This window comes from Salvia hispanica, chromosome 2 (genome assembly GCF_029641045.1).
Source record: "Salvia hispanica isolate PSC_SH4W2 chromosome 2, Shi_PSC_v1, whole genome shotgun sequence".
Lineage (NCBI taxonomy): Eukaryota > Viridiplantae > Streptophyta > Magnoliopsida > Lamiales > Lamiaceae > Salvia > Salvia hispanica.
Genome location: NC_142693.1, coordinates 37,234,504 through 37,300,858, shown reverse-complemented (window position 1 = coordinate 37,300,858; position 66,355 = coordinate 37,234,504). Strand labels below are relative to the sequence as shown.

The 66,355-nt window shown below is 35.4% G+C and overlaps 7 protein-coding genes across 17 annotated transcripts; 4 read left to right on the top strand and 3 right to left on the bottom strand.

The window, feature by feature from the left end:
* The first annotated feature begins 7,118 nt into the window (after nucleotides 1-7,118).
* On the top strand, nucleotides 7,119-9,459 carry LOC125221280 (AT-hook motif nuclear-localized protein 7-like). Its single transcript, XM_048123406.2, has 5 exons — nucleotides 7,119-7,685; nucleotides 7,976-8,043; nucleotides 8,122-8,253; nucleotides 8,744-8,905; nucleotides 8,992-9,459. Exons 1-5 carry the CDS (start codon nucleotides 7,307-7,309, stop codon nucleotides 9,307-9,309), a joined length of 1,059 nt encoding a protein of 352 aa, XP_047979363.1. The 5' UTR covers nucleotides 7,119-7,306; the 3' UTR covers nucleotides 9,310-9,459.
* A 44-nt stretch (nucleotides 9,460-9,503) lies between these two features.
* On the bottom strand, nucleotides 9,504-10,841 carry LOC125221290 (uncharacterized). The gene is made up of 5 exons (XM_048123413.2): nucleotides 10,521-10,841; nucleotides 10,373-10,454; nucleotides 10,208-10,280; nucleotides 9,970-10,140; nucleotides 9,504-9,894 (listed from the first exon to the last, which is right to left on the bottom strand). Exons 1-5 carry the CDS (start codon nucleotides 10,771-10,773, stop codon nucleotides 9,640-9,642), a joined length of 834 nt encoding a protein of 277 aa, XP_047979370.1. The 5' UTR covers nucleotides 10,774-10,841; the 3' UTR covers nucleotides 9,504-9,639.
* Nucleotides 10,842-13,394: 2,553 nt separating this feature from the next.
* LOC125221266 (glucomannan 4-beta-mannosyltransferase 9-like) lies at nucleotides 13,395-15,957 on the top strand. The gene is made up of 9 exons (XM_048123393.2): nucleotides 13,395-13,708; nucleotides 13,797-13,895; nucleotides 13,977-14,229; nucleotides 14,335-14,445; nucleotides 14,527-14,663; nucleotides 14,741-14,854; nucleotides 14,949-15,148; nucleotides 15,245-15,439; nucleotides 15,521-15,957. The coding sequence occupies exons 1-9, from the start codon at nucleotides 13,421-13,423 to the stop codon at nucleotides 15,681-15,683; spliced, it is 1,560 nt and encodes a 519-aa protein (XP_047979350.2). The 5' UTR covers nucleotides 13,395-13,420; the 3' UTR covers nucleotides 15,684-15,957.
* Nucleotides 15,958-19,011: 3,054 nt separating this feature from the next.
* LOC125221274 (transmembrane protein, putative (DUF247)) lies at nucleotides 19,012-20,716 on the top strand. Its single transcript, XM_048123399.2, has one exon. It carries the CDS (start codon nucleotides 19,193-19,195, stop codon nucleotides 20,522-20,524), a length of 1,332 nt encoding a protein of 443 aa, XP_047979356.1. The 5' UTR covers nucleotides 19,012-19,192; the 3' UTR covers nucleotides 20,525-20,716.
* An 18,009-nt stretch (nucleotides 20,717-38,725) lies between these two features.
* Nucleotides 38,726-40,721, top strand: LOC125201875 (trihelix transcription factor PTL-like). Its single transcript, XM_048100163.2, has 2 exons — nucleotides 38,726-39,150; nucleotides 39,672-40,721. The coding sequence occupies exons 1-2, from the start codon at nucleotides 38,810-38,812 to the stop codon at nucleotides 40,483-40,485; spliced, it is 1,155 nt and encodes a 384-aa protein (XP_047956120.1). The 5' UTR covers nucleotides 38,726-38,809; the 3' UTR covers nucleotides 40,486-40,721.
* A 4,049-nt stretch (nucleotides 40,722-44,770) lies between these two features.
* LOC125194282 (fructose-bisphosphate aldolase 1, cytoplasmic-like) lies at nucleotides 44,771-46,578 on the bottom strand. Its single transcript, XM_089063811.1, has 3 exons — nucleotides 46,447-46,578; nucleotides 45,968-46,195; nucleotides 44,771-45,786 (listed from the first exon to the last, which is right to left on the bottom strand). Exons 1-3 carry the CDS (start codon nucleotides 46,472-46,474, stop codon nucleotides 44,966-44,968), a joined length of 1,077 nt encoding a protein of 358 aa, XP_088919937.1. The 5' UTR covers nucleotides 46,475-46,578; the 3' UTR covers nucleotides 44,771-44,965.
* Nucleotides 46,579-50,077: 3,499 nt separating this feature from the next.
* LOC125202710 (polyadenylation and cleavage factor homolog 4) lies at nucleotides 50,078-57,976 on the bottom strand. Of its 11 annotated transcripts, XR_016135511.1 has the most exons (9): nucleotides 57,238-57,976; nucleotides 55,638-55,739; nucleotides 55,132-55,377; nucleotides 54,083-54,523; nucleotides 51,664-53,391; nucleotides 50,876-51,022; nucleotides 50,569-50,589; nucleotides 50,437-50,487; nucleotides 50,078-50,364 (listed from the first exon to the last, which is right to left on the bottom strand). XR_016135511.1 is itself a non-coding variant. In XM_048101157.2 (6 exons), the coding sequence occupies exons 1-6, from the start codon at nucleotides 57,619-57,621 to the stop codon at nucleotides 51,011-51,013; spliced, it is 2,913 nt and encodes a 970-aa protein (XP_047957114.1). In that variant the 5' UTR covers nucleotides 57,622-57,976; the 3' UTR covers nucleotides 50,078-51,010. The 11 variants fall into 11 exon arrangements, 2 of the variants coding, with proteins under 2 accessions (XP_047957114.1, XP_088920808.1); XR_016135508.1 differs by having other exon boundaries at nucleotides 50,569-51,022; XR_007173173.2 differs by having other exon boundaries at nucleotides 50,078-50,487.
* Nucleotides 57,977-66,355: the final 8,379 nt, after the last annotated feature.

Here is a 66,355-nt window from a genome sequence, read left to right as displayed (position 1 = left end):
ATTTTGAAATGATAGATATGTAAAATAAAGAAACAAAAATCTGCGCCCCTAGAGATGTCGAACTAAGTATCTTTCGGATGGAGGCTGGGCTTGAAACCAGCTAAGCTAGAAATACACTTGAAATGTACTGTATACATATATTATATATACATAAAGTTTAAATGGCTGAGGGCCCAAGGGACCCCTAGACCCAGCGTGGCTCCGCCCGTGTCCATGTGGAGTATAGTACCAAGATCTAAGTACTATAACTCAATCTCAATCACTAGTTAGACAACCAAAGAGGGATCGAGTTCTACATCAAAATGGCAAATAAAAATAAAAATAAAAGAAAAGAAGGAACAAAAACACTATCAAATGGAAGGAAGCAGAATCCTATGGATTCTATGCCAATTTGTGGTCAATCAACTGCTTTACATGCTTTAAATTATCCGGTATTTTACTTACCTGCTTCAAACTATCCATTTTTTTTATTTACTCGCTTTAAACTATCTTTTCTCATTCTCTATCCCGGTATTGCGATCAATTTTCACTTCCGGATTTACAATCTTCATTACTTCCTAATGTGAATCAAATTGTAGTCTTTATTGTATTATTTTAACACACTTTTTTAGGTGAAAAAAAAACTCATTTTGATATATTATACTCCCTCCGTTCTATAATAGTAGAGACATTTCTTTTCAGCACGGAGATTAAGAAAAAGTTGTGTTAGGTGAGTTAAGTAAATGAAGAATAAAGTAGGAAATGAAAAAGGTAGAGAGATGTAGAGAGAATAAAGTAAGAGAGAGTAAAGTAGGTGGGAAGAAATGTGTTGACTTTTACCAAAAAAGGAAATGACTCTACTACTATGGAACGTACCAAAATGGCAAAATGACTTTACTACTATGGAACGGAGGGAGTAGAATAAAAGACCAAGCTCTAGGAGAGAGCAGAGAAAGAATAAAAGGTCTGAATCTAAGCAGTAATCAGCTCAACAAGATTAATATCAAATGCTTCTGAAAGGCCACCATTGCATACATCTTCGAAAGAGCTTCGCATGGATACCTCGCACGCCTCAATCGAAGTCCTATAGTAGAAGATAACGTTGTTTTACGAAGACTGCACATTGTAGTGAAAAAACGCGCCACCGGACGATTTGGGGGCATGTCATGAGTCAGAAAAACACCCAACTGGGTGTTTTCTGAGCAAAAAAACGCCTGGCCGAGCAAATGTGTCTGAGCCTGTTTTTAAGTCCTGACTATTTGAAGAGGCTGACTTAGAAGCTAATGATGGTTAGCGAAAGCGTGTTCTAAAAAATAATGAAGAAAATCCTCGGTCCAGGAAATCCGCTAGACACTGGGTCTAGGAACTCAGAGAACCTTGAGCTACCTGTCGTGGGGCACACAATCACTCCCTTAACTCCCTCTTCAAAACCCTCAACCCGCTTTAATTAAGAAAACTAGTACGTGGAAGTAGGGATCGAATCCACAGAGATGAATGCACAAGTAAACATGTTCAAAGACTCGGGAACTATTTTTTGTTGGCTGTTGCCACGCAATTTTGGCGTTGAGCTTTAATTCCTAGACTTGGTAATTGAAATATTCTACTCTAACAACTAGATCTAGGCAGAAACATAAAAACATGCATATTAATCGAAATAGAGCGAGACAATTACTAGATCGAACGAACAATTTCCTGAATTAACCTAGACCTGGGAAAGCAACTAAATGTGGGGACCATTTTCTGAAAAGGTAGAGTACGATTGAAAAGCTGCAAAATAACTAACCAAAGGACTAACTAACAGCGACATCATCTTCTCCAACATTTATCATGAAACAACCAGTTAAAACAGAGCAAGAACGAAGATCAAAGCAAAGTAGACGGAATTAAACCAATAGAAATGAAGAACAACTCGAACTAAAGCAGATCTACGTCTACTAGACGAGGTAAAACAAGAATGCAGAATTTAAACAACGAAATCAAGCGAAAACAAGCAGATCCATTCACGGGACGCTTAATCCACTCCGGATCCAAGCCATCCACAACAACCAAACATCATTTCCATCTCCAATCCTCACAAGTTTACGTAGATTCAACTGATCAACAACAGATTTCTTGAAAACAACTCCAAACTCAGATCAACCAACAATAATCAGCAAATCAAACCCAAAACAACACGATAAGATAAACGAAACAAAAGCAGTGATATTCATAGCAAAATACGAAGTATCCAACGATAGTAACAGACAAGGCTGAGCCTCGAACAACGAGGGCTCGGAGAGTACCAAAAGTAGACAGAAAAATAAAGACAATTGTTTCTTCGCCTCCGTAGAGACGGTGTTGCATCCAAACTTCCGATGAAATGAGAACTCCCCTACGATTTCCCCTAAGTGTGTGAGTGTGTAGAAAAAGTAGAAAACTAAGCTAGGAGCTGGAAAAGTGATGATTCATGTTGATTGCTTGCTCCTTTTTATCATTCTTCTTCCCTTTTGCCATCATTCACTTTGTTTCTTTATTTCAATATTAGATTTAATTTTATAAAATTAAATTTTAAACTTCAATTTTTAAATATCAATCAATTTTTTTAATTAAAACTATTAATTTATGGAAACTATAAATATTGATTAAAACTATTAATTTTTGTTATTTAATATAATATTCAGCTGAATTGAAGAAGTACAGATTAATCATGATGGAAAAATAAGAGCTATTCTATTTAGCCTTCGTTCGATTGTTATAATTGCTTGTGATTAAATATTATGAAGTTGACTAAAAAGTTGATACTACTAAAAATTTGATATAGGAGAATTTTTGTTGAAATTTTCTAGTTAATTTTGATTGTTTTCAAATTAATAAACGAAAATTATATTAGTCTTACATTAGATGCATATTTGTTTCGAAATAAACCGTGTTATATATCTACTTATGATTAAAACTATTAAATATTGATTAAAACTAAGGCGTTGTCGTACCTTATTGATTAAATATTAGACACTATTAAATATTGATTAAAAGTATTAATTTGTTATTTAATAGTAATTTTAATAATTAAAAAATTTATTGATATTTAAAAATCAAAATTTAAAATTTAATTTTATAAAATTAATTCTAATATTGAAATAAAGAAACAAAGTGAAAGATCAAAAATGGAAGAAGAATAATAATTTTGAAATAATATCAAATTTAGTATATCACTGAAATAATATCAGATTTAAAATGTAAAAAGACCAAATTGCACAAACCCTCCAAAAGGGTATTTTCGTCACGAAACAGTGAAAAAAGACCATTTTCGAGATAAACGTTTAGTCCAGAGTTGTCTGGGGATATTTTGAAAGTCCAGGGTTCTTTGGCGAGATAAACGCATAGTCCATGGACTATTTTTGTAGTTCACTCTTAAAAAAATGTACTTCTCCATTCTCACCTAAATGAAGTATTTTCTATTCGAACGGTCGCTGATAGGACAAAGTGTTACAAAAATAGTAAATCATAAGTTTTGTTAATTAGAATAAGATAAGTTTTGTTAATTAGAATAAGATATAAAAATAAATAAAAATGTGCGATGGAGTGAGTTATGATAGCAATGTATATACTAAGAAATAATTAAAGAAAATATACCCTAATGAATAATTATATAAATCATAAATTTTGACTTCCAAATCACAGTGAGTAATGATTGGAAATCAAATTCATGAGCATCCACTATAGTGTCGACATTTCAATAGCCTAGTCCTAGGACATCCCAAAAACACTCCAACTCATGCCATGTTACTAGGACATCCCATTACATTTGTCACATCACTAGGGCATCCCACTGCACAATAATAGCCTAACACTAGGACTAGCTGAAGCCCTAGCCAATAAAACAAATTGAAAAATATGATTAATTCATTTTAATTGTTGGTGTTTATCAAATATAAAAAAAAATGAAGTGCAATGAATTGTAATATTGAGTACAAATAAAATAAATAAATAAATAAAAAATCGGGACGTTCGTGCTCTTGTCCGTGCAATAGTGAACAAGAAGTATGACGTCCGGTTTCGGGCGTGGACAAGAGCTCGTCCTACGTCTGGACGTCCTACCTCTTGTCCGCTATTGTGGACGGACAATCCCCATGGACTAATCGTTAGTCCTCCCTCTTGTCCGCTATTGCATATGCTCAAATTCTTTGATGAACCAATTATCATTAACTTCTTATTAAACATCTAAAAATAGAAAACTAATGAAGTTGGAAATTAAAATAGAAAACACAAACGAAAGTGTTCAAATGCCTCCATCTTGATTCAAACTCGCGAATCCAAATTACTCTAATTCAAATCACACGAGCTATGTTGCTCGACATCTGGGACTCGCAACAAATCCACCCACATCAGCCACACAAATAAAATGATATATCATTCGTAGAATAGAAGTAAATTAAACATAACTAAATATTCATAATTTGCTCGAGAAATAGGGAGTAATAAGAAATTTGCACTGCTATTATATTAAACAAAATTCAAAAAATTAAAGTTTTTCATGTATAAATGGGCCAAAAAAAACTGAAAATCTAGCCCAAATTTATGAAAATATGACAATAGCCCACTTACATTAGTATGAAATGGCCCAGACAAAACAAATGACAAGTCCAATAACTAATAATATTGAAATTGGCCCAACACATTATTCTCCCAAATTTGATTAACATTTAATATATCTGTCCAAAAAAATACAATTACACATCAGCCTAAATAAATTAATATTGGCTCAAACACTCTACTCACAAATCCACCAAAAACGTTTAGTTCTATTACTATGCAATTAATTTAATTGTAATTTGCAGCTATAAAATTAATTAGAGTTTACATGAATTAAAATTATTAATGTAGTTAGGTATTTTTAAGTTTATTTTATATAGCATATTAATTATAAATAGATTTTTCTTCATTCATCTCCACCTCCCAAAACCGGCACCGTCTCACACAAACTTTGGAAAGATCCACCTTACTCAGCCGATCTTTAGCTTCGACGAATGGATCGTCTATCTGTGCAAACCCTACTTTATTTATTTATCTTTTTTTTTTGGTAAAGAAAACCCTAATTTATTCTTTCTTCATTTAACCACAAAACACCACTACCTAAAAACTCATGTCCAAAAGAAATGTGTCACAATCTAGATATTTTATTAGAATTCTATATCCAGATAATTTTACTAAAAGTATTGAGATATTGTAATATTTAAAGTTAAACAATTTTCCCTTCGTCCTAAAAAATAGACAAACTTATAAATATCACGAGTTTTAATATCAATTGGTAAAATAAGAGTGAGATGAAAAAAATAAAAAAGAGAAATGAAAAAAGTAGTTGAAATAGTAAAGTGGATTATGAGGTCCACATTATTAGTGGTGTTTAATTAGTTAAAAACTTTTCATATATAAACTTGGTCTAATTTTGGAAGTAGTGCCAAAATGGTTAGTTCTAACCTATACATTTTAGGGATGGAGAAAAGTATTATTTAAATTTAGATAATAGTATCAAGATATTTGTACAATAAAATATGTAAATATTTCTAATACAAAAATCAAGTTTATTTTGAGTAAACTACATTTTGACCATTATTTTTAAATAATCTGCTATTTCATTTACACGCTTCAAACTATTCATATTTAATTTACTCACTTCAAATTATCCTTTAGGTACAAGTAAATGTTGGCCGATTCTCCGTCCTACAATAAAAGTCTTGTTTTATCATTTTTATCCTTCCACATTAAAAGTCATACTTTACTTTTTCATAAATAGTAAATATGTCTCACATTTCACCAACTTATTTCACTCACATTTTATTATAAACTATATAAGTGAGACTGTCTTTCACTAACTTATTCAATTAATTTTTTTATACATTATTTAAAACTCTTGTCATAACTAAATAGGACTCATGCGGGACATGGAGTACTATTTAATTTTTCTAGTGAATGTACGTGTAAGTTAATCAATAAAATGGGCCTTAATCGATTTCTATTTTCTAATGCTTTATTCAATGTAAAAGGATAACGTAACATTTTACAACGGTTCATCTCCTTATACTATGATAATTGATAGGTATAAATCCATAAATTTATTTAATACGGGTACACACATATGTCACGTGTTGGGAACGGGTCTAGTGTGGAACATGTTGAGTTGCATTTTATATGAACTTTTTTCTAAAGTTAAAATTTTTGAATTTTAAATTTTTTTGTTTTAGTTCAAACTATCCGTTCTTTTGTTTAATCGCTTCAAATTATCCGTTATTTTTGTTTATTCTGCTTCAAACTATCCGTTTGTTATTTACTCGTTTCAAACTATCCGTTATTTTTATTTACTCTCTTCAAACTATCCGTTTTTTGTTTACTCACTTCAAACTATCCGTTGCCCAACGGACTCAAATCTTACTATTAATTTTATTTGGACGATCAAATACACTTATCAAACTATATTACAATTAGTAGTAGAAGATTTGGAAATTATAAATTTATTAAACGTTGAAAAATTTGCAAATAAATTGTCAGTAAAAACATTATGAATCGAACCTCATACAATACTCAAATGCTACAAAATGACGTGATTTGGGATTTCAAACTAGAACATTAACCGGTGATTTAAAGTCCAAATTTATCCGATGTTAAATTCCGGGATGCTTGAGATAATATTTTCAAGCAAACATTTATTTAGGTACTACTACTTCAATATTTCGCGAACAAAATTAAATAAAACAAAAGATCCGAAAATTATATACACCCTTAAAACATTAATGAATTTGCATATATAATCCCTTACCCAAAAATAATAAATCCCTTATAATTAAACAAAAATGATTAAAGTAATATGCCAACATATCACCAGGGATTTTGATTTCGAAATTAATTCGACAAATAATCCCAAGAATATGTTCCCAAAAAATGGATCTCCGTATTAATTTAATTCCTTATCCTTATTCTAATGCGAAATAATACCAACCGTAAATTAGCAAAACAAAATTAAACGAATATAAATAATTCCGAATTATCACTAAATATACTTTACTGTATCGTAATCTCCACAATAGCAAACAAATCTCACCAATTATTTAAGAATTCATAATTATGTAAAAAAAAAGAAAAGAATAATACCCTCTCCGGTTTGCACACCAAACTTGCAGACAAAATTGATTTATAATTTTGTGTATTTAAGAGCTGTAGAAATTGAAATGAAGAAGAAATAAATTCTTGGTTGAAACATTGTGGCGCCATTTGTTTCCACCTACTAATCTTTCAAAAAAATCAAATATTTTCCTCCTCCTCTCGCTACAAAGCTAGTTGAAAACGAAGATTTATGGAGGTAGACAGAGAGAGCACGGACTCCGGCTTTGATTCGCCACCGCTGAGTGGTGGCGGCGGCGGTGGAATGGTTTCTGAGGTGGTGGTAGGTGTGGAGAAGAGCGCGGCGGTGGTGAATATGGGCGGAGGTGGCGCCGCCGTTTTGGGTGGTGGAAATAGCGATTTAGCGACGGGGAAGAAGAAGAGAGGGAGGCCTAGAAAGTTTGACGCCGATGGCAACTTGAATCCGGCGTATATCAAATCCCCGACGGCGATGAAGGCCGCTTCCGGCTTTACTATATCAACGCCAAGGTCGTTTGACAACTCCTCCGCCTCCAAAAGAGGCCGCGGTAAACACTCAGCTACCGGAAACTGGCAAATTTATGCGTCTTTAGGTGAGTTTTGTTTCATTTTTTCTACTTTTACATATTGACGATTTTCTCAAAGATTTCATTTTTGATTCTATGTTGACTTTATTTTTCCTTTTTTATTTCACATTTCTGCTTACCTCACTCTTTTGTGGTTTGATAAGGGGAAAACTAATTGCTACTGCGATTTCAGATTAACATTCTCTAAATCTTAACTCAGAAGTCAATGCTTGAGGATTTCATAGTCTTCCCCCAAAATTAGGGATAATGCAATTTCAGAACTAGGGTTCTGAAATGTATTGTGTTGCATTTTTCAGGTGAACTGTTTGCAAACACGGCAGGAGTGGATTTTACGCCGCATGTTGTGACTGCACATACAGGAGAGGTAAATGACAATCGATGTTGATTCTCAGACAGAATCTTTGTTGTAAAAGTTTAACTAAGAATTAAGTATATTTTGCAGGATGTTGCTGGGAAGATACTCACCTTTGCTCAGAAGGGTGACAGAGGGGTCTGTGTTCTTTCTGCTAATGGATCTGTCTCCAATGTTACGCTTCGCCAGCCTGGTATGTCGGGCGGGCTACTCACATATGAGGTATAACGCTCGCTCCTTGTCCACCTCAAGACTACTTGTTGTTTGGTGTTTGTGCTCTACTATAGTTAGAAATTATGTTTGTTTATTGGTTGAAGAAAAGGGGAAACATTCTTCGTGTTCCATACTAAGAATCGAGAAAGTTTTTCGAGCATGAATTGATTCGTATGTCATTGATTAAAGATAAGGTTTGCTTGTTCTTGTCATATAACTGATGGGATCTTCATGTTCTTATCTAAACAAAATTTATGTCTTCTTGATGTTAGAGAAACTCTATTATAGAGTTATGTTTGTGCTTTTTGTGAATCATGCTTGATATACACACAGAAGTTGCTGATGCATGTTTTTGTGGTGGATTTGGTATCTGATTAAGGTTCCATTAGCCCTCGAATGGGCATGTTTTATACGATGCATTTAATAGCCAACCGATTCTTTCATTTTTGTCGAAAACATGGCGTGTAAAGTATAACCTTGAAACTTTGAACTGATGCAGGGGCGTTTTGAGATTTTAACTCTAAGGGGATCATACACAGTTTCTGATAATGGTGGAATGAAAAGCCGATCTGGTGGATTAACCGTTTCACTAGCTAGCCCTAATGGTCGCGTAATAGGTGGTGGCGTTGCAGGTCTGCTCATGGCAGCTAGTCCAATCCAGGTCCTCACTTTTCCCCCTTGATCTCAATACATCCATATAAGTTTCTTCTTAGTTCATTAAATGACATCAAAATACATACACATCAGATTGTTGTTGGGAGCTTCGTGCCAAACGGTTTCAAGATGCAGAAACAAAAGCAGCAGCGCGAGCCAAGAGTTGCTCCTTCAGTCCAGTTCCCTCTGGCCACCACAGTGACTGCAGCGACACCAATATCACAGGCTCCACCACTGACAAACATCTTTCCCAACCCGGCACCACATTACCCGGGAGAGGCCAACAACAGCTTAAGCAACAAAGAGCACCCAAATTCCGCGTCTACTGACAACACCGCTGATTGGAATGGCTCTGATCACAAAGGCTCGTACCCTGACATTAACATTTCCGTATCTGTCGAGGAGCACTGATCGAATGCAGTCACTGTTTCAGTTGGTGTTTCGGATGCAGTTAGCTCTAGCCTCTTATGTTCTTAGTCATCGCTAGAAATCACCAGATATTTTTCTCTCTTTACTTTTTTGTCCATGACTCTGTTTCTCTATAAAATTATGTTTACTTAATTATCTCAGTTTATTAGTCTCACAATCAACAAAAGCTTTAAAAAGGAGCCCAGAAACATAACTTCATAGATATATAAAGCAAATACTCATCAACATGAAAAGGATTCTTCATACTGCCATACATTTTTAGTTCAAAAGCAATTTTATTATAAACATAGGCATCCATCACATCCAAGCATTTCACTTAGCAGAAGATTCCGCAACAGAATCTTCAACAACCTTGCCGTGGCGGCGAACAACCTTGCTGTAGAAGTCCCAGTTGGGGTGGGACGGCGTTATCGCCCGCTGTCCCAACGGATGATCCTTGACGTACGCAGTAACATCAGCTGCATCTGCAACAGCGTCAAGATATTTCCGCAGCTCGCCATTCGGACCCAAATATGCATCAGCCCTGTCGTGCTTCTTGTACGGCTGCGGGAATATGGCCGTGTTGGGCTGCAAATACATTTCGATTAAAGCTATTTTTTCGATATAATTTGAAATCTCGATTGAAAAAAAGTTGTTAGTTACCGGATTGAGAAGGGATACATGAGGTTCATCATCAATCAACAGAGTGTTTGAAGCAGAGTATTTCCCTTTGCAGATTCTACTTCCCCACACATCTTTCAATTCTTTCAGAAACAGTGGCTTCTCCCCTTTGTTGAGGCAGTAAAATCCAGACTCTTTGCACTCTTCTTGTGCCTAAAAAGAAAATCAATAAATTGTTATAATCATTTTTTGTGATGCAAAGTTGGTCTGCATTACTTACCCAAACGAATAGCAACTTGTTTCGGTTAGCACTCCCACCAGTAATATTGGTCAAGACACCTTCTATGTTATGCCTGAGCAATCATGCATTCAAATTCATAAAAAATTTTCATAAAATAACTAAATATGAATGGAAAAGAAAGAAATAAATGGAGATCAGAATTACTCTCTTGCAGAAGACCACAGCGCAACCTCAAAGCGTTCAAAGCAGAACTTGAGAAAATCAGTGCAAAATGGCCTCTTAAAAACTGTGACATGAAAACAAAAAATCAAGAAAAAAAACCAAGAAATTAAAGAAAAGCGAGGATGAATACCGAGAAATTTGCCATAAACAACATCGGGGCGAAGGCCTCGAACAGAGGCCTTATCCTTGAGGTGAACTCTGCTAACAAGGAGGCCGCCTAGGCAGAGGATGAGGAGCTTCTTTTGCGGGCCGAGGCTGAGTTTGTCCAGGGACAGGCCGAGCCCGAGATCGGTTTCGGGCTCAGAGTCATCTTCGTAGTCACTGCTCTCATCGTCGGAGGCCACCAGAATTTTCTTCCTTGGATCGGATGATTTAGCAGACATTTTGTTTTTTCTCTTTTGGAATTTGGCAAGTTTAGAGGAAGTTATATAGAGTGTGGGAGAATTCAGAGGGTCTACGGTTTGTTCTTTTTTCTTTTTCAGTTTTGCTTTATTTTATGTTAATACGATGACTGATGGAATTTTGCTAATTGATTGGACGAAAAAACCGATTGATTTTTTATTCGATTTCGGTATCATATTCATATATTTGTATAAATATAGAAGATGGGAAAGAAAGAGGAATCATGTCGTACAAAATTTGTTGAGCGTTTCTGACTATGATAACCGTTCTTGTTTCCGGAGAAGATCATTGGAAAATTACGTAACAAAATTATAAGTATGTTGAAATCAAATATATTGAGTTGGTTAGAATTGTTATTAATCTTGATATGTGACACCAATTGGTTATGAGTTTTGAAACATGTTAGGGTTTGTAGGGGTTTTTTTGGGTGATCTTGCGATTTTTGGTGTTTTTTTTCAGAATTGAGAAAGTCATGGGATTTGTTCAGTCACCCTCAGAAGAATTAATTAAAGGGAAGATTCGTTTAATTCTCCTATTAAAATTGTAAATCATTCCAAAAAATTTATTCGATTCAGTTAAAGCACTTCTTTACTTTTGTTTGGTTTATTTACTTTGGACTAGTACTACTACTACTACTTAGTTACTAGTACTGTTTTATTTTCTTTTACTGTTTGTGATTAATTATACCCAAAGCTGCAAAGACTAAAGATCCGTTCATATCCTTATAACTATAGTAAGATCAAACTCGCTCTTTCAACTTAAATTTAGAATTAAACATATTATGATATACCTAAGAGAATATTGATTTATCTTTTTAATTATGCCTTTCGTATGTTGGATTGCTAAATTAATTAGTCCATCTATTTCTCAATCAACTGTTTTGCAAGATCGCGACAAGCAATTAATTTGTTAAGGAGACTTTGCTTTATCAGTCTAAAGTTGTTTCCAAATAATTAAAGTGTATTGCTCCTATGGTTTTGTCTTTTCAAATTATCCTACACTCCGTGATTGTCCATAGTCCATACAATCACCAAGGACATATAAAAGCATAATTTATTTCGTTTACTTTCAAAGTCTTTAATAACTATATAATTATATTGCATCTTATGAGTACTGTGCAAAGAAGTTGGGTGTTTATTTGGCGATGACAAAGAAGAACTAGTAACTATAAACAATTATAAGTTACAACAACTGAAATCTCGAATTCGAATAGTTACTATAATTTCATTCTCTTATTTCAAATATTATAATTTTTTTTAAAATTTTTTACATGGATGGTAGATTATTGGGCTTAACTTAAGATGTCAAAACCCAAATAATAATTATATAAATTTTAAAATAGAGTAGCTGACTATATAAAAACTAGATTTTGTATTAGTTTAGGAGGGAATTAGTTAAATGGAGTATATTATGATGAATTAATAATTATAATAGTAGTCTTGCGCAAGTCCAACAAGAAAATACAATTGATTTAATGAAATTTTGGGGCCTACGGTTTGTTTTTTCTTTTTCTGTTTTGCTTTGTTAATGTGATGGCTGTTGGAAATTGGAATTGCGAGATCTTTTCCGTACGATGTAGTGGACGCAAAGGCGAAGGCAGCTTCCACGATTTTTCTTCGCAAGGACTAAAAAAATTCGATATTATCGGATCAATTTTGATTTAATTCTATATAAAATGAATGAAGTATTTAAAGGTAATTAGTTGGAATATTAGTAGTTTGTGATGCCACTTTTATTCGTGAGGTGTCTTGAAATAACATTAGGGGAATGATGGTGCAGTTTAATTGGTCCCTAAATTATATTGTAGCTTGAAGTTATCATACATACATTATTGGCACATGTGGACTCAATTTCTTAATACGGAAGCTTCACTCATATAACTGCCACATGTGTACTCATTTTTACATACCCCTACATATACTACTATACTCATAAACATTAATTCACAATATTTTTATAACTCGTAGTAAAACATAATTTACAAAATTCCAAATAGTAGGCTCGCTCATTATTGTACTGGTACATGACATACTTGAAGTTGCAAGGAAGGGTGAAAAATGGTGATCTTTTAATTATTGTTCTAGGTAGAATGTGAACGTCAAGTCTTTTATGAAATTTTATATATATTTGAATTCAAAATTCAAACATAAAGATGTAGCATAGGATAAAATTAATACTCCAACGAAGCATAAGCACACAAACCAATTAAGTTGGAGAACGATGATTAATCCAAATAGCAATAGTAGAGTATAAAATTTCTAAACATATATGCAAACATGTTTTCTTCTCTTTTCCTATCCCATAAGTTATGAGTCGATATGCATTGAATAATGCATTCCAATTCCAACATAGCCTAACATTTTCACAGATCAGAAAAAAAAAAATAAAAATCGAGTTGGATAATTAGCAAACTGATCTTATTTCTTGACTTGTGGTGGAAAAGTCGAAGCTAGTGTTTTCTGACAACACCCACAATTTTATGCGTCATTCAAAAGATAAAATAAACACATAGTAGTAGTATATCCTTCCACATTTCGCAACATAACCCCTACTTATAGTTATATATACCCTTCTCCACATTTCTATTTTCATGTCCACTTCTTCCTTCTCACTCACTACTAAATCAATATGGACTCGAGTGGGCAATATGATCATGCCACACCACAAATTCTTGGCCAAATCAAGACTCCCTTCATCGTGGCTACACTTAGATTTAGTGTGTTTTTGTGCTTGGCGATGTCCATCATGCTGCTGGTGGACAAAGTGTACATGGCCATCGTCGTTATTTTCGTGAAGGTGTTTGGCCGGAAGGCCAACAAGCAATACAAATGGGAGGCACTACATGATGATGCTGAGCTCGGAAACACCAACTACCCTATGGTTCTTGTCCAAATTCCCATGTACAATGAAAGAGAGGTCTCTTCGCATCCTCATTCAACATTTAACATTCATGATTATTAATCTATTATTATGGTGTGCATGATTTTGATGTTATTTTGAACAGGTGTATCAGCTCTCAATCGGAGCTGCATGCGGCCTATCGTGGCCGTCCAATCGGATTATAGTTCAAGTTCTTGATGACTCAACTGATCCCATCATTAAAGTAATTTTTTTTTATTTATAAATCTTGATTATTACCTTGTATTTGGCCTCATTATATTAGTGTACATGTTTTGTTATATAGAAAATGGTGCAAATGGAATGCGAGAGGTGGGCAAGTAAAGGGATAAATATAAAGTATGAAATTAGAGAAAACAGAAAGGGGTATAAAGCAGGTGCACTAAGAGAGGGAATGAAGCACGCGTACGTGAAGAAATGCGACTTTGTAGCAATATTCGATGCAGATTTTCAGCCAGACTCCGATTTTCTTTGGAGAAGCGTCCCTTTTCTCATTCATAATCCTCAGCTTGCCCTCGTTCAGGCTCGCTGGAATTTTGGTACTTATAATCCCTCTACATTTTCTATTTAACAAATGTAATCTTCACAAACTTAATATCTTTTGTTGCATTTTAATTTCTTGGTTATTTATTTATCTATTTCAGTGAATGCTGATGAATGCTTGATGACGAGAATGCAAGAAATGTCGCTGGACTATCACTTCACCGTGGAGCAAGAAGCTGGCTCATCGACATATGCATTTTTTGGCTTTAATGGTGATCATGCATATCTTTATAAAAAATCCCTTTTAAATTTATTAGTACTATCTTAGTAACTGTAATGAATATGTGTGGTAGGAACTGCTGGTGTGTGGAGGATTGCAGCCCTGGATGAGGCCGGAGGGTGGCAGGAACGGACAACGGTGGAGGATATGGATTTGGCCGTGAGGGCTACCCTCAAAGGATGGAAATTTTTGTACCTTGGCTCAATAAAGGTATTTGCATATATATTCTCCTAATATGAAATTGAGATTTTTGATATAAGTGAAGAATGTAAGTGTTTTAATTTTAGGTGAAAAATGAGCTGCCTAGCACATATAAAGCGTACCGAAATCAACAACATAGGTGGTCCTGTGGCCCTGCCAATCTCTTTAGGAAAATGGTTGTGGAGATTTTGAGAAATAAGGTTTGCTCTCTTAAGTATACATGTTAAACAAGTGTGACAATGATAGTATATATATTGATTAATCTCTTGTGTTGGTTGGTTGGTGCATGTGCAGAAAGTGTGTTTGTGGAAGAAGGTGTATGTGATATATAGCTTCTTCTTCGTGAGGAAGATCGTGGCGCATACTGTGACGTTCGTGCTTTATTGTGTTGTACTACCGGCTACAGCACTAGTTCCTCAAGTCGAGATTCCAAGATGGGGAGCAATTTATATACCTTCCATAATCACCTTGCTTAATGCAGTTGGAACACCAAGGTAGGTAGCTAGCTATATTTAACATGAGACGCCCTCATTTTACAATGTTGCATTCTCTATTTCATCATATCATATATTTACAACTTACTTATGTAGGTCGTTTCATTTGGTGATATTTTGGATCCTATTTGAGAATGTAATGTCACTGAATCGCACAAAAGCAAGCTTGATGGGGTTATTGGAGGTAGGGAGAGTGAATGAATGGGTTGTTACTGACAAATTAGGGGATGCCCACAAGTTCAAATCTGCTGCCAAAACATTCAAGACCATGAATTTTTTGATTGCCCAAAGGTACACAATAGTAATATTTAGAATTTTAATTTCAATTATGCACATAATTCTCAAAATGTAATTGTGAATTGTTGGTAACAGGTTCCACCTATTGGAGCTAGTGACGGGAGCTTATCTCTTATTATGTGGATATTACGGCGTCGTATTTGGGAAAAACCAATATTTCGTGGTGTACCTCTTTGCTCAAGCAATGGCCTTCTTTGTCGTGGGATTTGGTTATGTTGGCACATTTGTATCCTCTTAGCTTGCCTTTCTATTTATTTATTCTTATCCTTTCCACATGCTTTTTATTTCTTTGTTATACATTCACGTACAAACAAATACACTCAGTTACAATAATGTATTGCAAATCTCTTTCACCCTTTATTATCTATTTTAGCCACTCTAAAGTGAATCTTCATCGCATGGCATGACCGCATAACAAAACAAAAATCTCAATTAGAGGTATTGTAAAATGTAGTGTGTGTTGACTGTTGATCTATATGTATCTGCGAGATTGAAAAAATTCCAAACGTCGTCCAATTAAAATAAATACTAATAGTATATTTGTTTGTGTATATAAGTGACGTGGCCTTCTATTTATTTATTGCGAGAAAAATAATGGAATTTATATCGTACAATATTAAATACTGATTCGGAAAATGTGAACATTTAAACAAAAATAAACTGAGTGTTAAGTTTACTAATAGCTACGCTGGGTAATAAGGAAGTCAAATTTGGCGATAATCTCAATTCTCACAACTGATTTCACATCATAGGTTTTATCAACAAAAGTTAAGGCAGTTTTCAAGCTCCCTCCTTTAATTAACTCCAATTTATTTTGGACCACCTTTGCGGTAAATATAAATTTTTGTAGGGGACTCTATACCAATTTGGGCTTAAGTTGTTTTTAGGGCCCATTATGCAGATGCCCTAAACGGCCGAAATAATTTTCTCCTTATAATATGGGCGTAAGCTGTTTTTAGATATTGACTCTCAAGCATCAAATGTTTTTAAAGGAATCATAATTTAAATTAATATGAGTATCATAACTTAACAAGATTAACCTTAGACATTCAAACGATCAATACCCTCTATTGTTAATATAATTATTTTGTTGGTTGGTAGAAGTATAGACGTATAGTGAATAAGAGAAGGGAGTTTTTCTTTACAATATAAGACTTCTTTTACATGTAATCTGTACTCTATGATCAGTGAAATACAGGAAGCTTATATTGAAAAGAAAGACTCTATAAGAATATGTACTATTTATTTTTTATTTCAAAGCTTATATTGAAATTAAGTTTATTACGTATATCTAGCGCGTATGTAGTTCACGACTCTGCCATTTTACCATTAATTAAGTCCAGTGTTTGAAACCCATAAGGGCCCTAAATCTTACAGATTTTTTTTCTAGTTTTACAATGTTAAGTTTTTCCATATTTATTGTCTGTTTTAGATTCACAAAGTTCCTTTAATTTAGTTTTATTATTAGTTTTGTTCCATAAAATTCTAATAGATGGATAAATGTATCCTATAGATATTATATTAGTAAAATCAATATTAAAGTTATGTCACCCATATTATTCATCTTTCTTGTAGACCCCACCTAGGTTATATTAGTTTTGGCGACGACGAACGAAAAATATTTCATAACCATGAAGAGTAAGTTGGGCCCTCCAACAACAAAATTTAGGCTTCGCAATCGAAACCAACAGTACCAGCGCGGCAGCGCTTGGTTGAATCATTAAATTGGGTGTAACTATTTTTCACTACACCATTCCAATTTCTAAAAATGCGTATTTTTAGTTATGCAATGCGATAATTCAAAAATAGAACGAAAAAAATTGACCCATTCATAAGACAGATTTCCAGGCCCATCTAGAGAATTTTGGCGAAGATGATTATAATGGAAGGCAATAATATAATTATTTTTTGAATAATGTCTTAATGAGTAACATCATTGTATTCATATTCAATGATAAAAGAGGAGAAATTATTGAGTGTGTAAGCCCCCATTATAACCTTCATCACCAACTAATCTATAGCACTCTCTCTTTAGTTCCTGAAAAGTATGAACAATTTCTTTTTTAGTTGTCTCTGAAAAGTATGAACATTCTAATTTTCAAAAGTCTTTTCTTTCTAAAGAGGTGGAACTCATTATCCACTAACAATACTTTAATTACGTTTTCTCTCTATCTCTCTTACTTTACCAACTATGCATCTGTACATAACTAAATGTTCATACTTTTCAAAGACGGATGGAGTAATAATAACTGAAAAATACACCAACGGATCGTAACGCAGTTAGCAGTACGGAGAATACTTTCGATCTTAACCGCAAACCCGATCGAACAAGATTAGTTGAATTCCTTAAAAAGACGGATTTAGTATGCATGTGGCCAAAAAAAAATAAAAGAAAAAAAGTAACTGAAAAATAGGGGTCGGAATTCGGTCAGTTCGGTTCCGACCGAACCGATTAGTCGGTTAACCGACTCCCATTTTTTCCGAAATTCTGAACCGAAACCGAACCCTTTGTCGGTTCGGTTCCTCAAGGAAACCGATCGGTTCGGTCTTCGGTTCCAACGAAGGAACTGAACTCAAGTGCAATATAATACATTAAGTAATAAGTCGTGAAATCAAAATGACAAAAACCATGATTCCATTCCATCATCAAAAACCAAAATTCCAACAAAGTTTACAAAACTAAGTCCAAAACCAATATAAAACCAACATCATTCATCAAACTAATTTTTACTTTTCTAAAACAATAATAATAAAACTAAAATATTTAGAAAATAACGGTTATTCGGTTCTAACCTTTCGATTCTCGGTTAGAACCAAAACCGAGATTAGCTTAAACTTAATAACCGAAACCGAACCTTAACTTTATCTTTTCGATTCTCGGTTAACCGAAAACCAAAAAAATAAGATATGGTTCTCGGTTAACTAAGAATCGAGAACCGTTTCCCCAGGCCTACTTAAAAAATTACTTTATCTCACTTATAATAGACGGGTTGTCAGCCACCTTAGAGACATGGACATATGGCAACACCTAAGTGGTTGTCTATTTAAATATACTTTTCATTCAAATTTTTTTATTGCAATTTTTCCGTATGTCTTCCATCCAAGTTCCAATATCATAAACACACAAACTAAAATTTCCTTTCAATTATATGAATGTCTAGTAATTTCATACTATAAAATTTAAAATATAAAATGATTTATATAATGTATTTTGTATATTACATTTTTAAATATATTTAAATCAATTACCATAAATTTTATATATATTAATTTAAATAGGTTGGTTTAGGATTACTGAAAGTAAAAATTACAGAGAATTAGTATTAGTAAAGAAGTTGAATTATACGGATGAATATTGTGTAAGCACGAAAGTGCCTCTATCTTGATCATACCGCAGGTGGCGTAATAATCTCATGCCATCTCACGAACTTGTTATTAATTATACGTCAACTGTCATTAATCTATATGACAATGACCCAAATCCTATGCCCTCAAAAATTTATATACTCGATCCATCCTCTTCTTCTGTCCAATCTAAAATTAATACAGAAGAAAATAATGACAAATCTAGAATTAATGCAGAAGGAAAAATGACAAGAAAATAATAATAAAATAATCTGAATTTATTTTCCCACGCCTTTTCCTCTACCACTCCATCATCATCTCCCAACTAATCCACTTCCCATTTCCATGAAATTAATACTCAGCTGAAACATTTCAAAATTCATATTGACTAATCTCGCCGCCATGGCCGACGAATCGAACGCCGGCGACTCGCACACCGTCGGAATCTGGCAAGTCAACAAGGACCGATTAGCTTCGATGCAGCAACGAATCGCCAACATGCCGCGCATCCTGAGCGGCTCCGCCGGGAAAAGCTCCTGCTCCATCTTCAAGGTGCCGCAGAGCTTCATCGACATCAACGGCCGCTGCTACTTCCCCTACATCGTCTCCGTCGGCCCCTACCACCACGGCGATTCCCGCCTCCTCATGATCGAGGAGCACAAGTGGCGCTTCCTCGGCGCTCTGCTCAAGCGCCGCCGCTTAAATCTCGAGGATTTGCTCCGAGCCGTGCAGCCGCTCGAAGCGAGAGCCAGAGAGTGCTACTCCACCGATATCCACTTCTCCGTCGACGAATTCATCGAGATTTTGGCCGTCGACGGCTGCTTCGTGATTGAATTGTTCCGGAAATTCGGCGGAATCGTCGCGTTTCAAGCCGATGATCCGTTGCTGTCGTTGTCGTGGATTTACTCCTTTCTTCTTAGGGATTTGATTCGCCTCGAGAATCAGATCCCCTTTTTCGTGCTACAGTGTTTATTCGATCTAACCGAACCGCCCGGGGAGGAACCCGGTCCATCTCTCCAAACTCTAGCACTCCGGTTTTTCAGTAATATCCTACAGAGATCTGACGAAACCGTCGAGAAATTCGGTAACCTCAACGGAAAACACATCCTGGATCTCCTCCGATCGAGCTTCATCCCAACCGATTACGAGGAGCCGCGGGAGAGGAAGTTCACGAGCACGCACGTGATCCACTGCATCTCGAAGCTCCGGCGCTCGGGGATCCGGCTGAAGGCGGTGGAGGACGATAGTTTCTTGGTGGTCCGATTCCGGGGCGGCGCGATCGAGATGCCGAAGATCGCGGTGGATGACTTCATGTACTCGTTCCTATTAAACTGCGTGGCGTACGAGCAGTGCTACCGATGCTGCTCGAAGCACATGACGACTTACGCGACTCTGTTGGACTGCCTGATCAACACGGCCAAGGATGTGGAGTATCTCATCGATAAGAACATCGTGGAGAATTACTTCGGCACCGATGCTGAATTGGCGCGATTCATCAACAACCTTGGCAAGGACGTCTCGTTCGACATCGACCTCTGCTACCTCGCGGATCTGTTCAACGAGGTCAACCATTACTACGACAATCACTGGCACGTGCAGTGGGCGAGCTTCAAGTATACCTATTTCAACACGCCGTGGTCCTTCATCTCCGCCCTGGCCGCTCTCGTCTTGCTCATTCTCACCATCGCTCAGACCTATTTCACCGTCGTATCCTATGTTCGCCCGCCCAACTAGTTCACTACCCTTCATGTTTGTTATAGTACTGCCACATTTTGTTTCTATTTTTGGAGATTTTTCATCTCCTTTGTGATTCTTTTATTGGACAAACAACATACTCCATTTATTAAATGATTATGGAAATCTGTATAGATTATTAAAATGTGTATAATCAAATATTTGAATTCATGCTCATGCATGTATATGCAATGATCCGATCCAACATTCATAGGAATCATGTCCTTTTCTACACTGCATAAAAAGTAAAGATTACATAATTCAAGAGGGTAAAACATTTTTAACCTCGTATACATAAAACATCATTATGTGCCACGTAGAAAGTGGAAAAGAATACACAAACTAATTAGAAAGATCAACTATTAATCGCACATGAATTTTGACTTGGGTTGATGATGATAAATATTAGTACTTGTGTAATAATTGCTGTCTGCTGCAGTCACACCTGCCTAACTTGATTTATTTTTAATACAAAAACGAGTTTCAGAATACAATTTATACTCTCATTTCAATTCAACGAACTAGATATGTAATTCTAGATTTCTAGTGCGGGTAGATCAAATTGAAATTTTCTCATTAAATAATAATCTGTTGTTAAGTCTGTTTGTGTATTCTACCAATGGGGGATCGTATGATTGTGATATTCACTTGTGACTAACTAATACTACTATACTAATATCTATTATTACTATTTTGATTGCTTGGTTTTTAAAATCTTGGGTTATGTCAATGTAATTGGTCCGTCTCCACAAAATCAAGATTACATTATAGCTTATGATTATTCATTTTATCTTCGTCCCAATAACTAATTTAATTCTATACAAACTCAATTTTGATTTATCTCATTGTATCTGACTGTCATTTTTTTTTATCTAATAAACTGAACGCCAACAACATAGGTTGAGTCTAGTATGAATCAGTCGCAAATTGGGGTGTCAAAACATTCTATTAGAAAGGCAAATGTCTTCTAAATTAGTAAAACTTGGATCAAGGAAAAGTAGTTTGACAAATCAAAACTCTAGTAGTAATATATAAGCAGTTTGACTTTTCAAAAGTCTGGTAGAGTAAATTAGGATCAATTAGACTAACCTTAATTTGAATTAGTAAATGAGTCACCAACTTTGATTAGTCAACCAATATCCACATATATATCTGAAGGTCCTAATCCAAATCCATATTCAAACATCAAAACATACACACAAACACAAAGAAGATTCACCATCAAAAAAAAAAAGAAAACATAATTTTTTGTTGAAAACAGCAGACATGGAGAGAGTTAGCTGCATGAGCCCACAGCCGTTCGATCAGCGACCATCAATCGCAGAAGAAAACAGTTACTGCTACCAATTTCTCGATAGACGGCAACTGTTGTTATGGCTGCACCATGTCAAATACTAAGGGGAGAGTTAGTTAGCAGCTGAAGAGTATCAACAGCCGTTGATCTCGGCTAGTTCATTCACAACCACAAGATTGAAGTCTAGTTTTAGATCCTTTAATCCTAGCCGTTGATGTAATAGCTTTTAGTTTGAATGAAGGTTTAAATACCTTTTGTCGATTAGGGCTTTTCAGCTCATTCTGTAAATTCCAGATTTCCCCAAAAATTGATTCAATAGAAATTCTCTGATTCTCGCGAATATCTTCAAGGTTCTTGTTCTTGCTTTTGATTCCAATTACTAACAAGTGGCGCCGTCTGTGGGAAGCACACCAGAAAGAAGTGATTGGGAATCGAGTCTACACACGGTAATGGCTGCAAGATTGGAAGCTGAGAAGTTTACTGGTAAAAACGATTTCGGCTTATGGCGTATGAAGATGCGAGCGATGCTGATTCAACAAGGGCTAGCGATGGCGTTGTCGACGGAGAAAGAAACGCCGGAGGAGAAACAGCAGCTCGATGAAAAGGCATTGGCCAAGCGAGAGGAGATTATGCAAAAGGCGCACAGCGTGGTGGTCTTATGCCTCGGCGACAAAGTATTGAGGGAAGTGGCGAAGGAAACCACAGCTGCCGGGATTTTGAAGAAATTGGAAGGATTGTATTTGACAAAGTCGCTGGCTAATCGGCTGCTTATGAAGCAGCGGTTGTACTCCTACAAATTCCAAGAAGAGAAGGGCATAATTGAGCAATTGGAAGACTTCGACAAAGTTGTCGACGATCTTGAAAACATAGATGTGTCTATCAGCGACGAAGACAAAGCGATTCTTCTGCTAAATGCTTTGCCTAAGTCACACGATCAGTTACGTGATGCTATCATGTTTGGTAGAGAGGGAACGATCACTCTCTTGGAAGTGCAGACAGCTCTGAGGGCGAAAGAATTGCAGAGAGCCGCAGGAAGAGGCCTAGAGCAAGTTCCCGAGAGTTTGAATATAAAGAAGTTCAAGGGAAAAAAGAACTTCAAGAAGGATCGTGATGATTCTAAGTCTGCGACGAAAGATCACAAAGAAACAAGGTCGTGCCACTGGTGCAAGAAGCCAGGCCATTTGAAGCGAGACTGCTTCGCTTGGAAGAAGAAGCAAGCGGAGGAAGCAGCACAGAGCAAGAATAGCTCAGATTTCATCCAAGAAAATGAGTCTTCTGAGGCTTTGAATGTTATGGAGCAGATGGGGTCGACATCTTGGATATTAGATTCCGGTTGCAGTTTCCATATCTGCCCCAATGCTCACTGGTTTGAAACTCTAAATGAGGCATCTGGATCAGTGGTTCTTGGCAACAATCAGGTCTGTGACATCAGGGGGATTGGGAGTGTGCGGTTAAAGTTTGGAAATAACTCGGTCAAGACTCTTAGTGATGTGAGATACATTCCGGAAGTGAAGAGGAACCTTATATCTCTGGGAATGCTTGAAGTGAGAGGCTGCTCATTTGAATCCTCTGGTGGCAGGATGGTTATCAAGAAAGGCACAAAAGTAATGTTTGAAGGGGCAAGAAGAGGCAGCCTGTATTATGTTGATGCCACAGTGTTGAGCCAATCAGATGGGGAAACCAACAGCATTGAGAACAATACAGTTAGACTATGGCACATGCGGCTGGGTCACCCCGCAGAAGGAAGCATTAAGGAATTGATAAAGAAGGCAGTGATATCTGGGATCACTGATGGAAAATCAGAGCCATGTGAAGAATGTATCTTATCAAAGGCAAAGAAGCTGCCATTTTCAAGAGGTAAACACACTTCACTACATCCTCTTGATTATGCTCATAGTGACTTATGGGGGCCTTCACCAGTCAATTCAGTTGGGGGTGGGAAATACTACATGACGATTATAGATGATTATTCTAGAAAGACTTGGTTGTATGTGCTAAAGGAGAAATCTGAGGCTTTTTTTGAAATTCAAAGAATGGTGTAAAATGGTTGAATCTGAAAAGGGGCATACTTTGAAGTGTTTTAGAACAGACAATGGCCTTGAGTTCTTGTCTAAGGAATTTGAAAGTTATTGCCTGGAAAGGGGAATCAAGAGGCATAGGACTGTGCCTCTAAACCCTCAACAAAATGGGGTGGCTGAGAGAGCTAATAGGACAATTTTAGAGAGGGTTAGAGCCATGCTATTCAGTTCTGGAATGGGGAAGAGATTTTGGGCAGAGGCTGCTTCCACAGCAGTTAAATTGATGAATATGTGCCCATCCTCCAGTATTGGTGGAGACACTCCAAACTTGAGATGGTATGGTAACTTTGGTGATTACTCTCAGCTTCGAACTTTTGGATGTAAGGCCTATGCGCACCTAAGACAAAGCAAGTTGGATGCCAGGGCATTAAAGTGTGTAATGCTTGGCTATCAACCTGGAGTGAAGGGGTATAGATTGTGGTGCATAGAGGCTGGCAGGGAAAAAGTCATAGTCAGTAGAGATGTGATTTTTACTGAAGGTGTGATGCCTTTTAAAAAAGCAGATCAAGGCAGTATTGAAACTCAAGAAGGTGAACAGAGAACTTCTAGTCTTGAGGTGGAGCCTGATTCTGTGGAGCAAGGTGGAGCTGAGAGTGAGTCAGATGGTGATGAAAAGATTGATCAGGTCCAGTTTGATTCTGATAATCAGACCAATGAGCAAGGTGACCTGAGAAACTATCAGCTAGCCCGAGATAGGGTGAGAAGAAAGGAAATCAGACCACCATCAAGGTATGCAGATTCTGAGATGTTGTACTTTGCTCTATGTATTGCTGAGAATATAATGTTTTCAGAGCCAGGATCTTATAAGGAAGCAATGGAGTCCAAGGAAAGAGATCAGTGGTTGAGGGCCATGATTGATGAGATAGAGTCTCTGATTAAAAATGGAACATGGATCTTGGTTGATAGGGTTGAGGGAAGAACCATTGTCAGTTGTAAATGGATATTCAAAAAGAAATTGGAGTCTGCAGATAATGAGTTGGTGAGGTTTAAGGCAAGGCTAGTGGCTAGAGGTTTCACTCAGGAGGAAGGAGTGGACTTCACTGAGGTGTTTTCCCCTGTTGTAAAGCACACCTCCATCAGAATCTTGTTGGCAGTGGTGGCAAAATTGGATTGGGAGTTGGACCAGCTGGATGTGAAGACAGCTTTCCTCCATGGAGATCTTGAAGAAACAATCTATATGCATCAGCCCGAGGGATTTGTTAAACCAGGCCAAGAGAAGAAAGTTTGTCTACTGAAAAGGAGTATATATGGCTTGAAACAAGCTAGTAGGCAATGGCACAAGAAATTCAATGAGCATCTACTTAAGAGTGGTTTCAAAAGCTCTAAGTATGATGAGTGTGTGTATATCAAGAGAAGAGGGGGAATTCCAGTGGCTTATTTGTTATTATATGTCGATGATATGCTTGTTGCAGGGGCTTGCAGAGAGGAAGTCCAGAAAGTCAAAGATGACCTCAGTTCTACTTTTGACATGAAAGATCTTGGGAGTGCTAGGAGGATCTTGGGGATGAACATAGTGAGAGATAGAAGCAAGAGGGAAATTTGGCTGAATCAGTCGGACTATATCTCAAGGTTCATCCAGAAATACAACTTGGGAAACACAAAGGCGGTAGCAACACCATTGGCACAACATTTTAAGCTCTCAATGCAGCAGAGGCCAAGTAATGAGGCTGAAAGGAAGGAGATGCAGTCTATTCCATATGCTAACATCGTGGGAAGCATTATGTATGCCATGATCAGTACAAGGCCTGATGTGGCTCAAGCTATTAGTGTGACCAGCCGATTTATGGCTGATCATGGGAAAGAGCATTGGCTAGCTCTCAAATGGATACTGAGATACTTAGCTGGAGCTGCTGATTTTGGAATTTTGTTCAGGGGAAGTGATGAATACAAAGGTGATCCTCTGATAGGTTATTGTGACAGTGACTATGCTGGAAATGTAGACAACCGAAAGTCACAGTCAGGATATGTTTTCACTCTGTTTGGAGCTGCCATTAGCTGGAAGTCAAATCTCCAAAGTGTGGTGGCTTTATCCACCACAGAGGCTGAATACTTGGCAATGACAGCAGCAGTAAAAGAAAGTTTTTGGCTAAGAGGAATAGCAGCAGATTTTGGTGTAAAGCAGGCTACTATAGCGATAGGATGTGATAACAGTGGAGCTATCAGCTTAGCCAAGCACCAAGTTTTTCATGAAAGGAGCAAGCACATTGATGTGCGGCTTCATTTCATTAGAGACGAGATAGAGAAGGGAAAGATCAAGGTGTTCAAAGTTGACACATCAGATAACCCAGCAGACATGTTAACTAAGGCTCTGCCACGAGAGAAATTTGAGCTGTGCTGTGCTTTGGTTGGTATGTGCAGAAGAGATTGAGACAACATGGTTGGCCAAGGTGGAGAATTGTTGTTATGGCTGCACCATGTCAAATACTAAGGGGAGAGTTAGTTAGCAGCTGAAGAGTATCAACAGCCGTTGATCTCGGCTAGTTCATTCACAACCACAAGATTGAAGTCTAGTTTTAGATCCTTTAATCCTAGCCGTTGATGTAATAGCTTTTAGTTTGAATGAAGGTTTAAATACCTTTTGTCGATTAGGGCTTTTCAGCTCATTCTGTAAATTCCAGATTTCCCCAAAAATTGATTCAATAGAAATTCTCTGATTCTCGCGAATATCTTCAAGGTTCTTGTTCTTGCTTTTGATTCCAATTACTAACAGCAACAAAACTGGTGCGAATCAGAAGAAGAGAAATGGTTGGGCATTGATGCTTGGGAAGATTTCTTGAAGGAAATGGACGTGGAAGGGCATGAAATGATCAAGGAATTTGTTTCCAAGGTCGAAGAAAATGTCCCATTTGAACAAATGTTCAGAGAAGCGTGGCACCATTTCCGCGGGAAACCTGCTTCACATAAGTTGGAAAATCTTGCTAGAAAATTGGGTAAAGTGAGAGAAGGGGATTTTGTGATGAGAGAGAGAGGTTTGGATTTGGAGGGGGAGGAGTTGAAGAATGAGAGATTCAAAGTGAAGACTATGAACGTAACCGGTTCAGGAGTTGTCGAGGAAGGCAAGCCAAAGTAGAAATTTACAAACAAATAAAGAGGGAAAAGATATATTTTGTGGATAAGAAATAGGTATACCTTAATTGATTGATTCTTTTATTTTGTTTCTTATATTATTTTCTTCCTTATAATACTCTTGTAATTGATGTGGCAAGATATATTGATTTTATATTGCATATTGTTAATAAACAATTCCATTAAATTTTAAAAGTGCAATTGGTTCATATAAATTTTTAGTTAAAATTGGTATTTCTCCACAAAGTTAAAATATGGTCGCAAGAAGTATATCAACTTATTCATTCTAGTGAACTTTCAACAAATTCAATTTAATTTATTACAAGACCTAAAGTCATACAGATCCTAGAAATTTCGTTATTTGGGATTAATTATGCCGACCTTTTGAAATTAGGGGTTAATTTCACTGACCTTTCAGAATATGAGATCGAGGCGTGCGTATTTTTCAGAATGAGAGATTTTTGACTTTTTACCATTTTTGGTAGTGGACCCCATATTCCACTAACTCATTCCTACTCACATTTTACTATAAAACTAATACTTTAAAAGTAGGACCCACGTCCCATCAACTTTTTCAACTCACTTTCCATTACATTTCTTAAAACCCGTGTCAGGTCAAAGTGTAGCAAATTTTGGGGGACGGAGGTAGTAGGAAAAAAGATAAAAAGTCAAAAATCTCTCATTCTGAAAAATACACACGCCTCGATCTCATATTCTGAAAGGTCAGCAAAATTATCCTCTAATTTCGAAAAATCAGCATAATTAATCCCAAATAACGAAATTTCTCGTCCCTTTAGTTGTCGTTCTAGCCACTGTCCAATCATCATACTCATCAATTTTTGTTTTAGCCCCAATCCCTATAACTCATAAGTCATAACTATCTTCATATCTTTCCCTTTAATTTAAATTTTCATTTTTTAGTACCAATATACTATTTCATTTTTTAACAATCAATTAATTTATAAAATTGATATACATAAGAACATAAATTGCGGAATTACTTCATTAAAATTCAAGTACAAGTCCTACAAATTAAAAAATAAAAACGTATTTTAGTATTGGAATCTATTGGTGTATGTCCAAATTTCTTCGATGAGGTAGATTTGAAGATAACCATGGAGTTCTTACCTCATAGAAACATGTCAACTAACAACCTCTCAGAATTTCGAGGCGAATCTTGAGTTGGAGGTCACTTACCACAGTCGAGCTAGAACAGTCTTGCTCGTCATACTAATCAGTTGCGTGATACACAATCTATTACTAGCACTTAATAATTACCTGCGGGTATATATATAGTAGTATAATTATAATATAACCAAAGATTAGTACGAATATTGAATTCACTTAGATTAATGTGTAGGCTCTAAGTACTACGATCAAACGCCTAACATTATCTAGACCATTGCGTTTAAGAGTTGGTTTAATTAACTAATGCAAATAAAGTATTACTACTAAATAACAAGAAGTAAACTAAGCTTGTAGAAAGAGAATTTTAAGGTATTCAGTTTCTGAAAATTGCGTTTATATTCCTATGATCCTATCTGTTTGTGAATTTTCGAATCGAGCAAAATAAATCTTACCTGGTTCAATGTTGGCGACAAAAATAGTTTGGGAGGAAGAAAGGAAAGAATTGCAGGATATTTGGATAAAAAGATAAAAGTGAGATAACGACGCTATTAAATAAGTTTAATAAGTACTAATTATTTTTAATTGGATATGTATATGGGCTTCATCAGTACTAAATGTACTATTGGGCTAATAATTTCATTAAATGTCCAAACAAATATGTCCATATGCATATTTTTTGAAATGTTCGAATATGTCAAATTAATTAAAAATTTTAATTAAGGAGTACTATAATTAGTTAATTTCATAAATATGCCCATGTAAAATTTGGATATTTTATTTTTTTAAAATTTAATATTATTCATTATTTATTTCTAGTTAATTAAAATTTATTTAATACTAGTACTAAGTTTTAGATAATTGTAAGGGTATATTATGTAATTATACATATTTAAATATTTTAATTTATGTTTAGTTGAATATTATCATAGTACGTATAATGTATTTTAAATTTAAAATTAGTGTATTTTTTTATTGAATATTTAAATCATTAATTCATAGATTATTGATAGAGTGTTTTGAGGTTAATGTGTATTTAAATAAACATGTAGGTACGATTGAAAATATATCCAAAATTAGTGAATATGGAATATTATTTTGAATTTAAGTTAGATATAAATGGTTACAGAATTCCATTTAGCTATATTATAGTAGTAGCATGGTATTATGTCTGACAATATTAGCAGTGGAAAATTTGTCGGACGGATAACCTATTGGTGAATTCACCAGCTGACATACCAACGAATCTCCGACAAAATTTGACACGAAACTTCCAATTCTCCAGTAGATGCTCAAAAGCACTCACTTGCAGACTTAATTAACTACAGATCTTCGAAAAAACTTGACGCGAAACATTCATCCCTCTGGGACACAGCCCAAAAGTTTCAATTATGTTACTGATGCCTTACTCATGTTATTGTACATGCAGCAATAAAAGCTTTTGTTGCCGATGCCATTAGTCAATGTTGTTGAACGTGCACTCATGGGCGGACACACATACAAATGACTAGGGGCTTAAGCCCTTAACAAACATGATTTTTTTATTTTTTCTATTTTTGTAAATTTTTTTTAATTTGTACCAATTTTATGTAAATTTTTATACAATAAGTTTTTATCCATGAGCTAAATTATACATGAATTGATGAATATAGTTTAAATAAATTTTTTTAATTAAATAGCCTTTACGAGCGATGATTTCTGCGTCCGCCCACCAGTGTACTCTTGGCATCATGTATTCACGTTGCTGCACGTATAGATACAGTGGAATTGAAGGGAAAAGAATGAGGAAGAGGTGCACATAATTAATTGCCAGCTGATGAATCAGTAATTTTTCTCTCCAACATCGTTAGATGACATTTTACCCAAACTATTAATTTAATAATATTGCGTTGGACCACCCTATGATACTAAACACACACTCCTATTCACGTAAATTGGAAGTACTAATTAAAATATTAGGAAAACAATTAGAGATTAATAATCCACCTCTCGAAATTCGAAACGTGCCTGTGCATCATAATAGAGAATTACGACTTTGGCCACCAAAAGTAATGGTGTCCACTTTGTCCCAATTAATTATGACTTATTAAAAAGATAAATTTAGATTATTTTCTTAAGTATCATGATTAAGTTGCGTTCGGATGACAATTCACTTCCATGAGAACATAGATAAGACATCATTAATTTGTACGGAGTATAAAATTAACCAACTAAATATAAGAATTAAATATAATTTGGTCCACGAATTTGGGTCGCCATATTGTTAAAAAAGGGTATTCCACAGTCCACATCATTAAATTTGAAGATTTGCAGTCTCCATGAAGTTTATTCATTTTCAATTTTTAACTGCACATAGTTTATGAAAAGTATTGTAGTTTCGTTTTTTACAAATACAACATACACGATATTTTTCATCAATGTGTACAATAATCAATTAAAATATCTTAAAATTACTCTTGGATTTTTAAAATACTGCAATTACAACATTGAAGAATGGATGGGGTAAATTTTAATTCTTATGTATTCATTAATAAATAGATGGTGTGAATGACCATATAATTAATTCATTATTATAGCTAATTGTGGTTCATGCAACATTGATTCCCAAGTTGATTCTGCAGGAGACTTAGCCTATAAATAGTCATTCTTATTCCATGCATTTCACACATTTTTGCATAACTTAAAGCGTAGGTAAAACTCTCTGAATCCACTGTGTTTTGAATTTATATTCTCACCTCTTACAGTATGTCGAAGCTCATATTGTTTGTGGTGATGCATGCTACCTATATATGAAACGAAGTTGTTTTATCTTTAGAGATGACACGTCAGAACCGAGAGCACTACAGGAGCGTAATTTGTCTTGCAGAAAGAGATCTTCCTCAACTTGATCGGTAGGTTTTTGTGGTTTTTGTTTGAGTTTTTTATACTTCCGTGCATTCCTTCTTTTCTCTTTTTCTAAGTGTATTATGTCTGACAAGTATTTTGAAACCGATTGTATTACATTCGACCAACATGTATTTTGAAACCGGATATTAAAAAAAACTCTATTCTTACTCTCTTTTCCTTCTCCACCAATTATATCAACAAAAATAATTAAGGTATAAAAAAATCATATGGTTGCATGGATATCTAGTTGCAATATTGGCAATTATTTACTCTTTAGATAATCTTCTAGTGAATACTCTTTAGATAATCTTCTGGTTGCATGGATATCTAGTTGCAATATTGACAATTATTTACTCTTTAGATAATCTTCTGGTGAATACTCTTTAGATAATCTTCTGGTTGCATGGATATCTAGTTGCAATATTGGCAATTATTTACTCTTTAGATAATCTTCTGGTGAATACTCTTTAGATAATCTTCTAGTTGCATGGATATCTAGTTGCAATATTGGCAATTATTTACTCTTTAGATAATCTTGGCATATTTCGTGATTTATTTTACCCACAAAATTTTATAGATTACCCACCTAAAATTAATCGTTTCCAAACCTATTTTACTAGCTACCATCCGTTGCCATTTATTAAAAACGAATAAAATTAAAATGTGGGTGTAGAATTACAATACATCATAGTTGATCACAATAGAAATACTTATATTTAAACTTGCTATTAAATGAGTACATAAGGCTAAATTCATTGATTTCTCAGTGGCTCTATAGATAGCTAGTCAGTTATTGGTGTGGTCCATCTTTTTTGTAGTCTATAATATAACTTCTCCCATTCGCGAGTTCGTGTATATAAAGCGGATTTGAGGTGATTATACCTATTAGAATTCGTTTTATTTTTAGAGACAGCACGCCAATCTAAGAGTATTAGATTTAATGTTAATTTATTTTGCAGAAAAAAGCCGCGTATGGTGAGTTTAATTTGTTTTAGTATATTTCGTTAATTTCTACTATCATTCATTTTGTTTTAGGCATTTATTTTAGACTAAAGGTCCTATTTGGTTTTTAAAATATGGAGATTTTTTAATTTTGATCCAAAATTTTATCTTTTGAATTATTTAGTCATTCACAAATAAAAACGGGTCACCTTTAGTCCGAACTGGATGGAAATGGTTAAATTTAACGGTCAACGAATATTAATTTAATTTTGACCGGATTAAGTTAATAATTAAGTTAAGAATTAAGTTAATATTAAATTTATATTAAGTTAAGTATTACACCGGACGGTCCCTTCTCCCCTCTACCGTCGGAGCCGGTCCCCTCTCCTCTGCCACCATCTCCGCCGCCGCCATACGGTATCAACCACCAGCTCATCTCTCTCCTCTTCCCTTCCACCGCGAAGCACGTCCGCAGCGCGTCGTAGATCGACACCGGCAAATGACCCATCCCTGCGCCGCCTCGATTTTCCTAAAAATGACCTCGGCCCTTCGGCTTGAGAGGCTGCGGTTGGTCTTCTTCTTCTTCTTCTTGGATTTGACTCTGACTTGGCCGATGTAGGTTACTTTGGGTGAGAGGGCTTGGGGTTGTCGAGGCGTTTCTTGGGGAGGAAAGGGGAGGCCTTGTTAGGGCGGAGGCAGTGGCCGGGGCTGAGGATTGATTCGGAGAGTTTCATGGAGGAGGAAGAGGAGAGGCAGATGAAGAGCTCGCTGGTGTTTTTGCGGAAATGGTCTCTCTCTCTCTCCATTTCCTACTACTAATTCTTGTTTGTTACTTTGTTAATTTTGCTGGAAGAGGAGGGAGATTGAGCTGGTGGTTGACACTGTATGGCGGCAGCGGAGATGGTGGCGGAGGTGAGGGGACCAGCTCCGGCGGCGGAGAGGAGAGGACCGGCTCCGGCGGCGAAGGAGAGGGGACCGTCCGGTGTAATACTTAACTTAATATAAATTTAATATTAACTTAATTCTTAACTTAATTATTAACTTAATCCGGTCAATATTAAATTAATATTCGTTGACCGTTAAATTTAACCATTTCCATCTAGTTTGGACTAAACATGGCCCGTTTTTATTTGTGAAGGACCAAATAATTCAAAAGATAAAGTTTTGGACCAAAATAAAAAAATCTCCTTATCTCCATATGTTAAGGACCCAAAAGGACCTTTAGTCTTTATTTTAATTTTAACTAACAGTTTACTACTTATAGACGACTTGTATTTTTCTCATATTTAACAGTATTTAATTAAAAATGTAAATGGAACCAACGGCTTACTTGTTTTTAGGCGACTTGTAGCAATTTTAATTTTGGCATGCTTATTTTTAAGCTGTCAGGGCTTTCTAATTTTATCATATGGACTAGTTTTTTTTTTTTTTTTTTTTTTTATTTATTTTGGGATTGAGTGTTCTTAGCTCTGTCTCTACATTTTCTTTTGGGCGCCCATTGTTAGGTTTGGTATACTGAAAAGCATGTTTCGAGTAAGTTTCGCGCGAATAGAATCTTGCTTGTATACGTAAAACTCTATAATCCACTTTTAACCCGATTCAGTATTATTCGAGCAGTCTCGCACGAATAGAATCACTATTATTATTACATTGTGTTTGCTTGTGCATTTATAAGATGTTTTACAAATATTTAAATGCATAAGAAGTAAACAAAGTCTAAGTCTTTTGCTTAGTAGACCGGTTGTGGGCGTCGTCCACTTTAAGGTAACACGGTCAGATCTATGCAATGCTTTGCAAAAGAAAAAGAAGAATCTCACAACCTAGATAGGCTTTGGCTACCTATCGTGAAAGGTTGCAATGTCAGTCCGCATATTTTTTAAGCCTTACTGAAATAAGATGACATTAGTGTGGTATAGCACTGAACGGATCTAACAGCAAGACGTGTCTTTATGCTATCTATTGAAAGACTAAGCCTTGATAAAATACTATTTCTTAATCTACATATGTTAGCATTGAGCATACGGTATTGATTATGCACTACTTTGACTTATCAAATGGTGCGGGTTTTTCGCAACCCAATAATCTTGATATATTGGGTGGTGGTGATTAATATCTAGCGGTGCTAGGATTGCTATTATGTTGAATCGTGCGCGAGGTGAGTCTCGTTTGATAATGTCCTCAAGAGGAGCTCGAACAAGATTTTATTATTCAGAAAACTGGCCAGTTGGAGTTTTATTACTCTATGAATAATAAATAAATGTTTCTTGCTAAGTCCACTCTTGGAATTAATAAGATGTTAATTAATTAAGTCCATAGCAGACATTAATTAATTAATGGACATTTATATCTTAAGCGCGGGAAATAAATAATAAACAAAGTGGAAACCCGGATTACTTGTAATTTCGGATTTGGATGGGGAGAGTTCAATATTACTTCTGTAGTGGCTGCTCGTAATATTCCAATATAAGCTTGTATTAAATTGTGGGTTCAATTTAATTAGTAAAAAGCTAATTGGGGAGCCCATATCCAAAACCTTCCATAGATCCCTGTCTGGACCCAAAAGGAAATTAATATAAATAGGAGAATAAAGGAGACAGAAATCATTCATTATTATTATTCATAATTTTCGTCCCCCTCTACCTAGAGGAGTTCGAATTTCTCTCCTAATTGGAGAAGGATTTCTTCTGTCTTCTTTATTCGAGTCCTAGTATTTTGATAAGATCAGCCCACCCTGATATCGAGATACAGTTCGGGAACCAGAGAGAAGATCTGTGGTCTAGTATTGAAGATCATCATGGAGAAGGCGCGAGCAATCGACGATTCTTTGGAGAATCAAATTGGTAACTCTAAACCGTAGAATTCATGTTTTAGGATTTACTCTCTTTGAGCATGAATTATTTGCGTTCTAGCATGCAATTATCTGTTTAACATGTGAATTGATTAATCGCATAATCGATCAAATAGATCCTACATCTGATTTATTTGTTTTGTACAAGTCTTCCGCTGTGCAAGGGGCACCAAACCCCAACAATCAGGCTGAAAAAATTACAAAAGAATTTGAATATGCATGTTGAATAAATTGCACACAAATAACAAATACAGTAAAATAATTTAAAATATAGTATTACCATTCAAATGAGTTGATTTGTAATATTGAATAAAAAGAAGAATGGTAAAGAACAAAATCAAACTGTCAAAATCAAATTTTATACTAACAAAAAGTATGATCCATAACTGACGAGATACAACATCATATCCACCGTTGAGCGACTTTTAAAATTTATGTTCATAATTAAAAAAAAATTAAGAATTGACATTAAATACTTAAAAACTATAGTGAATGTGATAGTTTATATAGGTCTTAAGCACAATGTCGCACATGTTTACATTTTCTTACACATACTACCTGAGCAATATATATACCTTGAGAAGGACACAATAATATGGTTTCATTTATTGCATACAAAATATAAAAATTAGAAAATAGGAAAAATGAGTAGGGGTGTAAGTTCGGGTACCCGCGGATACCCAAACCCGAAAATTCGGGTACCCGAATCCGAAATCTCAAAAATATCATACTCAATACCCGACCCGTATGTGAGTTCGGGTACCCTAATACCCGATGCGGGTACCCGAACCCAACTAATCGGGTACCCATAAACCCGGAATTATTATATTTAAAATTTCTTCTTTTATATAAATTAAATTCTGACGAGAATAGAAATTATTAAAAATCACACAATACTTATATAAAATAGACCTTTGACAAATAGACACTACTTAATTTTAAAATAAATTTTTTTTTGTTATATATTGAAACATAAAAGGGATTATAAAAGGGATTAAAATAACTTTTTAAGACATTAAATGAACATGTAAATAGACTGGAGAAAACATAACTAATTAACTATATATTTTCAAAAGATAACAAGTAAGAACATAAATAATGCCACATGAACCGAACACGAATGTAAAGAAGAGAGCAAACGGCAAAAAGAGAGCAGCAGCAGCGGCGTGAAGGAAACTTGAAAAAGTGAGACATACGAAAAATTTATAAATCTACATGTGATTAAATAAAGTTACCCTAGATCTACCTTATAGGCCATAGGCCCTATACTAAATAAAAATATTTATCACAAATACATAATTAATCGGGTTAATCGGGTATTAGTCGGGTACCCTAATACGGGTTTCGGCTACCCTAAACCCAAAAAATCCTAACATTAACTACCCAAACCCGTACCCGAACCCATTATTTCGGGTTTCGGGTACCCATAACGCGTCGGGTATTGGGACTGGGTCGGGAATACCTGAAACCTGCGGATTAAATTTTCAGGCCTAAAAATGAGTTAATTACCCGAACCATTATAATTAAATACTATTGACCTTTTTAACAAACATGTCCCAAACTATATAATAGTATTATTAAACTTTTAATGAACACATCTCAAAGTCCAAAATTATACTGGATAATTATATGAAATATCAGAACTATAACAAAACTAATAAGAATGTCTAAAATTTAATTTTTCAGTATTAAATTAAAATTATGTACACATCTGCAGATCAGTTGTTTTAGTTAAAGTATCAATAGTCCTAGTATTAAGATGCAATTTTCCAATAATAATATTGGTAATTAATTATATTTTGAAGTACAGTAACTAATTAAGTTGTTAAATTTGTAATAATACCATTATAATGTTAAATAATGTATATATATTTCCGCAATAAAATAAAAAGACAATATATAGTACAGTTCCATGAAGTGTCAACTTGAAAATATATTTAAGGGAATTTCATATATACTACTATTATCTTTTAATCATTAGCACCATTTATTACTTAGCATATATTGTATCTAATTGTTTTTTAAAAACGGTATGTGACGAAGACAAAAAGGACATGTAAAAGTTTGTCTTGTCCGCACTATTTAACTTGTTTATTAATTTTTTCTATATTAATGTGAATTCAAAGCTCAGTTCTGTTGCCTCACGAGAACACAGCTTGATACTGCTGGATTTTACTAGCTATAAGACTGTCTAATTAGAAAAATTACTTAATCAGAATATTATATATAACGAGTATTATATGGAGTATTGATATAAATAGAAATAAAATAAAACATCATTTCACCATGAAGATCCAGATTAATCATTTAGCAGAAGCTCTTAATCAATTTAGTAATTGTATTTAGAACCAGCTAGGGACAGAGCTTACCATGATATGACAATTTGCCAACTTAAAAGCCAAAATTTTTAAGGCCTTTGAGACTTTAATTATATCTTTTTGAATTACATGTTCTTGAATAGTAGTATGATATTAATAGTAGTAGTACTATATAAATATGTGGTCTTAATTACTTATAATTGACGTTCAAGTCCAGCTAAGAAAACAAAGAATTAATTTTGATTATCAATCAAAAGGTAATCTTACTGCCCCCCGCTATATATGAGCAGAACGTGGGATACTATTCAAGTAACTCTTAATCTAATACTTCTCTTAATAGTGTTTAATTTCAATGCAAAATTTTATCTAACTAGGGTTAGCTATTACTAATAGCACACTGTTACAGAGTTAAACCTGAAGTTGTAAATTTCAAAAATATTTAACTTCAACTTTTTAGAAGTCTCATCAGTCTAATCATTTTAGTTACAGTACATGTTGGCTAGATCTCGTTGGGGAAAAATGGTAATTACTATAAAAATTTTAAAATCGATGTTCATGTGAAAAATTGGAAAATTAAATGTAATTAAAAATTTATTCACACAATGTATCTAAAATAAGATTGATTTTCCAAAATATTCTTCTATATATATAGTGGTAAAATATTACAATGCCAAAACATACACTTTTATCTGTTTTCTCCTCTTAATAGATTATCTGATGTATAAAAGCTGGCTAATGTAATCACTAGATGTTCAATAATTAGATTTAATCCATATTTATAGTATTATTTTCTTAAAACTACTCTTTGTAGGGTAATATAATATAATTGTGTTTTACTAGATGGACAAAGATTTTAGACTTAAAAAAAAGCAGCAAATTCTTATATTCACGTAAACAAATTGGTGATTTCTTTTGTAATGAATGTAATGATGAACAAGGTTTATAGTCCAATTAAATTTGAGCTATATATAGTTCTTCATCTTCTTCTTTAATTCTTGTTCCCTTTTTTGAGTAATTTTTAGCTAAACTTGTTTTTAACATCATATATAGTTTGGCAAGCTCGACACAGAAGAAAATTGTGCACGAAAAAAGAAATAAATTAATATGAGTTGAAGCTGGATGTTTTCAGTTCTCACCCTCGAGCGCCTCGTTTGAATATAATCAAAATTTACCAATAGAGAAAAGCAATAGTAAACTGAGGTTAATTAAAAGTGGAAGTCAGAACAAAAAGAATAAGCAGGTGAGGCAAATTTAAAAGTGATAATGCCTCTCAGATTACAGACAAAAATCACCTTATTTTGGAAGAGACAACATATATATCTATATTAACACAATCACTCTGGTGTGTGTGTGTATGTAATTGAATTGAGTTTATCTTTCAAGTACAGAGCCTTGGTCACTACCCCCTGGCTGTGTGTCAGTATGTGTTAGAGAAACAGTGGCCTAGTGTAGAGAAGTGTAGAAGGTGAAGTAAGAGATGGTGTGTGCACAATTTTCACCTTGTTACCTTTCCCTTTATTCAACTTATTAAATTACCAAACCCCTATTTGTTGGAGTATCTTATACGTCTCCCATACTGTATACAAACCCTAAATAGTGAAGTGGTACTATTTTGTGATGGGACCATTGTTTGTCCCTCATCTTAGAATTGAAAACAATTTTAACAACACCATCCGGGTCTGCCGCTAACCACCTCCCATCCCTCTCTCTCTCTGGATTTGTCTGAAAATGGATGATCAATACGGGATGGGAGATCTGCGCCGCTACATCGACGCCCGGCCTCACTTTCCGGCAATTTCTCAGCAGCCGGATTTCCCCTCCTGCCATCGCTCCTCTTATCCCTACGATATGCTCGTCTTTCGGCAGTCGGATTCCACTGGCATCGCACCTTCAGCTGACGGCGCAGCTCTTATCAGCTTCGATGGCGGTATGGCCAGCGGCGGCGGAGACGGCGGCGCAGGGCGGTGGCCGAGGCAAGAAACGCTGACGCTTCTTGAGATCAGATCAAGGCTTGATCCCAAGTTCAAGGAAGCCAATCAGAAAACCCCCTTGTGGGATGAGGTCTCTAGGTATTTTATGAAAAACAATTTAATTTGATTTCTCAATTTTACTTGGATTCAACTCGAATTACTACTATTTTCTTCAGAATCAAAACCCTCAAAACATGTTTCTTGCTCAGATTTTTCATTTGAAGGGTTTGTTAGTTAGTACTCGAATTTCTTCTTTCTTTAAACTTTTCCGACCAACTGTTTGATTCAATTCCAGGTAAAGTTCATCTTGAATCACTTCAGATTTTCATAAGGTAATTAAACTATATAATTAACTCGCAACCACAGGATTGTTTGGTCTTGGGCATAACTATTCATCACGCCTTGTGCTTCAACAAATTAACACCAATTCTTGCAAACAATCTTCATTTTTTTTTTTTCCCACAAAATTAAAGAAAGATCTTGATGCTATAAAGCATGTGGAAAGCAGTCCAATTCCAAATGGAATTGGAAGCATCATTATCATATGATATGATACAATCAAAGAAAAGGAAACGCAGCTAGGGTTCCCTTGAAGAAAGATGATTGTTGTTTGGTTGCAGGATTATGTGGCAAGAACATGGATATCAGAGGAGTAGCAAGAAATGCAGAGAAAAATTCGAGAATCTATACAAGTATTACAAGAAGACCAAAGAAGGCAAAGCCGGCAGACAAGACGGCAAACACTACAGATTCTTCCGACAGCTCGAAGCCCTCTACGGCACCAACAACTCCTCATCATCAGCTTCTCATTTTCACAGCAATTTTCCAAGCACCAACGATCAAGAACCCTATCCCGACAGCAGCCTCCCAGACTCGTGCGACTGCGACGCCACATCATCGCAGTGCACGGATTCGAACGCGGAGGATGCGAGGATGAAGAAGAGGAGAGGGAAGATGAGGCTGAAGGCGGAGATCGAGGCGTCGATTGAGGCGCAAATGAGGAGCATGATGGAGAAGCAGGAGGCGTGGATGGAGAAGATGACGAGAGCCATCGAGGGGAAGGAGCAGGAGCGGCTCGTGAGGGAGGAGCAGTGGCGCCGGCAAGACGCTGCCAGGATAGACGGAGAGCACAAGATGTGGGCTAAGGAGAAGGCATGGATCGAGGCGCGCGACGCGACCCTCATGGAGGCCTTCAATAAATTGGCAGCAAGGGAGATTCAGGCACCGGGGAGCGGGATGGAAGAAAATGGAATATCGGAGGAGTTGGCGTGGGATCATGTGATTAATGATTATCTCATCAAATGCAGCAGCAGCAGGAAGAAGAAGGAGAGTAATTCTTATGATCAGATTAATGGGAATGCTGCTGATGCTGCTGCAAATGATGGCCTTTTTAGGTACTTCATTGGAGATTATGATCCTTCTCAAAGAAATTAAATGAATTTGTGATGGTTGTGTGTGTGTGTGTGAATGTGAATGTTTGTAAGGCTCGATTCTATTCTTGCTGCTGGAAGAAGATGCAAGTGAGTTGGATGAGGCTGCTTTCGTTGTACGATTAGCTTTGTTGCAGGTACGTTTATGACTTGTAATTAAGTTGTAATTACCCTATGGTAATACTCAAATAACGTATTTGTCATGAATTATGTGAGTAATTGGAGTTCAGATTTTACAAATGTCTGCGTTATTATTATTCATCCAATTTCAAGTATATCAAGAATGATTCATTATGTGAGTTATCGGAGTTACAATTTTATTACACATAATATAAGTAGACGAAGCTAATTGATAAGAGATTGATTGGTAGTTCATCCAAATTATGTAAAGCTCTCAATATCATTTTTGTACATCTAACTAATACTCCCTCCGTATTCAAAAAATAGAAATATTTAAAACAGTACGAGTTTTAATGCACAATTGGTAAAGTAAATCAGAAGAATTGGTAAAGTAAGAGAGAGGAGAGGAAAAATGAATGAACTAAGCAAGAGGAAGAGAAAAAGTAGAGTTAATGGATTGTGGGGTCCATGTCCAAAATAGAAAGATTCTAAAGTTTCTATATTTAAGGAACGGTCCAAAATAGAAATAGTTGCTAGTTTTAAAAAACTGAGGATGTACTAAAATATAATTCGTTTTTACTATTTATGATAAATGTGTTGCACATTCCGTTCACATTCCACTTAAAAAAGAAACATTTGTAATAGCATTTCAAGACTACTAATGTTTTATTAAAAGATATTACTACTATTAAAATAAATACAAATGACTTTGTGTCTGTTTATATCTTTATATGGATGATGGCTCGAACCTTTGATCGTTTGATTTACTACTCCCTCCGTCTCAGATAATTCGTCTCACTTTGACCGAGTACTGGTTTTAAGAAATATACTCAATAAAAAGTGAGTTGAAAAAGTTAGCGGAATGTGAGTCCTACTTTTATATATTAGTTTTATAATAAAATGTGAGTAAGAATGAGATAGTGGAATATGGAGTCAACTACCAAAAAAATAGTAAAAAGTGAAATAAGACAAATTATGTCGAACGGATTGAAATGGAAAAATGAAACAAATTATGTGGAATGAAGGGTTTATTAGTTAAGTGGAAGCTTATTGTCAATGAACAAGCCTAATATATGTTCTCAAAATCGCTCTCGTCTTATGTAAAACACCAAAATTGGACTAACACGTCTCACTAGTCTAGCGGTGAAGAGGTGGACATGAATACTTACTAGTTGCCTCTCCCCACAAGTTCGATTCCTTATAACTTTGAAGTTACAAGTTCGATTCCTTAGAAATTTGAAGTTAGGCAAAAGTAGTACTAGGATGAGTAACTTCCCTAGCAAATCCTAATGTTGCACCCTTTTTAAAAAGATTTGTCCTATCAAATCCAAAAAAATCACCAAATTTGGAGATGTGAAAATCGAAATTGACTTAAATTCACATAAGACAAAACTGAGTTTGTGAGTTAAATAAGTTAGATGAGAAGGAGCACACGAAAGGCAAAATGGTGAAGTTGTCAGTTAGTCATTCGGTGAATAATCTTTTCTTGGTGCTTAATTTGGAGTAGCAATTTATGCAGCTGCACACAAGAAGTAATGGAATGGTTACAGATGAATCACAGTTTGAAACATTAAACACTGATGTTGCGTAATCAGTTGCTTTGATTTGACTATTTACTGACATCTCTGTCGACCCCTTTCCAATAACACACAATTCACATAATCCCAATTTGGAAGGTTTCACAGTGAACTACAAAACTCTAGATAATGGATTTATCTCATCCATAGTCTCTGAACTTTAAAAATATTATTAGTAGTCCTTGGACTAAGGGTTTATCTCGAAATTGATCTTTTTAGTTTTTTTTGGTACGAAAATACCCTTTGATATTATTTTGGGGGATTTGGGCAATTTGGTCTTTTACACTTTTAACATTTTAAATCTGATATTATTTTAGTTATGTACTAACTTTGATATTATTTCAAAATTATCATTCTTCTTCCATTTTGTTATCCTTCACTGAATTTGTTTTTTTTTATTTCAATATTAGATTTAATTTTATAAAATTAAATTTAATATTTAGATTTTTAAATATCAATAAATTTTTTTAATGAAAACTATTAATTCATGGACTCTATAAATATTGATTAAAAATTTTTGTTATTTAATATAATATTCAATTGAATTGAAGAAGTACAGAAAAATAATATTAAATATGATGGAAAAATATTCTATTTAGCCTCCGTTCGGTTGTTATAATTACTTGTGATTAAATATTATAAAGTTGACTAAAAATTTGATCCTACTTAATATTTTATATAGGAGTATTTTTGTTGAAATTTTCTAGTAAATTTTGATTGTTTTCAAATTAATAAACGAAAATTATATTAGTCTTACATTAGATGCATATTTATTTCAGAATAAATTGTGTTATATAATCTATTTATGATTAAAGCTATTAAATATTGATTAAAACTAAGGCGTTGTCATACCTTATTGATTACATAGTACTATACACTATCAAATATTGATTATAATTATTAATTTTTGCTATTTAATAATTTTTATAATTAAAAAAATTTATTGATATTTAAAAATTAAAATTTAAAATTTTGTAAAATTAAATCTAATATTGAAATAAAGAAACAAAGTGAAGGATGACAAAAGGGAAAAAGGATGATAAATTTGAAATAATATCAAAGTTAGTACATAACTAAAATAATATCAGATTTAAAATGTTAAAAGTGTAAAAAGACTAAATTGCCCAAACCTCCCAAAATAATATCAAAGGGTATTTTCGTACCAAAAAAAGCCAAAAGGACCAATTTCGAGATAAACCCTTAGTCCAATGACTACTGGCGATATTTTTAAAGTCTAGGAACTATAGACAAGATAAACCCATAATCCAGAGACCATTTTTGCAGTCCGCTTAAAATAGATTCTCTAATTGCTAGTGTTACTAGTAGTAATAACTATCGTCAGCGGTGTGTGAGTGTCATTGCTGTAACAACATTTTTAAAAATAAAAAAAAAATACTAGCAGAAACCATTTGAATTTTGTTAAGTCGTATATAAGTTTGCACGACACGAGATTAATTAATCTGTCAAATAGAAAGAAAATATGTAGAGGAAGTACGTATGAGATTAGAAGGTCATTTATATTTTCGTTGATTATAGAAATTCATTAAGGAAGAAAATAGCAGTAAAATATTCGAACTACTCATTTTTAATTTCTTTTGTTGAAATTCAGCTTAGTTTCGGTTGTCGCAATTGATTTACATCGTCTAGTCTAAGACGCAATTGTTAAATAGTAGTACTCCCACCATAGTAATAGTCATTTTGTTATTTTCGTTCCATAGTAATAGAGTCATTTCTCTTTTTAGTATAAGTCAACACATTTTTCCACACCTACTTTACTCTCTTACTTTTTTCTCTCTTCATCTCTCTACCTTTTTCATTTTATACTTTATTGAGTAAATGTCAAAACTGGTCCTGAACATCTGTCAATTTTATGATTTTGGTCATATACTTTATCTTTTGAATTTTTGCATCATGAACATTTCAACTCGGATCACAATTGGTCATACACTAACAATTCCGTCAATTTTTAAACAGTTTTAACCTGATTTTAACCGATTTTGATGGATTTAAAAGTCCCATTCGGTTTAAAACCGTTTAAAAATTAACGGAATTGTTAGTGTAGGAATAATTGTGATCCAAGTTGAAATGTTCAGGATGCAAAAATTCAAAAGATAAAGTATAGGACCAAAATCATAAATTGCGTATATGTTCAGGATCAGTTTTGGCATTTATTCTACTTTATTCTCCCTTTATTTAACTCACCTAACCTAATTTTTTTAATCTCCGTGTCGAAAAGAAATACCTCTAATCTATGAAAAGTGATGGAGTATTACTCAGTTCCTTGTTAATTGTGTCACTTTTCTCCACAAAGATTATAAGCAAGAAATATTTGGTGTGTTAAAGTGGAGAGAATAAAATAAGATGATAATAAAATAAGATAGATAAAGAATATAATAAAGTAAAAGAGAATATTATATTTTATCAAAAATAAAAAATAATTTAATTAACTTAGAACTTGTAAAAATAAAAAAATGGAATTTACCCAAGAATGGAGGGAGTAGATAATTTCGATATAGTATAATAGTACTCCAGTTTGTTAATTTTTTAAAAGCGGAACACTATTATGAGAAAAGCAAATAGTTTGGACACTAATTTAACTATACTAATTTTCAAATCATTATATAAATGGCTATACATATACATGTCAACAGGCAAAATGGAAAAAACTAACGACATTTGCCAAATTTATTAGAACTAAACAATGAAAATCCAAAACAAAATTAAAAAAACACACACACAACAAAAATTAAGCAAGGAAAAAAGGAGGTAGAGAAATAATGTTCATCTCTAGTACTTATAATCCTTAACATGGAGACTCTCCGACGCCCCCTCGCTGCCGGCGGCGCCGCCCTTGTAAGTCCCAAGCGTGGCCTCAGAGTTGGCCTTGCAGCGGCCATGGAAATTCTCCTGAGCCTTCTTCACATTCTCAGTCTTGCCAGCCCACGCCTTGAGCGTGCTCTGCTGCAGCGCCCGCCCGTACGAGAACGTCAGGCTCCACGGCTTCTTCGTCTTCAGCTTGTTCATCGCGTTCAGATTCACCGTCGCCTCCTCCTCGCTCTGCCCGCCGGACAGGAACACCACCGCCGGAACAGCCGGCGGCATCGTCCTCTGCAGCGCCCGGACGGTGTACTCGGCGATCACCTCGGGCGCCACCTTCTTTGCATCGGAGCCCGGGGTGACCATGTTGGGCTTGAGGAGGGTCCCCTCCAGGAGCACGTGGTGGTCGTTGAGTGCCTTGTAGCACGCGGCCAGCACGCGCTCCGTCACGTCCGCGCACCGGTCGATGTCGTGGGGCCCGTCCACCAGGATCTCAGGCTCCACGATGGGGACCAGCCCGTTCTCCTGGCAGATGATGGCGTAGCGGGCCAGTCCGTTTGCGTTCTCATTGATCGCCAGCTGGGATGGCAGGTTGGGCCCGATCTTCAGGACGGCCCGCCACTTGGCGAAGCGGGCGCCAGCGGTGTAGTACTGCTGGCACCGCTTTGCCATGTCATCAAGGCCTTGGGTGGTGGTCTCGCCGTCTGTGCCGGCGAGCTCCACTGTGCCCTTGTCGACCTTGATGCCAGGGAGGACACCCCCTTCCTTCATCACGTCCACAAAGGGCTTGCCTATTCAATTATTAAAAAGAAAACAATGGGAAATTTTCAATTTTGGTGTAAGTTTTGGAAAAAGGTTCTCAAACCTTTTTTTATGGGTAACTTTGGATAAAAGGTTATGTGAAAATCTTCTATCATCACAAGTTTTAATGGAAAATTGGTCAAGTAAGAAAGAGCCAGAGAGAAAAGGTACCGGCGGCAGTTTTCTGATACAAAGTCTCCTCAAAGAGGATGACTCCACTCAGAAAGGGGAGAACGCCGGGGGCAGTGAAGAGGAGCTCACGAAGAGCCCTCCGGTTTTCCTCGTTGTTCTCGACTTTAATGCTTTCAAAGCGCTTCCCAATTGTGCCGGTGGATTCATCCGCAGCGAGGATTCCCTTCCCCGGCGTACCAATATATGCAGCATTCTTGATCAGTTCATCTGAACGTCAAACATATATTAATATGACGAAAATTAAGGAACACAGCCAGTTAAAAGTTAAAACCACAATCATTTTTCATATTATTAATGGATGAATAAAATCGATTAAACCACCGTAAATCAATCGGTCTAGCCATACAATTCGATGAAGACATTATAGATCGAACAGACACGAGTTAAAAAAAAAGTAATGCAAACAAAACAAAATCGCAATAAAAGAATTATTAAAGAGAAAAAAAAGATGTATATACCGGCGTATTTTCCCCTGTAGCAAGACATGATTACGGAGAGTGTATGAGAAATTCAATATATTGAGAATTTAGTGAGAGAGGAGAGATGAAGTTTGATGTTCATATATCTATATATACACATGTTGAGAAACAGTGGATCACCAATATTTTTAGTTCAACCGCAATTCACGTTTCCTCCTCCAACAAACTCGCTCCTTCTTGCAAAGTTTTGTTGGGTCTCTATTTTCCAAATTTATTAAAATTTTAAAATGGATTAAATAATAATAATAATAATTATTATTATTATTATTATTATTATAATAGTAGTTGTAGTAGTAGTTGATGATTAAAAAAGGCATATTATAGAAATTAATTAGTGACATTTGAGAGTGCAATTTATTTGCAGCCAAATTCATATAAATTCCCTTAAATATTCAAATTCATAGTAGTTATATCCATATTTTATTTGTAGAGGGAACATATTTTTTAGTACATCAACTATTCTAAATGAGCAAATTTGGTCTGCAATATTTCATAATAATTTTTGAGGTCCAATAACTATAAGTCAATATCAATTCAACTACTTTTTGGCTATTTTTAATATTTTCATGACCAAAGTACCCTTAAGGCCATGAGAGCAATTCAACCTATTTACCCTCTTATTTTTATTAAAGTATATAATTTGGGATAATTGATGTACCAAAAAAAATATTACCTCTAATTTTAATTTCAAAATAAAAATATCTTAATGATATTAATATTCTATTACTATTAAGAGTAAAGGCCAAAACTGGTCCTGAACATATGCTCATTTTACGATTTTGATCATAAACTTTATCTTTTGACTTTTTTTGTCTTGTACATTTCAAATCGGATCACAATTGGTCATCCGTTAACAATTCCGTTAATTTATTAACGGTCAACGGATTGAACCCAATTTTGACCGATTAAAACTCTTAATTATGATTTTTAACTCACTAATTATATCATTAATTATTATTCTAATTTATTACCCCTGATAAAACAAAATATATATATTAACACTAAATATACTAAAAACAAATGAAATTAAAATAACAAATTTCCTCAAAAATATACATTCCCAATTTCCTCAAATCTATAGAATTCCTAATTGAAGCAATCACAGCAGCGGCAGTATACTTCCGATTTCCTTCTTCTCTTTTCCGTCGCCGATCAGCCTCGCCGGCTGCCTCCCGGCCCTCTCTCTCCATTTCACATCTTAAATCCAAATCTGAAAACCGGGGAAACCTTAACCGAAGGAGAAACAGCAGCACCTCCGCCGCCTCCCTCGCCCTCCTCCCCTCGGCGAAATCGCCGCTCCAATTGGGCTGCCGACCCTCCGTCGGCATCTTCCCCCTCTGCGATTTCTTTCCCGGTGAGCTCTCTCACTCCGGGGAGATCACCTCTTGCCCGCGTGAAGACCTCGGTGTGCCGCCGCTGGTCTGTTCCAGCATCAACACCTCCTTTCGCCTGCTCGGCGGACAGCCCGCGTAAGAAAAAAGAAATATACAAATTTATGAATTGCATTTTGTTGTTTTAATTTCTTTATTAAGATCTTTAATTGGTCAAAATTGGGTTCAATCCGTTGACCGTTATAAAATTAATGGAATTGTTAACGGAGGATCAATTGTGATCCGATTTGAAATGTACAGGACCAAAAAATTCAAAAGATAAAGTTTAGGACCAAAATCGTAAAATGGACATATGTTCAGGACCAGTTTTGGCCTTTACTCTACTATTAATTATTTACATTTAGTTTTACTTATTTGTAATATTATAAATTATTGTATTATATTTAATATTAATAGTGAAATAACTTAGGTATAAATATATGTAAACAATATACTTGTACAATATTTATATATAAAAGTAGTTCAATTTATTAGATGGAATATTAATTTTTCAATCTTAAAGCTATTCATAGAAGAATATGTTATTTTTAAGTGCACAAAATTAAAAATTAAAAATAAATTAAAATTCATTAACATACACAAAATCGTGAATAATTCAAAGAGCTTAGTTTTATTTTATCTACTCTTATGTAGTAATTGTAGTCTAAAAAAGTACTACAAATTATCAATAATCAATTTAATAAAAAAGACAATGGCATTCCTTAGTTGAATATATGATTAATTTAAATCTATGATTGTTTAATTAAATAAAAAATTAATAGTAGCTATCAATTATTTATTATCATTAGGTCATTTACTACAATATCATGAAAATTGTTCATAGTTCTCATATCTATTCCTTGACTATTCGTGAATCATATTTTTTCTACTTTATTAAATTTTTATTTCAATTTAGTATATATATTATATATTATGATTAACTTAAATTAAATTTTCAGTTTAATAAAATTACGAGATTCATAAAAATAAAAAATATTTATTTTTAATTTTATTTAAATAATTGATAATGTAACCATATAAAAGTATTAACTAGCAGTAGAAAGTAATATCATAATATTCAAATAAGGTATGGTATATATTAATAATAATAGTATAAGAAATTATTAAACTTAACCAAAATAAATTTGAAGAAATAAGGAAGTGGATGAATAAAGAAAGAAAAATAAATTACATACTTTAATGAAAATGAGAGGGTAAATAGATTGAATCGCCCTTCATGGCCTTAAGGATACTTTGGTCATGAAAATATTGGAAATAGCAAAAAAGTAATTGAATTAATGTTAAATTATAGTTGAGGGACCTCAAAAGATATTATGAAATGTACTTAAAAAAGATTGTTCCCTCTTATTTTTAATTTTACAAATATCCAATCATATTTGGATCAGAATAATAGTACAGAAACATTTTTTAGTACTTGTACTATGTGGTATATAAATGAGTTAAATTATAACATTTACAAGTGGTTGAAACATAAAGAAATTAAAAGGGAAAAAGTAGCGGCCAATCACTGGAAAGAAACCGATAAAACAAAAATAATGTGGAGTTGGTTGGATCGACTTTTCGCTCGTCACCTCAAACATAGGATCTCATCATAATTATATACTGTACTACTTAATTTTGGCTTATTTTATTTTTGTTGTAAGAGAAAAGAAAATCAGTGGAACATAAATCTGTCTTCTATCTGGTTTACCGTTTGAACTAATTAGACAGAGAGAGTCAGAGAGGACTCTTTTCAAATTTGGGTCAAACTTGTTTGGTCTCATCTTTTTATCAACTGATAGTTTAATCTGATTTTTATGGTGCAAAATTATATTTTTGGCTTGAACTTTGTCTCATTTGACATTTCTTGATACTTCCCTCCAATTGAAACATTTGTTGACTTTATATCTCAGTCACAAGATTCATTTAGTTAATAAAATAAAAATAATCTAATTTTAATGGAATGTGGCAATCCCATTCTGAAGTAGTAGTACTACAATACATGGGCGCATGCCAAAATAAAATACTAAACTATAAAAAAAAAGAATGGACATTTATATTATGATGGCATATACGCGTATAACGGATCATTTTTTTGAAACTGAATACTGATTCAAATACTAAATTTTAACAATAAAGGTTGTGGGCACTTGAGCAATTCAATATAAGCTCGACTAGTGAGATCGTGAATCATTATAATGGCTCAACTTTAGGGAAATTTTAACATGGACTCTACAATATAATTAAGAAAGCTATCACCAAATCGATTGAATTACACTGTTCAATATACAATCACCAATTACTCTATGATAACAAATATACTCCTTCATACGTATACCACACAAGAACTCAGAGTCCCATCCAAATGGAGTATAAAATTATTTGCCATACAATTCACTTTAACAGAGATGTAGGAAATTTAAAACATCAAACAGAAACCAACACCAACAGTAGTCAAAAGAGCCAATACAGAAGCAGGATTCTCAAGTTACTGAGAACGCTTTCGTTTAGCAAAGAGACCAGTTTCCTAAATAATACAACCTTCATGAGAAACGAAAAACAAGTAGAAGTCTACAAAATGATAGTAATTCCATTTTACCTGTTGCAAGGTACATATACAGAGAAACATGTCTGAAATAGGCATTACATCCTGCCGAAAGATTAACATTAGCATTTGGTATCATCATATAAGAGATCTGGAATAATACAGACACCAATGCTGGCATGATACCTTCAATGGCATATCCAAGCCCTAAGAAAGGCCACAAGAAATCAAAACATCTCAGGGAAAAGTGCAATACAATTTACCACTTAAGTGATAATCTATCCTTCCGCTCTAATCACTAAACCTAATTTTTTTGTATCTAAATCACAGATTGGAATCATTTGTCAGGGTGCAAGATGCTATTCATGAGCTAACAAACTTAAAATTGAGAAGTAAGGAACATAGCAAATCATCTCTATAATTTCCTCCTGCTTAGGGAGGAAAAAGTGAAGCTCGAGAAGGTTCAAAAATTGAACAAGAGGGAACAGCTTACACAGTGCATAGCCATTAGCTATGATCATATACTACAAGCTCAATGTAAATGCAAAATTTCTGTTCATTCCGTGCTAGGCGCTATAGGCATGGATTGTGAGCGAGCATCGTTAAATCTTACTCCCTCCTTGAGATGTTATTCCTTTTCCTGCAATTCAGCCAAGATTAATTACATCAATTCAGATTATGTTGTTGGATGAAGGATATTGGCAAAGAACTGGAAAAAAAAGGTAATTATCAGTGTAATGCCAACTTCTACTACTAAACTTGATGAGCAGTACTTACAAATATCCCAATTCTAAAAATCCCCATGATTTTACAAGGCATGTCATCAGAGCTATAGCTTATAAGTTCAATATGTACAATCAAATCCACTTGATTTACATGATAACATATAAATGAACATAATAATGTTTCCATTATAAACTCACTTGTAATAGTAGTAATAGTACTTCAAGAGGCCACAGAAAATATCCCCTCTCATCATTCTTCACAGCCCCAACTTCAAGAAAAAAGAAAACCAATCTAAAAACTAAGTTTGTTATTCTAACAAACAATATAAATTTAGTTGGAGCCATAAATCTAAGTTTAGGTAACTATTAGCATAAGTTTAGTTGTAACCAATAACCATAAGCCTAAGCTTCAGTCACTGTTGTACTTGGATGCGAGTTTATATTACTATCAAATATGAACATGATGGGATGGATTTCGCAATATAAAAAAATTCTCATGAAACTTGATCTTCCATTCTACTACAGATTCCAGTGCACAGAGGTATTAATCACTCACCATTTTGACATCATAAGCTAGCCCCAAGTCATTCATAGTGTCTTCTGATATACAGTCAGAATGGACTATCGGACTAAGAACCAAAGTATCACTTGTAGCTCCAAGTCCCTCATTCAGGGATGGGATGGTTAAGTAAAGAGCTCCTTTAAACATCCATTCATCGTTTTCTTGATCGTAGAAATCTTCAAACAGCTCACCACACAATATACATGCACATTGACTCTCATCTGCTGGGACCAATGGCTCATTACTTTCTAGTATATCACCTGAACCTCCTATATCCAAAGGACTACTTTCAAGATGAGAATTACCAACTCCTGAAACCCAATCAACTACATCTGTGTACCAACTCCTTGACATCTTGCTCAAGGGGTCATCCTCAGGAACCTTTGATGCATGCCATTCCATGTGTTTGTCAAGCTGTTCTTGAAATTTTAGTTTAAGACCACATATGGTACAAAGATGTGGAAGATTACAGAGAAGATCACTAATCACATCTGGATGGAACTTACGGACTACATCTGGCTTGAAGTCAAAACCAATAAGATGTTTTATCTTCTCTGTTGAGGGGGCATTAAGCGTAGCCTCAGATGAAGATGGCTTGTCACTCACAGACATAAAAGGTTTTGACAATGTGACTGGAACAGAACAAACTGGAGCTGAACTAGGTTTTGCAGTCTCCGGAACTTTGTCCATAGGTAGATCAGGTTTAGGTGATGTAGACAACACTGGATCAGACTTCGAAGAAGATATCAGGCCTTTTGCAACCAATGAGCTTAAGAGACTGGAAAAAGGATTTGAGGTGGAATTAACTGCACTTGGCATCTTCACAGATGAACCGGGACTGGTTTCTTGAGAACTAATAGGGTTATTTAAGCTTCCTGTTAGTGAACTAGTAATGGATTTTCCAGGGGAATCAACAGTAAAAGGATTTGATTGGTCAGAAGACGAATTCCCCATCGTCGAGCGGCTTCCAGAGCCTGAAATTTGTGATGGTAGCATGCGGTGTTCAGGAGCAGAAGTCTCAAATTGAGAGACTTCAACACTCCTTGGTCGAGCAGCAGGAGCATGTTTCCTTTGTTGAGTCGGAGGTGCCATAGTGGACGTAGACCGTAGATTTGTAGGTTGCGGCTTCTGTGTGCTGGCCTGATAAACTCCCCGAGTTGGCATAGGAGGATCCTCTGAAACTTGGTCAGGATAGTTCGTGTTCTTTTGCCCTGGACGCCTTCTAGGATCTTTAGGAGGACCTGTAGCTGTGGGGTTGCGCTCAGAAGAATTGTTTAGAAATTGATTCTGGCCGTGAGAAGCAACAGAAGGTGACGGAGGACGTTGATGCACTAATGATCGTGCTGAGGATGAAGGGGCAAGGGTCTGCCGCTCTTGACTCATTGATGCTTTCGACAAAGGTGTTTCATTCATTGGGAACTTAAAGCTTGGCATTCCAATATGAGTTTGACCGAGCTGTGACTGAGAATGGGTCTTGCCCATTGTACTTTTGGTGCTATTCAACCCAGTTGCATATCCCTCAGACTGAGCTGATAAGGTTTTACCACTCCCTAAATGTGTACTCCCTTCTGGTGGATGCAGCTTTTGTGACCACAATGGCACTTGAGCCCCCGAAGCCACTTGGCTGCGATCCATAGAGATGGAATCAATTGAGAGTTCATCTTCATCCCTTGGCCCAATATCATGTATATTTTGATGTCCTGGGAGATGGCTTTCAAAATCCTGCACAAAGGGGCAACATAAACGATATCACACTTACTGCAAAGAAAATAAGGTTATCCATGACAAAAATGAAAAAAAATGGAACAAACCAACTGAAACTCTGGAGTGCAAACACAAAGCAGAAAACAAAGTAATAAAACGTATGGAAAGTAGTCATCATGGGGACAGTGTTAGCATAATCCAGATCAGCGGCAGCTGCCAAAGAAGTTCATTTTCACTGCCGAAAAAATCCTAATTATAATTATACAAGAGACTACTTAGGTATAGGTATTCATAAATTCACATGCAATTTTCTGTGTTAAAAATTTAATGCTTTAATTAGGTAGGGCATAACTGTGGAAATTATAAAAATTTATCCATCAAAATCAATTTAAATGATGGAGTCCAAATTACCAGAGTTTGTTGATTGACCAAGAAACAATGGCAAGGCTTTTCATATTTTTCCATAAATTGTCCTAATGATCATTTAGTAGTAAGGTAGTGAAGCATTCTACGAGGTACAGCATACATGGATGAATCGAGCACTTTGGCCTACATTTACATGCAAATGATAGATTCATCTGCAACTTGTAGCCAATGGAAAAGGCTACCGGGCCAACACAGCTTATTAGCACTCAAGGTCAAGGAGCTTCTTTTTAGCAAAATATCATATAATGTTTGCAACAATCAACTAAGTCAACATTATACATACCACTCTATCATAATTGGCTGGTGCCCATTGATTTTTAGTTGGAGCATCAGCTACAGTATGTCTAGAGTTCATCTCACTCCAGGTATACTCCTCCTCCTCAGAGTCTTTCCAGTTCTCCCTCATCCCATTTGTGTTCCTACTGGATATATTTTTCTTAGACTGTAGATCTGAGTCAAAATTTACAGATTCATGGGCAACATAGCTTTCTAATCCATGTTTCAGACCAAAACCATTCTTTTGATGTCCCATCCCAATCAAATCACTGTCTGATTCATCCCAGGGCCTGTCATATCCAGGATCTTTAAGGTGTTCTGTCATCCTTCCACTTCCCAAGCCTGATCGCCCCAAGACACCAGAACCATAGTCATCTGCAAATTCTATACCAGAACTTTTCTCACGAACTGGATTATTTACTTGATCTCTTTGATGTTGCTGGATAGACTGCGTGATTGATTAATTAGAAACCTATGTTAGACAAAGTAAAGAAGAAAAATCATCACGAATGGTAGCAAACAATGGCATGTATCATGGCGCAACGATACACATGGCACGCCCAGCACCAATGGGCTATTTAAAACCCATGTCATATAAATTTGTCTATTCTTTGAGGACGGGTGGAGTAATAAATATTTAGAAGCGGAATGAAACTTGTACGTATCTAAAAGGCAAGCATCCATCTACGATTGGCATGAAACCACTAAACCCCAAGAACTGTTACAAAAAAAAATATGTACAATGAAGCAAAAAGATGGCATGCATAATACGTATAACAATCACTTTGAATTTTATAGCAAATTAGATCCTTTCGTAGTTGTTTTTTACCAGTGGCTTAAAATCAAACAGAGCAGTACAAATGTTTTGATATGGTTCTAACATATGGTCCTTTTGGATTTAAGAAATATTTTATGTTTATTAAAGAAGTCATGGAAACAAGCAGAGCAAAAGCTTGAATCAAAGAGACCAAATTAAACTATAACTAAAATGTTCAAAACAGCCATAAAAATGTACACTCATTAATGAAGGTGGCTGCAAAGAACTAGGTCCCTTACCCTGCTGGTTTGCAGTCGCTGCCTTGCCTCCAAATACTTAGGGTTTACATGAATGCTATGTGCAGGACGTTGGGCTTGTGATTCAGTTCTAGAGGCTGCTGATACATTAGCTGCAGAGGTGAATCCAAGTTCCCTCTCAATCAGCTGAAGCGACTGTGGGGGGAAGACTCCCTTCCAGGTCCCAAAGAGGTGCCGCATACCTTGGTGTATTGAAGGATCAACCTGTCTATATGCCTTACAAAAGACCTGAAAAACAACCCAAAATGGGGGGGAAAAAGCTATAAAAATGGTGGAAATGAAACAACAACCAAGCATCCCTGTACCGTCCACAATAGGGCAAGGACAAATTAAGGGCCACTGAGAAGGGGTGTCTACCCACATCTGTTTCCTTAATTTCAAACTTAAATGGCATAAGTCAAAAACAAGTGTTGACTGAAGGGTATGTTTACTCAATGAACAATTAATCCAAGTCATGATAGTCAAGAACAGATATTACAAGATCTGACCTCCGGTAATCTGGAAGCGAAGAATTTTATGTAATCTCTCCCAATGTTTTTCACAATGCTGTCTAATAGATACAGAGAAGGCAGTTTTTGATCGCTAGGAACCTGCACATGATTTCCGGAGATCAGGCATAATGTCCCAAGTATAAGTTGGAAGAGAATGGAATTACTGAAATAAACATTAGGGGCAAAGCATGTTGCACAAAGAAAGCAAAAGGTGAGATAGCATAAATAAGAACCAGATTATAATCACTGAAAGCTCTTCATTGACCTAAAGACAGATAATAGACCATACTCTGCTACAAATTCTCCAGATTAGAGTGAAACTAAACTTGTATAGTGCCCATTTAATTTTTCATATTCAGCTATGTGGACATCTCCAGATATTATAGTGCTGGACATAGTATGTTTTAGCTTCATAGTATTCTCTACCCTAAACAGCGTAAAATTTATTAGGGTAGGAAATCAAGTTGAACATCTGAAAAAAAGTTAGTAGGCTGCAACTAACAATGAGAGCAAATTGAAACAAGTATAACAGAGTCATTTGGGGAGTGCCGAACAGTAAAGAGTTGGACACTTCTTTAGAAAAATGATGATGATTGGACATGATTCGCGAGTCATTGCTGATGAATGCCACTGTTCAGCACTATTTAGAGCCAGCTTCCTCAAAATCAAGAATAAGAATGTTCAAAGACAGAGATGAAGAATGTGATCAATAACAAAAGCGCACCAAACTCACTTTAATATAAATGAGTAATAAATAAAAATAATAGTTCCATTGGCATCAAGCAGTCATCCCAACAACATGTCTTCAGAAAAAGGTTTGTAATTCAAACCCATGTCTATACGTAATACAATTTGATAAAAGAACTGAAACCACATGGAGGCAGCAAAGAATTCTGTTATAAATAGATCATCCATCCCACGTGTACCAACAGGTAGCACGTACATATAAATGCAAAAAAGCCCCAGTACAAGACCTGGTATGACATATTCTTATGCAATTAAAATGAAGGGCAATGCTGATCATTAGCCCATACAGTGAGGAGAACTTCAGCATGTAGTGTAAAATCTACACCAACCAGGTCAGAGTAATTAATACAACAGCTGCCTTAAGATGCAACAATACAATAAGAACTTAAGAAACAACAATACAATAAGAACGATTAAAAGTAAAAGATCTCCTTACCAAAAAATTATAAATTATAGTAAAATGCAGCTAAGGTGGAATATAAGAGAATTATAGCACATTAGGTTTTGGTTGACTCGCATTTTGCATGGCCAGTGGATAAGATTAACATTTTAGCATTACGATCCCAATCAATTGCAGCTATATAATCATAATTTCAATCATTGGAGTCCAAGCAAACACTCATAGTCACATCTCCACAAATATCTATGAAGGAACCCAATTAAATATGTAAAATGGGTAAAACTCGTTGCAAATACAAAACTTCAGCAAATTAAACCCAGATACTCATTTCATTACACGCCATGCCATTTTCCATTGACAGCAACTAAATTACAATTACACGTATTTACAATTTGAGTAGAATCAGATATCACTAAATACAACCAGATAAGCTTAAAATTTCAGAGTCACCTCAATAATATTGTTGCAGATAGTAGCTGCAATGGCCTTGGCAGCAGGCAAACTCTCTCCGGCAATAATTGTCAGGTTGGTTATTATGGGCTTCGAATTGAAAGTCAGCTCAGCCAATGCGGTCTTGTACTGAGTCACCAGTTCCTGATGTAACTGCGCCCCTGTCTGGTGATGAAATCCCCCCCGCATAGAATCGCTACTCTCCGAGTCTCGGTCCCTCTGGGTCCTCGGGCCTCCGCCAACAGCAGGACGTTGGACAAATCCGGCACGGCCATTGGTGATTCGATCCGCTGCAGCAGAGTCCTCTGTAAGCCTAGGTTTCTTCGGTCCCGGCTCTTTCGAAAGAGATCTGTCGAACGATCTTCGTGTGCTCTCCATTTCCATCAAAATGATTACAAAATCCCTAACTCTACATCACTCTTTCTCATTTCCAATACTAGAATCACACACTACTCAAAAAGCTACCGCAAAAAAACAGCTACTACATTCAAATCACAATTCGGAAAACTGCAAATAAAAGAAAATCAATTGAAAAGCATTACAAAAACTACCGCTGACAACAAATTGAAATCTAACAAAGAATTTCTAACAGTACAAGCGGGACTCTACACATCGAAACATCAAAGGCACATGCATATCCGAGATATGAAATTTCCGACAGAGGGGAGAAGGAGGTGGAGGGAGAAAGAGACAATGATAGGGTTTTTTCGGGGTTGAATGGTGATTGAGAATTGGGATTTCGTAAAACTACATTTATGATAAAGACGACGAAAAAGGAAAGGGCAGATCAAGAAAGGACGGCGTCGTTTTCTCTAAATAAATGGGCCAAGCCCACCTGCCTGACCTCTAACATAAGTCCATCAAATAGGCTTGTTCTACGATGAAAATATGGAAACTAATTTTACTGGGATTTTACTCTTTTTTAATTATTGAAATATTACACAACTATTTACTTCGTAGAAAATTAACACCAGTAAGTGAACACCGATAGGCGTCGTGCCAAATTAACACCAGTAAGTGAGCACCGATAGGCGTCGTGCCGATGGCGCGGCGAGCACTAGCTTGCTGTTGTGCTCTTGCCGCCGGCGCGTCCCTGCTCGATGCATCGAGCACCATCGTGCCGATGAGCAGGGTGATGTGGTGGTGTATTATTGGCCAATGACAATATCGTTGGCATTTATCTTTTTTTTTTCCAACAAAAAAAATTCAAAATATATCAAAAAATCGGTTTTAATTAAAAAATTATTTTCCCACTGCCCGATAAAATATATCCATTTTTTCTTCACTTTCAATTTATTTTTCATTATTTTTACCCCAAAATTCACATTTTCATCTAAATGCCCCATTTCCACCCAAAAAATTTTACACTACACTACACAAAACAATTCTCTCTAAATTTTCTCATCAATTCTCATCTAAATTCTCAGTCTTTCACTCTTGCATAAAATGTCCGGCTCCGCATCACCCCTCCGACTCCCGCGGATGGAACCACGAATGGTTCGGCTCATCGTCATTCCCTAATCCGGATACGGATTTCTCGCCCCCTCCTCAAACCAAGGTTCGCATATTCCGGGTGGCTACCGGCCTTACCCAGTGGACGAGCAAGATGCTGAGGGGCAATACGGTTGGGCTCCCGAAACTGGCACGGGAGGGAGCGCCCCGACGCCACCGGAGGGCGGTCCCGACCGTCCCGCAGCTCCTCCTCGTAGTGTCCGTGTTCGTACTCGTGGCAGTACCAGTTACCCCAACGTCCGCACCTCGTACACTCCGGGGAAAATAGAAAAGTTATTCAAAGTCTATTTGGTAATCTCCAAAGATGCGGAAACCGGCACGAACCAAATCGGGGATAGGTTTTGGTGGCGAGTCTCTCGCTGGTACAATGCTAGCCGACCGGATGGAGCCATCGAGCACAATAAGAGTATGATGCGCAATGCCATCGGAAGAGCCAACGATGAAATCTAAAAGTTCCAGGGGTATTACCTCCAGGAACAGCATTCGGCAGGGAGTGGCACGAGCAAGGTCAACATCATCACGACCATCATGTCGACCTACCAATCAATTCAGTACAAACCATTCAAGCATCTCAACGCTTGGCAGGAGGTGCGTCATCATCCGAAGTATAAGGGAGGCATCGCATCCTCCTCCAGCTCTTCCAGCAAACGGTTGAGGTCGGTATCCCTGTCCGACGCCGGCGAGGATGAGGTGGCTAGCCAGTTTGTCGGAACCCACTTGGATAGCCCCGACGCCGACCCAAGCAATTCCCAACGCCGGACGCCAGGAAGGAAATAGGCGACGGCCAGCCGCCGTCACGCCGCGGCCCCAGCCGCACTGCGAGCTCCCGCTCCCTTTGTGCCGCCTCCACCCCCCACCAACTCGTTGTGGGCTCTTTTGGGTCATTCCAATATGGCCAATACGTCTCGGATGACTCTCGGGCAACTTCATTCACATCTCGCAATGATACGAGCTCTCCGACAATAATTGGAGATACCGCCATCGGGCTAAGTCTTCTTTAAATCTCCACAAATGTATTTTTTAGGATTTAATTATGTAATTTTTAATTTATAGGATTTAATAATGTAATTTTTATTTTTTAGGATTTTAAGTATGTAATTTTTATTTTTTAGGATTTAATTATGTAATTTTTATTATTATTTTTAATTTGTAATAGCATTTCGAGTATTTTTAATGCATTTTAATATTGTGGAAATGATTTTAGTAATTGCAGTATTTAAATTGAATAATAGAATGGTGGGACCTTTGAGCATGCTCTTGCGGAAGAGTATAGACATGAGTGTTGTGTTCTTACGGAAGAGTATAGAGTAAAAATGAATAAAAGTGAATCCGGGTCCACATCCATTCTCTTGCCAAAGGACATGGATGTGGATGCTCTTGAGTTGACACAGCCAGAACTGTTGTTTCTACCGTTTACACCTGAGCAATAATTTTGCGACAAATTGAAGATTTTGAAATTATTGCATCGTGTCATGATGTTGAAATTGCAAAATTACTACCCCCGCTTTTTTAACTAAAAATATATTATTTCTTCATTATATAGACCTTTTATTTATATTTGATTCTTAAAAACACACAGTTATTTACTACAAATAACACATTTTCCACACATAGAACATTCTTTATTCAACTAAAAACACATTTGTTATTTGTTATGTTATTCTGTAGCGCTAACAAAGAAATGATATGGAAACTTTATGTCAAATTTAATATTGTAACGCCCCACTTTTCGAACTCTAATTTTTGAACCATAAATTTTTTTTTTTGCATTAAATGATTTTAATGCCATGAAGTAAGTGGATTAAATGATGAGTGAATTAATTGCATGATTTCTTTGTGACCTAATTGCGTTTTGGAGTTGAGATTTATTTGAATAGTAAAATATGTTGAGTATATGATGTGGCTGTTGAATAGTCAAAGATGTGGAATATATGACGTGACCGTTAAAAGGTCAATATGTTGAGAATATGAGGTGAAAGTGAAAATGGTGGAAATTGTGACGTGACTGTGTGAATGTTTGATGCGGGGTGAAATATATTGTGGCGAATTATTTCCTAAGGGATGAGTGAGACTAAATAGAATTTTCATAAAAATCATACACATTCTTCTTGGAAATGTTCGACCACTACTATTTATTAGAAGAGAATTCTATTTTTCGTGGATTTAATTATTCGCTTGGGATATTTATCCGAATTAAATCCAAAGTCCGATTATTCTCTATTTCCTCCATGAAATTTTCGACCCCTATGCTTATACATGGAGATTTCGAAAATCTCCTATTTATGGGAGAAGGAATTATTTTATTATATTATTTGATCCCTTATTTATTCTCTTCCATGAACAAATACAAATATTCTAGCATATCTTATCATATCTAAGGTGATCTTGTCATATCCTATTTAAATTAGGATTTGAATTTGATTCCTTGTGAGAGAGACTCAAAATCACGCCACTTTCCTACTGTTATTGGGAGAATTATTATTTTTATTCTGCTCCGTGAAATCTCTTGCTCCGTGAAAATCTAAATAAATCCTAAGCATAACTTAATAGGCAGAAATCGCCTACTCCTTATTTTAATAGTGGGATTTATTATTTTATTCTACTCCGTGATATTTTATTCTACTCCGTGAAATACCAAATTAATCACATGCTAATTAAATAGCATGGAATTCGAAAATCCCCTATTATTCTCTACCAAAAATCACGCCAACTACTCTTCCAAATCTTCTCAAATCTTTAATTTATTTAAATAAAGATATTATATTTTGCACTCTATAAATAAGAGTGAAACCCTAGACCTAAATAAAAAATCACGCCTCCCTCACTCTTGCAGTTCACGCCACTTTCTTTCCCACTCTCTCTCAATTTTTTTTCTTCTATTTTTCTCCAAGAATTCTTCATCTTTTGAGAAGAATTCAAGCTGTAGCCTCAAGAATTGTTGAAGAATCAAGATTATACTTTGTTTCTACCGATCGTTTCTATCAAGAAGATGTATTTGATCTATCTTTGTTCATCTAACTGATTAATTGGTGTTCTTGAACCCTCACGCATATAGATCGAGTGAAAGGGGAATCAATTGATGAATGAGAAGTGATGTGCGTGTGTATGTGTGTGCATCAATGTGCGTGCGTGTGTGTTTGTGTGTGCGTGTGATGTGTGTGGAAGAACACTCATGCGTGACATGATTTGATGATAGATCTGGAGTCGTAGTGCGAATAAAATTGATATGATGAGCATGTCTTGATTTTGAATGATAATATAAAATGAATCGATGGGAAAAGGGAAACGTTGGGGACATGCATGATTTTGAGTCGATGATTGAGACTGATTTGTGATACACATAATTTAAAGGTGATAACTCGCGCTCTCAGCGTGATAGCAAAGGGAAGAGCGTACTCGAGATCTAAGCAGTCGAGGTGGGCTTTTCTTTTAAAATAAGGACAACGTCCTAAATCTTTATTGATGAGAATGAAATCTGTGTTTATCATGTCGTGATTTGTTTTGTCGTGCCTATCCCTTGTGGATCTGCCACTATTAATTAAATCGAATTCGGATCCTCGTAGAGCCGCAAACTCTACTTGGATTAGTGTACACCAATGTTAGACCGTGTGCCGGCGTACGGGTTGGCCGGTCTAGTGACCTGGTTTGCGGCCGCATTCCTTGTCATGTAGAATGAGGATAGTAAACGTCGATGAGAAAAAAATGGTTGTGCGACCGTGAATTTTGAACGAAGGAAATGTTTTGGTGCCTCGGGCCTTTCTAAAGATAAAACCCCGATGGACACTTGAAAATGGCATGATAAATAGTATTTTGATAAAACTATTTTCGGCATAAGTCACTAAGTATTTTTATAGTACTCAGCCCTGCATGCGTATTCCTTATGTGCAGGCTGAGCAGCGACGAGCGGTTGGCGGTGTTGAGCAAGTTAATTGAATAATATGTGGTCATTTTGAAACTCCGAGTGTAGTTTTGTCTTCATACATGACTTCACTCTTCTCATGGATGCTTCCGCTGAAACATGAAACTTCTTATCGTTTGATTGAGTTTGAAACTAATTCTGCTTGTTTAGAATATTGAGACATAATACATTTTGGATCACAATAAGCCTCTGTCGTTTTGAGCATAAATTTTGATATTTATTCTTCATTGGATTTCATTGCTAAGTCGTTACTTTTATTGATTTAATTGTTCATTAAATACTTTGGTCAAACCCTTTTTATGAAACCCTAGCCTATGTTCTTTGTTGCATTTAAGTCCGCCTAGGTCGTGATCGCCCGCATTTATTATACCCTAGAAGGGCGGTCTTGACAAATATAATTTTAAACTTATTCAAATTAAATATATAATATTACTTTAATAAAAAAAAATAATATGCAAATATTTAAGTTAAAATTTTATTTTATTTTCCTAAATTATTCGCAATGTGAAATATTAAAAATTTATAAATCGATTTTAATGTGAAACCTATTTCATCAAATGTTGAATGATATTTATACATCGATTTTCACTGTGAAATATTAAAAATTTCAATTATATATATATATAATTTATGTACATTTATCACTACCATTTTCTTAAAACCTATTCTATCAAATGTTGAATGATATTCGTAGGGTTGTCCAATTAGTTATTTGTGGGTACTAATTCATCTAAACTTGTGCAAACAACATTCCGCAAGTGTACGGATATATTGCAGTAGTATTAAGCAAGCTAGAGTATCGTATCCATATGGGACTAATTAGCACTTGAGTGCCTTGAATTATAATCGTTCACTATCTAAATGAAAGAAAAAGATTTTTCTAATTCTAAAATAATTAATAAGTAAACAAAACAATAGACAATTTGGGTTTGGTAAAATATAGAAAGAAGAAAAAAAAGAAGAGCTTATAGATCCAACCAACGTACAAGTCTATGTCTTAATTCAATTAATTAAACCTATTACATATTTTGTGTCTCTAGGGTTGAATGTTCGTAGGAAAGTCGCGACCTTAGGATAAACCCTCTCTCGAGTGTACTTACCCAATAAATTAGATTATAACTATCTAAATCTCATTTTAATTGGTTAGGCTCTAACTCCTTTAGCTCCTACGACCCAAGCCCACACAAAGGGTACCCTCTCTTGACTGCGGATAAACCATTGTGTTGTAATCATTCCCTTAACCACGTGAAACTAGTAATCTCTCTATTAACCTAGTTAAACGGGCATAGTTACGATGTTGGTCAGGCAAAAGAAAAGTGAAAGTACAAGAACAATCAAAACAACCACAAGAGCTAGGTAAAACGGTTTAATTGAATAAATCAAAACATAAACTAACAGTCTTCACCAAAAATACTACAAAAGTATTTAGCTACTCATGTTCAAAAGAATTCTAGCAAAATATTCAATAGAAAATAATTAAAACATGAATAACAGGAGAATGGATGTCACGGAGAAGAGCTGAACGGATGGAAGTCTTCAAATCGTTGATTGATTAAAGTCTTTCGGATGTCTTCATCTTGCTCTAGGACGGATGTTCGGTGTTTTGGGTATGAATTGATGTGTTTGGAGTCGTGTTTGGTGCTCTTTTATACGCAAAACTCCGAATCTGAGTTGAATTCGTCTGTGCATGTTCCCGCGGCTCGCTGACTTGCAAGTCGGCGAATCGCTGGAATTGCGCAGTATCTGTAAAACAGCCATAACTTTCTCTACCGGACCCGATTGACACCTGCAAGATAACCACGCGAAGCTCTTTCGATAACGAAAAGAATGGTGGATTTTAAGTAGGATTTTGAGATTTTCTTGGCAGCCTAATTAATGTCGACATTCTTACTTCCTTCATTTGTCCACCTTACCTTGAGTGATAAATGTGTTTTTGGCTCGTTTTCACATGTTTTCTTGCACATCTCACACAAAACGGTCAAAATACCATAATATAGAGAATACGATATATTAATGCCCTTTTAACGACCAAATGTATACAAATACCGAACAATTCTTATCTCTAAACACGTGCAAATCCAAACTTATCCGATACATGATCGAAAAAATGGATACTCGAACTTGAAAATCGGAGAAATGTGCACCTGATAACATGTACTGATATATTTTATAACACCTCAATTACCCGCACCGAGTGTCTGGTCTCGAGCAATAGGGTACTGGAAAAGTCTGATTTGACTTGTTTAAAAATCTTGAAACACAACTGATAAAGAAGAAAGCGTCACGAATTCACAATCAGTTTGTAAAAACAGCAAACAAACTCAAGCAAAAAAGATAAAGAAAGAGGAGTGGCACCCTCTAAAATAAGATTTCTAGAACTGCAATGAGAGAGAGTGAGACGAATGTGGTTGGACAAGCAACTCACTTTTGAAAATAGTCTTGAAAAAAAAAGATTAATTAAAGATTATGATTTTTAGTTTCATGAATATCCATTAACTCATGTTTATCAAAGATTCAGTATACCACTCAACTAACCACTCTTTTAATATTTAATTAATTTTTCTTTCTTGTACATTTTCAGTATTCTCCCCTTCCAAACATACCTCTTTTTTGGTAATTTATTAATGATATTCCAACCACAACATTATGTTTTCATATTGTTTTTATTGAAAATATTCTTTGTAATAAATATTACAACAAATTTTTATGACAAAATTTGTAAAAAAAAAACACAAAATGATAAACTACAAAGTATTAAACAAACAATATAGACTATTTGACATAAATGTTGGTGGAAAGAGATAAAGAAAAACATGGATGAAGTATGGTAAGGGCATGATTGGTAGCAATTTTGGGCTTTTATTCATTTCCCAGTTAACGTTATTTTCCTGAACTGTAGATAATTTTTCCGGGCTTTAATCGTGACATCCCTACCCAAATCATACATCAATTTGTATAATTATGTAATTTTTATTGTCTTTCGAGTATTATTATTGTTATTGCAAGTGATATTATACATTTTATATAGTTAAAATGCATATATTATACGCATATAGGATTAGTATTTGTAAAGTAGGGAGTACAAAATATATGTATATATGAACTTTAGAATAAAGATACATACTAGAAAAATATAATACATGTACGTGTAGAATAAGAATAGCCAAATTGTAGTAGGCTATATTTATACATGTGAATATGTGTTGATTTTTAATATAATAAAAATAAACTATTTATGGCGGCACTTATTTTATATATTCGAATTACTTAAATATCTTATTTGATTATTCTAATATTTACTTTGATGACTCATATTTAATCATACTTCAGGTGATGTACACGTAAATGAATAGAAAGAGAATTAGAAGACACTTGTAAGATGTAATTTCAAAATAGCAGCCGACTGTCGTAGATAGACTATATATATAGCATACACATATGTTGTTAGGGAATTATTGAGGAAGAGGGGAACGGAAAGAAAATTAAGAAGGATTCAAGAAAGAAAATATCAGTTAGGCAAATATGATCCAGTAGTAAAACATGATAAAGAATACGAGAGAAATTTTGAGGTTTTCGAAGGAATCGAGTTTTGTGAATAAGAGATGAAATCAGAAGTCAATTTTATTATCACTTATAATTAGGTGGGTATAAAATATATTTTAATTTATATATTTTATATAATTAGGT

Coding starts and splice junctions, on each gene's coding strand:
- LOC125201875 (XM_048100163.2), top strand. CDS start 38,810: ATGGATGATCAATACGGGATGGGAGATCTGCGCCGCTACATCGACGCC. Junction 39,151..39,671: donor TTGTGGGATGAGGTCTCTAG/GTATTTTATGAA, acceptor GTTTGGTTGCAG/GATTATGTGGCAAGAACATG.
- LOC125221266 (XM_048123393.2), top strand. CDS start 13,421: ATGGACTCGAGTGGGCAATATGATCATGCCACACCACAAATTCTTGGC. Junction 14,230..14,334: donor TCAGGCTCGCTGGAATTTTG/GTACTTATAATC, acceptor TATCTATTTCAG/TGAATGCTGATGAATGCTTG. Junction 15,440..15,520: donor AATTTTTTGATTGCCCAAAG/GTACACAATAGT, acceptor TGTTGGTAACAG/GTTCCACCTATTGGAGCTAG.
- LOC125221290 (XM_048123413.2), bottom strand. CDS start 10,773: ATGTCTGCTAAATCATCCGATCCAAGGAAGAAAATTCTGGTGGCCTCC. Junction 10,141..10,207: donor ACAAGTTGCTATTCGTTTGG/GTAAGTAATGCA, acceptor TTTTCTTTTTAG/GCACAAGAAGAGTGCAAAGA. Junction 9,895..9,969: donor ATGTATCCCTTCTCAATCCG/GTAACTAACAAC, acceptor ATGTATTTGCAG/CCCAACACGGCCATATTCCC.
- LOC125221280 (XM_048123406.2), top strand. CDS start 7,307: ATGGAGGTAGACAGAGAGAGCACGGACTCCGGCTTTGATTCGCCACCG. Junction 7,686..7,975: donor GCAAATTTATGCGTCTTTAG/GTGAGTTTTGTT, acceptor TGCATTTTTCAG/GTGAACTGTTTGCAAACACG. Junction 8,254..8,743: donor GCGGGCTACTCACATATGAG/GTATAACGCTCG, acceptor GAACTGATGCAG/GGGCGTTTTGAGATTTTAAC.
- LOC125202710 (XM_048101157.2), bottom strand. CDS start 57,621: ATGGAAATGGAGAGCACACGAAGATCGTTCGACAGATCTCTTTCGAAA. Junction 55,378..55,637: donor TCGCTTCCAGATTACCGGAG/GTCAGATCTTGT, acceptor GTTGTTTTTCAG/GTCTTTTGTAAGGCATATAG. Junction 54,524..55,131: donor AGCGACTGCAAACCAGCAGG/GTAAGGGACCTA, acceptor TCAATCACGCAG/TCTATCCAGCAACATCAAAG.
- LOC125221274 (XM_048123399.2), top strand. CDS start 19,193: ATGGCCGACGAATCGAACGCCGGCGACTCGCACACCGTCGGAATCTGG.
- LOC125194282 (XM_089063811.1), bottom strand. CDS start 46,474: ATGTCTTGCTACAGGGGAAAATACGCCG. Junction 46,196..46,446: donor CTACAGGGGAAAATACGCCG/GTATATACATCT, acceptor TTTGACGTTCAG/ATGAACTGATCAAGAATGCT. Junction 45,787..45,967: donor GTATCAGAAAACTGCCGCCG/GTACCTTTTCTC, acceptor ATAATTGAATAG/GCAAGCCCTTTGTGGACGTG.